The 57,009-nt window shown below is 38.1% G+C and overlaps 3 protein-coding genes and 1 pseudogene across 4 annotated transcripts; 3 read left to right on the forward strand and 1 right to left on the reverse strand.

Annotated features, from left to right (window-relative positions):
* LOC127424996 (exosome complex component RRP42-like) overlaps positions 1-4,706 on the forward strand; it is a 9,668-nt pseudogene extending 4,962 nt beyond the window's left edge.
* Positions 4,707-10,015: 5,309 nt separating this feature from the next.
* clec3bb (C-type lectin domain family 3, member Bb) lies at positions 10,016-12,989 on the forward strand. Its single transcript, XM_051671666.1, has 3 exons — positions 10,016-10,222; positions 10,430-10,537; positions 12,365-12,989. The coding sequence occupies exons 1-3, from the start codon at positions 10,120-10,122 to the stop codon at positions 12,754-12,756; spliced, it is 603 nt and encodes a 200-aa protein (XP_051527626.1). The 5' UTR covers positions 10,016-10,119; the 3' UTR covers positions 12,757-12,989.
* A 437-nt stretch (positions 12,990-13,426) lies between these two features.
* LOC127425539 (CUB domain-containing protein 1-like) lies at positions 13,427-24,118 on the reverse strand. Its single transcript, XM_051671646.1, has 9 exons — positions 23,664-24,118; positions 20,881-21,096; positions 19,033-19,392; positions 18,559-18,918; positions 18,112-18,309; positions 16,882-17,259; positions 16,439-16,795; positions 16,185-16,272; positions 13,427-16,013 (listed from the first exon to the last, which is right to left on the reverse strand). The coding sequence occupies exons 1-9, from the start codon at positions 23,725-23,727 to the stop codon at positions 15,458-15,460; spliced, it is 2,577 nt and encodes an 858-aa protein (XP_051527606.1). The 5' UTR covers positions 23,728-24,118; the 3' UTR covers positions 13,427-15,457.
* Positions 24,119-30,754: 6,636 nt separating this feature from the next.
* recql4 (RecQ helicase-like 4) lies at positions 30,755-50,896 on the forward strand. 2 transcript variants are annotated; one of them, XM_051671644.1, is made up of 24 exons: positions 30,755-31,039; positions 31,241-31,274; positions 31,367-31,449; positions 31,542-31,688; positions 33,417-34,429; positions 34,551-34,650; positions 36,011-36,161; positions 36,216-36,353; positions 36,491-36,643; positions 36,743-36,835; positions 37,995-38,131; positions 38,216-38,299; positions 38,375-38,563; positions 38,655-38,837; positions 40,914-41,112; positions 44,266-44,543; positions 44,692-44,829; positions 47,092-47,386; positions 47,508-47,637; positions 47,726-47,892; positions 49,830-50,019; positions 50,164-50,332; positions 50,432-50,540; positions 50,633-50,896. In XM_051671644.1, exons 1-24 carry the CDS (start codon positions 30,956-30,958, stop codon positions 50,752-50,754), a joined length of 4,386 nt encoding a protein of 1,461 aa, XP_051527604.1. In that variant the 5' UTR covers positions 30,755-30,955; the 3' UTR covers positions 50,755-50,896. The 2 variants fall into 2 exon arrangements, with proteins under 2 accessions (XP_051527604.1, XP_051527605.1); XM_051671645.1 differs by having other exon boundaries at positions 36,234-36,353.
* Positions 50,897-57,009: the final 6,113 nt, after the last annotated feature.

Raw genomic sequence — 57,009 nt, forward strand, 5'->3', positions numbered from 1 at the left:
CACACTTGCTGTAGTTCCATGAGAGGAGCTTAAAGAGTCTTTCCCACATGCTTCCCAGTCTATGACACACACACACACTCACTCTCTCACACACACACACACACACACACACACATATTGGTGCAGCTATCATTATGATGAATACACACCTGATCATCCGAGGAACAGGGATGCCTATTTTGTTTCTTTTCATGCTGGTTCCGCCTAGTGGCTGGAGCTTGTTTTGTGGAATAACACTGCTTCGGGACAGTTGTGGATGAATCTGTTCGTTCTTTGTGCTCCGGATGTTTGTTTTTGTGGAGTATTTTTAAGGGACATTAGAATGATTTCGTCATCTCTTGCACTTGTAACAGCCGGCTCACTGAACAATTGTTTGTCTGTCCGAGGAAACTGAACTGATTTATATAAGCTTAAGAAGTTGTTTTGTGGGGGAACACACCTTCAAGACAGTTCTGTGAATGAATCTACATGTTTTTTTGTGTTTATTCTGCCTGTTGGCTGGGGTCTGTTTTACAAAGTATTTTTTGTTATGTAATTTTGCCTCACAAAAATTGTGCAGAGGCACCGGACTTGAGCAATCCAACGGCAAAGTTGCCGCAGGGGTTCTCGCATGCGTACATGGACTCTTTGAGTTTAGAGGGATTGATGGCGGTTGGCGCTGTCGTGCGTGAGGTTAATGCGCACGTTTTTCTTTTTTCTGTTTGTTTTGTTCGGGGTTTGATTGTTGTACTATTGGGGAATGTGGTCTGTATAATTTTTTATGTATGATTTATTCTAGAATATATTTTTTTTAATATCTAAGTCCCTCATTTCATCTGTGGTGGATTGCTCAATTGGAAACATCTTAGTCTCAGATCACGCCACTGTGAGTTTAGAGGTGTTGCCACATACGGAGAAAAAGAAATCATACAGCTGGTGCTTTAATGTATCTCTTTTGCAAAATACTGATTTCCAACAAATGTTAAAGGCTGAAATCAATGTTTATATGGAGACCAACTGGTCCTTAGTATCCTCTGTGGGTGTGGCTTGGGAGGATTTAAGGCAGTTCTTAGGGGTCGGATCATACAGTATGCCTCATTCACCAAAAAAATCCAAAGCACGAGAACTTGTGGAGTTGGAAAAGAATATTAAAAGTGCCGAGGCAGAGCTGAAGAGCCGAATGTCAGCTGATGGCCTCAGAGAATTGACCCATTTGAAATACAGATATAATACTATTTTGTCGCGGAAAGTGGAGTTTTGGCTGTTCAGGGCAAGACAGTCATATCTTTATAGTTCCATGTCTTCGTCTACTGATGAAGATATTATAAACTTTGTGGAACCATTAGAACTCCTTAAATTGACGACTGAGCAAAAAAACTCTCTTGATTCTGAGATAAACTTGGAGGAGCTTGACGAGGTAATTAAGGCCTTGCCTACAGGCAAAGTTCCGGGGCCAGACGGTTTTGCCGCTGAATTGTTTAGATCCTGTGCTACAGAACTGGCTCCACTTTTGTTAGAAGTTTATACAGAATCTTTAAAGAATGGAAAGCTTCCTCCAACCATGACACAAGCCCGGATCAGTCTGATTCTTAAAAAGGACAAAGATCCAAGCAAGTGTAAGAGTTACCGTCCAATTTACCTGATCAAGCTAGATGTAAAAATTTTGTCAAAAATTTTGGCTAACTGATTAAGTTATGACATCTCTTATACATATAGAGCAGGTGGGGTTTATTCGGGGCAATAGCTCTTCTGATAACATCAGGCATTTCATCAATATCATGTGGTCAGTAGCGAATGATCAGTCTCCGGTCGCTGCCATCTCACTTGACGCCGAAAAGGCGTTTGATATGGTAGAATGGGATTATCTTTTTAAGATTTTGGAAATGTATGGGTTCGGAAGTACATTTATTGGTTGGAATAAGTTACTTTATAGACACCCTGTAGCAGCGGTGCAAACAAATGGATTAATTTCAGATTATTTTACTCTGAATAGGGGCACCTGGCAGGGTTGCCCTCTTACCCCATTATTGTTCTGTCTTGCCCTAGAACCATTAGCAGCTGCGATAAGAAAGGAGGATGATTTTCCAGGGGTGACAGCGGGAGGTGCGGCGCATAAGCTTCTGCTTTACGCAGATGATATTTTATTATTTGTCTCTGACCCTTCTAGATCTATGCCTTGCCTCCACAGAATTATTAACTCTTTTTCCAAGCTCTCAGGATACAAAGTCAATTGGTCTAAATCCGAAGCTTTTGCTCTGACAGCGTACTGTCCAGTAACTGCCTTCCATTGACCCAAACAGGGCATTAAGTATTTGGGCATTTTATTCCCAGCAAATTTGTCTGATTTAGTTAGAGTTAATTTTGACCCTTTAATAAAAAGGTTTTCGAGCGATGTGGGTAGGTGGGCTTCATTACATTTATCTATGATTGGGAAGGTTAATGTTGTTAAAATGAATTGTATTCCAAAATGTAACTACCTGCTACAATCTCTCCCTGTAGATATCCCCCTCTCTTATTTCAAGCAATTTGATAGCATAGTGAAGATTACATTTCAGTAAGCTGCATAGGCCGATTGACAAAGGTGGTCTAGGCCTACCCAAGATTTTGTTTTATTACTATGCGTTCAGTCTCAGACATTTGGCTCATTGGTCGCTTCCACCTGAGAGAGCCCCTCCCTGGTTTGGTATTGAACAGGAAGTTCTTGCCCCTATCTCTCCACTGCAAAGCCTCTCTATTAAACTAACTGGAGAAGTTAAGTCATCCCTCGTTATTTCGCATGTACACTCGGTATGGACAAAAGTGTCCAGAGTGTTTAAATCGGACATTTATTTAAATGTTGCCTCAAGCATATGGCAGAACCCAAGATTGTGTATCGGTAAGTCCTCTTTCTGCTGGTCGGAGTGGATTGGGAGGGGGGTTACTACACTTGGTAACCTATATGAGAGTGAAGTGTTGAAATCATTTGAAAATCTGGTTCAACATTTTGGGATCCCCAGATCTCAGTTTTATAGGTATTTACAACTGCGCCACCTGCTTTGTACTGTCTTTGGGACACACCCCCCTAAAGCAGCAGATACTCTAGGAGAGGTGATTACTGCTTTTGGAAAAGGTCATGAGGCATCAGTGTATTACTCCCTGTTAATTCAGAGTTTGGGGGACGGAGCTTTAACCTCTCTTAAGAGAGTATGGGAGAAAGACTTCAACTTGGTATTGGAGGAGGGAGTGTGGGCTAGGATTCTTAAAAACGTTAAGTCTGCATCTAGAGATGCAAGGGTGTGTCTTATGCAATTCAAAATTTTGCATAGATTCTATTGGACCCCCTCTAGATTGTATTGGCTTGGTCTTAAAGACACACTCACCTGCTGGCGATGCCAATCAGAGGATGGAGACACAACCCATTTTTTTGGTGGTGTGTTGAGATCCAGAAATTCTGGTTGAAGGTTCAGAGTTTTGTGTCTGACGTGGTAGGCACTCGGGTTTCGTTTTGCCCCAGACTTTGTGTTCTGGGCGATGGGGCGGTCATTGATGTGGGGGATAGTCATATGGAGAATTGGGTTCTGACCTGTGTGATGATCGCCAGGCTGGTTATTTTGAGAGGTTGGAGGTCAGTTGGTGCGCCCCCATGTCCGGAGTGGTGCACGGAGGTGGGGAGGGTGGCGGCTTATGAGGAGGTGTCATCGGGAAGACGGGGTGGCTTGGATTTGTTTATCCGGAAGTGGGGCAGGTATTTGGAGTTTTTGGAGGGCTCTTGGGTGGGGTGTGGAGAGAGTAGTGTAATATAGTTAGTATGATTATTATGTGTGTGTATGTATGTATGTGCGTGTATATGTATGTATGTGTATATATGTGTGTGTGTGTGTGTGTGTGTGTGTCTGTATGTATGTATGTTTGTGTGTGTGTGTATATATATATATATATATATATATATATATATATATATATATATATATATTTTTTTTTTTTTAATATATATATATTTATTTATGTTTGATCACAGGGTTGTTTTTGGGGGGGCGGGGCTGGGGAGGGGGGTTTGTGGGGTTTAAATGTTGTTTTTATTTATATATGTTTTGCATCTTGTTATTGTATGATTTAATAAAAAAAAATTTATTACAAAAAAATATATATAATGTAGCTCTGTTTCACTCCAAGTTGTGTAGAAAGTCTGTGCAAAACTAGTTTTTAATGTCTTTGCAAATAAAATACAACTGGTTTTACATTAAAAAGTAAACTAAATAGAGGTTGTCTCAATTTTAATGAATGGGTTAGCATTTATATATAAGAATTTGTTTGTGTGTGTGTGTGTGAGTGTGTGTGTGTGAGTGTGTGTGTGGGTGGGTTTGAGTGGTTTACGAGGACATTTTTTTAGGTTACAAACTGGTAATTACAAGGGTATTATGCTATAAATGTGGTTTATGAGGACATTTCTAGTGTCCCCATAATTCAAATCACTTAAACATACTAAACGATGTTTTATTGAAAGTGTAAAAATGCAGAACGTTTTCTGTGAGGGTTAGGTTTAGGGGATATAATCTATAGTTTGTACAGTATAAAAATCATTATGTCTATGGAGAGTCCTCATAATGATAGCTGCACCAACGTGTGTGTGTGTGTGTGTGTGTGTGTGTGTGTGTGTGTGTGTGTCATAGACTGGGAAGCATGAGGGAAAGACTCTTCATAAAGAAGAAATTCTTGGCAAAAAACGACAGAAAGTGGGATTCTTGTAACATCCTGTTCCCTCAAACTTGTACCTCCTTTTTTATTTCAAATAAATGCCTTTCAGTTTTGTATGAAGTTTCCCATGTCTCATTGTTTTATAACCTCAACACTATTCAGAGCATATTGGAACATTTTCCCCTAATGCAAAATTATATAACTGCTGTTTTGATTTTTCTTTTATTTTTTCCAGTTGTCCTATCATGACGTCAGAAATGTATGACTAAAGATTTAAAGTGAAGTGGCCAGAGACATTTTACAGAAATGACAGAATGCTTGACATCCGGAGCACTTTAGAACATAAGAACATTTTCAAAAAAAGTTTAGTGCTGCTGTTAATAGCTGCTTTTGATGTTTTCTCCCCATTTTAAAAGTAATAAATAATTATATAATCATTTAATTTAATTTGATTGTATTTTACTTTATATTACTATAATTATTTATACTACAAATATAGTAAAATAATATTAAGATTTACGCATTTCTATTTCATAACAAAAGTCCATCAAAATGAAACTATTTAAAGTTTTATTCATTTAATTTTGCTAAAAATATTTTATTAAATTGAAATGCGTGAATCTTAAAAATAGGCTAAAAGGGGGGCCTACATAGCACAGCGAGTATTGACGCTGACTACCACCCCTGGAGTCGCGAGTTCGAGCACCAGCTAGGTCTCCTAAGCAACCAAATTGGCCCGGTTGCTAGGGAGGGTAGAGTCACATGGGGTAACCTCCTCGTGGTCGTGATTAGTGGTTCTCGCTCTCAATGGGGCGTGTGGTAAGTTTTGTGTGGATCACGGAGAGTAGCATGAGCCTCCACATGCTGTGAGTCTCCGCGATGTCATGCACAACGAGCCACGTGATAAGATGCACGGATTGACGGTCTCGGAAGCGGAGGCAACTGAGACTTGTCCTCCGCCACCCGGATTGAGGTGAGTAACCGTGCCACCATGAGGACCTACTAAGTAGTGGGAATTGGGCATTCCAAACTGGGAGAAAAGGGGATAAAAAAATAATTAAAAGAAAATAGGCTAAAATATTTTTTGAGTGTAACTGTACCATGGTACTGTGATATTATTCCATGGTACAATATGATTACCATATTCAAATACTACGGTTTTGCATGGTACTCCTAAGTACATCAAAGAATAATAGTGTTGTATGATGAACAATAGTACCTTGCAAACATCAGGGTCTAGTATATGAATATTTTTATAATATTGTACTTAATAGGGGGCCTGGGTAGCTCAGTGAGTATTGACGCTGACTACCACCACTGGAGTCGCAGGTTTGAATCCTGAGTGACTCCAGCCAGGTCTCCTAAGCAACCAAACTGGCCCGGTTGCTGGGGAGGGTAGAGTCACATGGGGTAACCTCCTCGTGGTCACTATAATGTGGTTCGCTCTCGGTGGGGCGTGTGGTGAGTTGTGCGTGGATGCTGTGGAGAATAGCGTGAAGCCTCCACACATGCTATGTCTCCGCGGTAACGTGCTCAACAAGTCACGTGATAAGATGCGCGGATTGATGGTCTCAGACGCGGAGACAACTGAGATTCGTCCTCCGCCACCCGGATTGAGGCGAGTCACTACGCCACCACGAGGACTTAGAGCGCATTGGAAATTGGGCATTCCAAATTGGGGAAAAAAGCTGAGAATATCACACACACAAAAAAAAAAATATTGTACTTAATACTTTACATGTAAAACGTTTTTTTTCCCAGAAAGATTAGTCTCTGAAGAATTTTTTTTTTTTTTTGACATATAGAATGTGATACAAAAGATAAAATCCCAAACAGGTCTTTTGTCTCGAGTAAGAGTCAAGCTATATTGAAATAATTCAAATATTTCATCAGAAGCATGCAACGTGAACTGCAATAAAAAAAAAAGGATTTTTGCTCCTTGTTTAATTTACTTAAAATGAACTAAAGCAACACAATTCTAGAACATTTGGTCAACTTAATTTCATTGCGTTTTATTCGTTGAAATTTGTAAAAATGAAAGTTCACTTAATCCATTTGAGTTGAGACTACATAAATACTTTTTGTGTTGTTAATGTAGCATTGATGAAATTGGGCGGGAGATTTCCATTTCCCAGCACTCCCTATGTGACTGGATAGGGAGAGTAAATGATAAAATTAAGTGTTATGTGTTTTTGTACAAGATGAGTATAAAGGGGGTACTTGTTAGCGTTTATTGTCTTATTATGTTGAGATTTAGAAGAGCTTCTGTTATGTTGGAGTTTTGGGGGGTTACCATCATGGTGAAGAGTGGAGCTTGAGCTAACGATGAGGACAGATAGATTTCGCACATGTCATTTATTGCTTGCTTCATTGAGCAAATGCTCTGCTAACATTAGCATAGTTACTTGTAGTGCTTCCAACCAGAATATACTGTATTTAGCGTACTAACATTCACTATCACTAGTTAGTCCATTAAGAACTATTAGATTTATTTGAGTTACATTGACACGTCTAATTTTGTTGGGTTTACCCAATTCAACTAGGTTCTTTCTACATAAAGTGCTTGTGTTGAGATTACATAGTAATTTTAAGTTAAGAAAACTCATTTGAAACACTTAGAACCTTTGTCCACGATTGAATTTTTTTTTTGAGTGTACAGAAAGTACACAGTTTTTTTTCTTTGTACTGTGTGTGCATCAGTATCCGGCTGGATGAGTTTGGATTTGCCACGTGTCGTCTGAGGCGGATCTGTGCGGTCAGAACTCAAACAGCTGCTGTGAGTCTGGATGGATTCCAACCCATAATAGTTTTGCTACAAAATGCATCCAAAACAAACAGCACCAATCACTGCACAGATACCGATATACATGAGGAGTATGCAGAATTGAATTGCACACGTGACATCTGTCCTGAACAAACCTTTATAAAATTGGCAGGAGGCTCCAGGGTTCAGTTATAATTGTTTACTTGGCAATCTGAAAAACTGCTACTCTGTCTGAGTTTGCCGATTTATTTGGAAAATGGATCCAACTTTATAATCTCCATAATAAACCATAGAGCATTTTAATTTAGTGGAAAGTATGTGTATATCTAAAGGCTAAAGCACAAAAGGGTGAATCTCACAAAGAAATGTTAGATTTGACCTGCTTGTTAAAAGAAATAAAAAGACTAAAACATATTTTTAGTCCAGTAAGATTTTTTGGATTATTTTCATTATTGTTAAACACACCCTTCTCCAGTCTGTCTGAACACAGTGATTTTTAAATTGACTTTAAATCAGCATAAACTAAATTCAGTATAACAAATACAACTATAATGATGCTTATAGGATGAACAATTGTACTTAGTAAATGTACTTTGAATTATGTATATGATTCAGTCACTGCATTTTAGCCTATTTAAAAATGTATGCAGTTCAATTTCATAAAATTCCAGAGTAATCTTTAACAAAAAAATAAATGAATAAAATTAATAATAATAAAAAAACATTTGGTTAAAGATTTCTCAATTCAATTTGATGGTATTTTGTTATGAAACTGAACCGCGTAAATCTTAAAAATAGGCTAAAATAATTTTTGAGTGTTTGCTCATTACAGTAAAGAGAATGAAACTTTTATTGCATTACAGTATAGGCAACACTTAAAATAATTTTAAGATTAACATTTTATTTGCAGTCACAATTCCATCAAATTAAATTGAGTAATCTTTAATTAAATAAATGTAAATAAAAATGAAATATTTTATGTTTCAATACATTAAACGTTACACAATTCAATTTCGTGGAATTTTGTCATGAAATTGAAATGCGTAAATATATATTTTAAAAAATAGGCTGAATTACTGTATGAGTGTAATGACAATTGGGCTTAATGGGGTGTTTTAAATATGTTTCATTGTCATGAAAATAATGTCGTAAAAACAAATGTCTTAAAAATCATTTTCTTTATGCAGAATATCAATTTTAGGGTGAATTTGTTATTTTTTAACAGTTTTTTTTAAGGTTTACCCAAGATGTACATTTTATTTGACAAATGAGTCTTGTTGTCTGAGAATTGTTAAGTGTGAAAATGTAAAAATACAGAAATTTTTTTGTGAGGGTTAGGTTTAGGTTTAGGTTTAGGGGATAGAATCTGTAGTTTGTACAGTATAAAAATCATTATGTCTAAGGAGAGTCCTCATAAAACATGAAAACCCAACATAAGTGTGTGTGTGTGTGTGTGTGCGCGCGTGTGTGAGAGAGTGTGTGTGTGTGTGTGTGTGTGTGTGTGAGAGAGTGTGTGTGTTTGTGTTTGTGTGTGTGAGAGTGTGTGAGAGTGTGAGAATGTGTGTGAGTGTGTGTATGTGTTTGTGTGTGAGTGTGTGTGTGTGTGTGTGTGTGTGTGAGAGAGAGTGAGTGTGTGTGTGTGTGAGAGTGTGAGTGTGAGTGTTTGTGTGTGTGAGTGTGTGTGTTTGTGTTTGTGTGTGTGAGAGTGTGTGAGAGTGTGAGAATGTGTGTGAGTGTGTGTATGTGTTTGTGTGTGAGTGTGTGTGTGTGTGTGTGTGTGTGTGAGAGAGAGTGAGTGTGTGTGTGTGTGAGAGTGTGAGTGTGAGTGTTTGTGTGTGTGAGTGTGTGTGTGTTTGCGTGTGTGTGTGTGTGTGTGTGAGAGAGTGTGAGTGTGTGTGTGTGAGTGTGAGTGTGAGTGAGAGTGTGTGTGTTTGTGTGTGTGAGTGTGTGTGTGTGTGTTTGTGTGTGTGTTTGTGTGTGTGTGTGTGAGAGAGTGTGTGTGTTTGTGTGTGTGTGTGTTTGTGTGTGTGTGTGTGTGTGAGAATGTGTGTGTGTGTGTGTATGTGTTTGTGTGTGAGTGTGTGTGTGTGTGAGAGTGTGAGTGTGTGAGAGTGTGAGTGTGTGTGTTTGTGTGTGTGTATGTGTTTGTGTGTGAGTGTGTGTGTGAGTGTGTGTGTGTGTGAGAGTGTGAGTGTGTGTGTTTGTGTGTGTGTATGTGTTTGTGTGTGAGTGTGTGTGTGTTTGTGTGTGAGTGTGTGTGTGAGAGTGTGTGTGTGTGTGTGTATGTGTTTGTGTGTGAGTGTGTGTGTGTGTGTGTGAGAGTGTGAGTGTGTGTGTGTTTGTGTGTGAGTGTGTGTGTGAGTGTGTGTTTGTGTGTGAGTGTGTGTGTGAGTGTGTGTGTGTAAGAGAGTGTGTGAGTGTGTGTGTGTGTGAGAGTGTGTGTGTGTGAGAGTGTGTGTGAGTGTGTGTGTGTGAGTGTGTGTGTGTGTGTGTGTGTGTGTGTGTGTGTGTGTGAGAGAGTGTGAGTGTGTGTGCGCGCACACGCTTAAGAAGGTTGGATGAGGACGTCACTCCTCTGGGCTGTTCAGGATGAAGGATTACTTCAGCGGGTTCCTGTTACCAAACTTTTCCTCCACGAGCTGGACTGAGAAGAACAAACTTCTCTTCGCACAGTGAAACGCTTTCATTCTCCAGACTTCATTATGACGTTCAGAGGTGGCTGTCTTCTGCTCGGAGTCCTGCTCCTCCTCATCCACACCTCACTCTCGCAGAACACTCCCAAAAAGAAACCCACTGCTAAAAAAGGTCAGAATTTGTATTCAGTAGCTATTTATTTAACTCAAGCTGGCACTGATATGTCTGAGCATTAGATATTCAGCAACTCCAGAAGCATGAAAGTTCAGCTGCAGAACGTGCAAGCATTTATTTGCAATAAAAGCAATTTTAGAAAAAAGCAAATTCATTTATTTAACTCACCCAGAATTGATATGAACCTTTTTCTTTACCTGTTAGACTCTTTAGATGGCCGGACCAGCGCTGCTTTGGAGGAACTACAACAGCAGATCAATGACATTGTGGAGGAACTAAATCTTCTAAAGGAACAGCAAGCCCTGCAGACAGGTGAGACCTTTAGTGTGTTGATGCAATTTTTTCCCCATGAAACCTATCTGCATAAAGACTTGCTCAGCATTAGTAATCTGTCTATTTAAGATTTTGTAAAGCAAAGATATTTGGAGTAAAAATGAGACAGTCTCAGATTTTCCAGAATGTTTTTATCAAAGATAGAATTTGTCGCATTGTTTGTATTAAAAATCTTCTACTTACATAAGACACATGGACACCATGTGTAGATTTTGATGTTTTTTTTACAGCTTGTTTTCTTTTGGAGAGCATTGAGACAGACTTCATCACACTGTTTGATGTAAGGAGAAAATATTCAGACAAAATTGTGGAGTATTTAATATTTCATTAAAAATGTGCACTAATCACATTGACATAGGCGGGTCTTGAGAAGTCTAGTTTAAAACACAAGTGCCAAGTTTGTAGAAATTTAATATTTGTGTCCAATCTGGTTTCACACATTGTTGAAAAACTTTATAGCAATTAAAAAAAAATAATAAAAAAAATACAAGTAATAATGACTTGGGATGTCATGTGGTGTAACCAAGTAAAAGGTATTATAATACAGAATACATGAGTGTACACACAATTAATTACATTTTTAATTAAATGTTTTTCAAGATTTTTTTTTTTTTTTTTTTTTACAAATATCATGAATTTGTGACTCCATTTATATAATATATATTTATTTATTTATTTTTTACAACAAAAATAGCTACCTGCATGTTGGTTACACCACTTGACTTTGATTTGGTGAATAATACTATTTAGAAACAAAATTGTTTCACTGCATATTTTTTTAAAGTAAAAATAAAGATTATTCTTCACTACTCATGCCAACATTTTTTCAAGAATTTCAGTATTTAAAGAGACTATTTATTTATGTATTTTGATTGTATCTGGACAGTAACACCACTCAGACATATTACTTAAGTCCCTTAAAAAAAATATAAAAATGACTTTGAACTCATTCATTGAAAACATGTTCAGAAAATTCTCTCATCATTTACTCACCCTTATGCCATCCCAGATGTGTATGACTTTCTTTCTTCTGCTGAACACAAACGAAGATTTTTAGAATATCTCAGCTCTGTAGGTCCATACAATGCAAGTGAAGGGTGACCAGAACTTTAAAGGTCCTAAAAGCACATAAAGACAGCAAAAGTAATCCATACGACTCCAGTGGTTTAATCCATGTCTTCAGAAGTGATATAAGTGTGGGTGAGAAACAGATCAATATTTAAGTCCTTTTCTACTATAAATTCTCCTCCCTGCCCAGTAGGTGGCGATATGCACAAATAATGCAAATCGACAAAAACAAAAGAAGAATGTGGAAGTGAAAGTGAAAGTGGAGATTTATAGTAAAAAGGACTTAAATATTGATCTGTTTCTCACCCACACCTATCATATCTCTTCTGAAGACATGGATTTAACAGCTGGAGTCTTATATATTACTTTTATGCTGCCTTTATGTGCTTTTTGAGCTTCAAAGTTTTGGGCCCTGTTGACTTCTATTCTATGGACCTACAGAGCTGAGATATTCTTGTAAAAATATTCATTTGTGTTCAGCAAAAGAAAGAAAGTCATAGACATCTAGGATGGCATGAGGGTGAGTAAATGAGAGAGTTTTCATTTTTGGGTGAACTATCCCTTTAATAGATCTGGACAAAACAAAAATGAGCATCACATCATTGACCGAGGCCTGAACTGCATCAAAGCCAAACTTCTCTCTTTGTTGTCTACACATATCAAAGCAATCGGGTGTCCATTATATGTCTTCTTTACACCCTGTAGACTGAGGCTCAACTTGTCTTTTCTATTTACTAGTTTGTCTAAAGGGCATCAAGAGCCACGGCAAGTGTTTTCTGGTGGACACATTGAAGAAGCGCTACCACAAAGCCAATGAAGACTGCATCGCCAAAGGAGGCATCCTTAGTACTCCACTTTCAGTGGACGAAAACACCCAACTCTACGATTACATACGGCGGAGCATTGGACCGGATGCTGAAATCTGGCTGGGCATAAACGACATGCAGACGGAGGGCGTGTGGATGGACCAGACCGGCTCAAACATTCGCTACAAGAATTGGAAAGCCCCGCAGCCTGATGGCAAAAGTTCTGAAAACTGTGCCATTCTCTCTGCTGCTTCCAGTGGAAAGTGGCTGGACGAGAACTGCCGTGATGAGAGAGCATCCGTCTGCGAGTTCAACATCGTTTGAGTCAGTTTACTGCGGTTTGCTTGACCTTAGCTGTCCTTTCTACAGTCTATTGGTAGCTTGCCTGCATTGTTTTTGTCCTGTAATTGTATATTTTTCTTTTGTAAAGGTTTTAAGGAGAACAAAGATTGTAGTTTTTCTTTCCTTTTTGGGAATCACACACTCCATAAAAACATAGAGGTCTATAGATCTATAATTTGATAAGAATGAACACACCGTAAAAAAAAACAAAAACACTTCATTTTGGGCAGTCAATGAATAAATCACAGATAAACAAACACTTTTGAACTGTAAATCAGATGTGATGTTATTTTGCAAAGAATTGTTGGATAGCCATGTGCACCCTCACAAAGTCCTGCAAACATTCATTCTTTACTTTGTCTGTTGATCAGTGTAACGAAGATTATTTCAAATTGCTAGCTTTAAGTTACTTGTTTATTTTATAACAAATTAATGTCTAGCCTGATATAACCTGATATATTTTATCTCAATAAAATGTTTATCACAAAATGCTCTCATAAATGAGATATGATATGAAAATGTGCATAACTGGAATGCAGTGAGTCATTCACAATGCAGAAATAAGACTACACTGGTCGCACTTTTTTTTGTTGATTCACTACAAAGAACTGACTAATAAGAGTCATTACTTCGAGAATCGGACTAAACCGGTCCTGCTGCATATTTTTGATTTACTAAAAAGAATGGGCTTGGGGCCTGGGTAGCTCAGCGAGTATTGACGCTGACTACAACACCTGGAGTCGCGAGTTCGAATCTAGGGCGTGCTGAGTGACTCCAGCCAAGTCTACTAAGCAACCAAATTGGCCCGGTTACTAGGGTGGGTAGAGTCACTTGGGGTAACCTCCTTGTGGTCGCTATAATGTGGTTCTCGCTCTCGGTGGGGCGAGTGGTGAGTTATGCGTGGATGCCGCGGAGAATAGCGTGAAGCCTCCACACGCGCTACGTCTCCGCGGTAACGCGCTCAACAAGCCACGTGATAAGATGCGCGGATTGACGGTCCCAGACGCGGAGGCAACTGAGATTCGTCCTCCGCCACCCGGATTGAGGCGAGTCACTACGCCACCACAAGGACTTAGAGCGCATTGGGAATTGGGCATTCCAAATTGGGGAGAAAAAAGGGAGAAAATCAGAAAGAAAGAAAAAAGAATGGGCTAAAGTCATTCCTATGAATGTTTCCGATTCACTAAAAAGAACCACTCAAAAGTCATTCTTTCGGGAATCGGACAATACTGGTAGTGGCGCCGCTGAACCTTTAGTAATGTTCCTCCGGCATCTGCGGAAAAATGCACGTTCAAGGAGCCGAACACTGATTCCAGTATTTTTAAAAAATGGAACATATATGATATGATATGCTTATGATCAGGGGCATAGCAACTGTTATAACTGGGGTGGGGTGGGGGAGGGGCAACATGTCCTCCTCACCTTTAGAAATAACTAAATTCCCATTTAACAGTCCCCGTTTTGATTCAGCAAATCAGTTCAGATTCATGTGAATGAGACCAACATCCTGCCATGCATTAGCGTGACAGACACTGGGCTGTTGACAATATGCAATCTACTATACCTGAGACAAGACATGAGCAAAAAGAGAATCTTTGACTTTTGTAAGTTAATGTTGTTAAACAGATGAAAACATTTTACATTTTGGGAACATTTAGTGAGTTTTTAATATCGGACCTCTTTATTGTTCGTCTTTTTCACTGAAACGCTGAATGACCAATAATATCTCCAGACAAAAAAAAACTGAAGGGGTGTGAAAACAATAATCTTATGTCATAGTATACATCTAAACAACGAAAGGCTATTGCTCACTGACTTACCCACGTTTTTAGTTTGGCCATTATATTGAATATAGATGAATAGAAATGGCGATAATTGTGGCATATCTATTTTAGAAAAAAGAATCAGTGACAAAGCATGGTTGCTACATTTTAGTTCTAATTGTTAAAGTTCTATTATAAATAAATGCCAATGTTTCTTAAACGTTAAGTTGATATGCCTTCTTTCAAATGATACCAAATATTCTTAAAAATATAAAACATCAAAAATAAATCATATTTGATATAAAACTGTGTGTGATTAGATTTGTTATTAATATATCCTCACCGTAAAGGAAAATCTATTAAAATATCTGACCATTTATTTTAGGATATCCATGGGGTAAACATACAGAATAGCAAAACTGAATGGAGAAATACAAAACATCCGAAACAAGGAGGCAAATTTACACAGTAAACCAGAATATCACTATTAAAACAAAAATGTCCAATAGAGAGTCACAACACTTCCACAAGGGATTTCAGTTCTTGAGTAGCTCCGATAAGAGCGTTAATTATGTACATTCAGGCTAAAAGCCTGCTAAAAAATCTTTAAAACCAAAATTTAGATATACTTTACATGTAAATTACAAGTATGACCACTAGGGCGGCGAGACAGAGAGAGAGCGGTCAACATTTAGCATCAGTTCAAAGCTTTGCAGAAAAAAATAAATCACACACATCATCTGTGTGTGTGTGTGTGTGTGTGTGTGTGTGTCTATAGGCTTGTTGCTGATGACATTTTTGTTTTAATGGAATTACACGACAATGTGAACGTCAAATTGCACGTAAAATAGTTCTGCAGTTTTTTAGCGAGTTTGAGAATACTCGTATACATTAGCTACTCATCAGGTCTTGTTCTTTCCTTAATTAGCCACCTCGTATTCTGGCTCAGCAAACGAATCAGAGTCTGAATCTAGTTGCGGTTGTAATCTGGATTCTTCAGCAGACAGACGAATGGGATTTATATCGCCAAAACTCTTGAAAGTGTTTAGCTCATTGGCCATCATCCTACGATCTTCGAAACTTAAGCTGCTCTGCGATAGCTGCGGCATACAAGGTCTCCCAGGCATAAAGGTGTTGGATGGGTTTAGGAACGAGCTGTCCCCTCCTCTTTCTTTTCCTCTCTCTCTCAATGAATAATCCGCCGGAGATTCTGTAATCACTGGGATTAGGTCTGTGGGTCCCATGAATGGACGGTACATGTCCACCTGATGGCCGTTGCTCCAGGCTCCATTGTCATCATTCGCTGCAGGTTGGTCCTTGTCCAGAAGATGTCCGTACATCATGGGGTCTTCAATGGAGGCGTAGACGTGGGACTCGTTGTCTGCTCTGGTTTTGGGGAAGGTGGCATTACCCGGAAGGAAGGCATTCCCTCTGGGCATAAAGATGGAAGACCTGTTGGCCTTAGGTTTCTTTTTCCTGTAAGTGAAAAGAATGAACATTTATTCCAAGGCCGTTGGGGGCAGTCACAATGTCTATTTGTTTAAAAAAAAATTATGCAAACTAGACATTTTCATAAAATGCTTATGCTCAGTCAAAAGCTTGCCAACAAATCTTTAAAAGAATACTGGATGGAAAAATTGGACTCACTTTCGAATAACGCAACCTACAATAAGTGCAATGATTAGCAGGATCAGCAGCACCCCAACTACAGCCAAAATAATTCCTATGAAATTTCCTGTATGGAGAGAAGTGGGAATGATTTGGAGCAGAAGCAACCCAATCATCTTCCATCACAATACTTGTAACAGTAACATTAACAGTAATAAAACTATGTAGACTATAGTCAAGGTGCAAATGCGTACAATTTAAGACTGGAGTTCTGAAACTGGAGTTTTGCTTACTGGTTTCCTTCTGCAGAGTGACCTTTGAGAGCACAGCAAAGCTGCCACTTTTAGGCTCACAGTTGGACATATTAAGGTAGAAGCTCTGTTGTTGGATGACTGTGTTGGGGACACTTTGATCTTCTCTCCAGGACTGCAATTGCCCATTTGAGTTCAGTGGCCGGATCTCAACTGTGGCGTGCCCCGGGTCACACTTGGGCTTACTGACGTTGGTGAACTGCAGTTCTGCCCGGTGCTCCTGGGGAACATTCACGATCCATGTGACGGAGGAAGAAGGCTTCATACCATCGGGCCAGTTGGGTGTTGCAAGGTATGTGGGTCTCAAATCAAGTGGAGAAACGGTGTAGACCACATTCTCTATGTAGAAAGAGGGAAGCCAATGCTTTGAAACTGTCACCTCTCAAAGGGTCAAGGTAATAATCACCTGGGCAAAATCTACTTACCTAAGATCTCTGGACTTAAGGTGACCTTTAAGAAGGGTCCTTTGTCCTGGCTCAGGTCCTTTGTACTTTTGGACACTGCGGTAATGGAAACATTTGCTTTGATCTGGATTTTTTGGATATCACCATCAGCAATGGAGCAAAACTGGCCGATGTTAGAGCCATCACTCTCAGAGACAAGTAGGGATACACTTTCGTTGCACTCCTTCTCTGGTACAGATTGGTGTAGGTTTCCCTGAGATAAGGAGAGATCCACAGTGCTCTGATCTGGTACACGGAGAAGCCAAGTAAACTGTTGAAGGGGGACACGCAATGTAGTGTCCAGCATCGGAATGATTAGTGCAGTCCCACTCACTGCACAGGTAGACCCACTCAGACACTCTATAATGAAATGAAGAAAGGGGGTAAAAGAGAAAAGCAATCAAAAGAATGTAGCAAGATGAGGAATCAGGCATCTACACATGCTTTAAGACCTTGTGAACACCTGGTATGAACATCCGTCTAGGGTGAACCAATCGCAAATGGACAGCTGAGACAGACTTCCATTTACACTTGGTACATTTGTCTCAAAATGATCTGATTTCATCAAGATTTCCTAGGGCACATTAGCATTTACACTACAAATGTAATGTGGCCATGTGTGTCTTTGACCTTACAAAACATGCTTTGAGTGATTGGATTACAACGCATCTCCATGACACATTGGGCCAAGTTTACACCTGTATTAGTGCTGTCCGCTTTTAATAGGATTGCATGAAAGGATGTTAATACCAGGTGTACACAAGTCTGGATGCATTTTGAGACCAAAAGGAACCACATCTCTGAGACAGAAAGGTGACCATGTTTTCACCAAGTGGTATGTGTTCCTGGATCAACATCTTTTGTTGGTTCTGGAACAACTTTCCTGCAAAACAAACAAGGCCCTATCCCTAACCTCAGCCCTGACTATAAACCACAGGGAGAAGATAGGCTAATAAGAATGTCGTTCAAGCTCCAACTCAAGCCCTAGCACTTACATCTAACCCTTAAATCTAACTGGGTTGACAGGAGTGTTGTTCCAGGACCAACAAGTATCCAGTAGCTCCTCCTACTGATTGGAATCGCAGTACCTGAGATGTTATGTGATACATTAATGCTTTCTTGTTCAAGATCACAGTTATTGTGACACTCCATTGAGAATGGGTACAGCATTTGTGCATTCCCATGGTCACCTTCTCAAGGTTTCCACGTTACCTATAATTTTGGTGCCCGTTAGCTGCAGTTCCTCAATGGGGCAGTCCAGGAAGGACAAGACAGCTTTGGTTCCCGCAGGTACCACTATATTCTCTTGCGCCACATAGTTCATTTTCATTTCACAGTAAGACTTTGGGTTTTTATTTTCTATTTGGAGGCTCAATCCCTCCTCGTTCCGGAGATCCACGGTGCAAAGATCTGAACAGATTACAGAGACGGAAAACATGTAATTAATCTACAACTCTGGAACATGGCTTATTCAAGTTATTGATACCAAACTGACCCCAAAATTAGAGATGCACAATTAATCGGGACCATCATGTCGTTTAGTTTAGATGCATCAGTTTTGGCCAGAAATTTTATATCAGTGCATTTTTACTAAAAAGGTCCCAACCCTAAAAATATATATTTAAATTTTAAAAAGCTGTGTGCTGTAGTTTTTCTTACATGGGCTCCCACCCCGAATCACAGACACATTGAAATTCAATGAAAACCCTTTTGTCCCTTTCTTTTGATCACAATTGGCCAAAGTCAGGCTGAAATCTCCCTGTTTATTGGCCGGCTGTTCATCCTTTAAGGTCTTTGTGAGCACAGTCTTATCCCCCAGTGTATACTCAATTAAGAGAGCCTTCTTTTGGCATTCTGGTGCAGTGTTATCTTGAAAGAGGATGGTAAAATTGTGCATGGGCTCAACAGCAAAGTTCCACTTTATTCTTTCATCACTGATAAGTCCTGTGGCGTAGTTCGGTGTGAAGAAGTCCGTAAATGACTGTCCTCTGGGCAGCTTGGCATCCACCTCAACCAATGCTGATGATGCAGAGAAAGAGAAATAAAGCAGGTTGTACTGAATTGCCCCTGTAAATAAAACTTTAATTTAATCGACCAAGCCTTTGTCAGATATTTCAATTGATTTCATCTTACCTCTTGTCTCTGGCCCAATGGACACTTTAAAGTCAGATGGGTTCAGGTCTATACCTTTGGCAACCTCCAAAGATACACGTCCCTTATAGAGAACCTGGATACGACTGATAGTACCATTCCGACAAAACGTGCCAATGGAGGTAGGTCCTGTGCGCTGGTACGTAAGGAGGGTGTATGTGTGCTTGTTTGGACAAGGTTCTGAAGGCTTGATCTGCCTCATTCCTGGGGCTGGGAAGTCCAGTTGGACCGTCTTGGGAGACTGAACTTTTAGGTCCCAAGTGAACATTCTAGTGAACTCTAGGAATCGGGTAGAATCCGGATGTATGGCATCGATGTTGTCGCAGCCCATTACCGTGCAATCTATGATCGAAATAAACAATGTAACAAAGAGAACAGCTAATCAAAACTAAAATTAGAACCGGTGATCTTTATAGAAAGTATAGTGGAGACTCTAATGCTGCGTTCCATTCAAGACGGATGTGGGATATTCCTACTTGATATCTCCATTCTTAGACCATAAAGGCATTCCATTTCCAAATGCTCGGAAGATGACGCAGGAAACAAAACTGTAATGCTTCCGTTAGCTTATTAGGGGTTTGACTGTCACCAGAGATGTCTACTAGCATCCCAATTGATAAACAATTCTGCAAAGCTAGCATTTGTGATATTTGCGTTTGGTTAATACAGTTAATGCTGCCTAAAGAAAAGAAAATATAACTCAATTTTAGGTGAATGTGGTCTTGTATTATTATATGATTTAATCACTTTCGTCTTTGTTTATTTAATTCAGAGATATACGTATATTAGTGAACCTGCAGAGTTGCATTCACAATGCATGTTAAACGCGAACTGCTCCATAGAAATAATGCAAACTAAAAGCGAACTTCGAGCACCTTCTAAGATGGTCTTAGATCATTTGCAGCATTCTCATACACAACACTATTCTTGCAAACAGTTTTCAGATGACTGAAACAGAGAAGAGTGATAACTCTTTACATCCGTGTGTTCCAAGGGACACGCACCCGCTGCACGCCTCTGAACAAACAGTGCATCGACGGCATTTCTTTCGTCTGTTCTTAAAAATATAATAAAGTGTGTTTCTTCAAGCATGTGTCTTTGTGTTTAACTGCATTTCTTGTCATGTGTTACTCCCGAGATGTCTTACAGGTCGCCCACCACTGTTGCGGATAGATGAGCAAAATTACCCGCTCATGAAATACCTGCATTTGGCCGAGGAGCTTGAGAACAGGAAGCTGGATTTAGCCTCGTCGCATTTGGCGGGTGCAAATTTCACACCCTGGGCTACTGTTTAATATATCTGGCAACTTTACAGATCCATCGTTTTGCCATTCACTGATGTTGTCGATCATCGTCTGTCAATGAGTGTCGAAATCGGCATCAGGAGATTTATAAGACATCGTCGATATCCTATTACATCGTCCTATCGCCCAGCCCTAGTTCCATTACACTTTTCCAAGAAGTTGGAAAATCCGACTTTCCGTGTTGAATGAAATGCAGCTCAAATTCTACGGCTTACATCCCTACTGATTCTGATTGGATGAACCGTATTCAAAGGTGCTGTAAAACAATATTCAGTATGTGACACAGCTGTGACAGCACATCAATGGATTTTATATTCATGCACCAAGTTGCTACATTGCTTACTTACTGTAAACAGCCTACAGTTGGGATAGTGAACTACATTACTTAGCAGCAATAAGAATTGTTGATTCTGATTAATATTAATAATAAATGTAACTATTATTGAACACTGGCGTCTTCTGTCATTCACTCCATGTTTCAGGATGTGCTGGGTTACTTGACGATAGAAAGTGTTGTGCTGCTCACCGATTTCTTGGTTGATTTCCACAGTAAAGACATCACCCGGCTGGGAGCAGTTGAAATTCACAGTGGTGGTTTGAGGTTCTGTAAGTATCAGTTCTGAGCTACAGGTTTGAGAAGGGTCCTCACCCTTACAAACACTGCAGTCCACTGCCTGTGCAGCCTTCTTACTGAAGGTCACTATGGTGCCGGGGTCAGGGGTCACCTCTATTTTATGACATTCTGAAATAAAAATCATGCAAAAAATAAAACAGCACATAAACAAACAGCTTTGAAAAAAACCCCCACAAATACAGACTCTTTGGAGACTAAAAGGGGTAGTTCACCCAGAAATGAAAATTCTGTCAAACTCCCCGACCAATACAAAATAAGCTTTTGGGTTATGTGTTTCAAACTTGTATTCCAAGCTTTGGGTCGATCTCGATCTTTCGCCTGCGATTTGTTTTGCATTTTTGATTAGCTCTAAATTGACCTTTCAACAGCTACTGACACAAACAGCGGTCTAAGGGGAAGAAATACAATGCAAAACCCACCTATCTATTTTGATTACTGAACTGATTACTACCCCACTATTCTGATTCATTTTCAGGTTTAAAAAACAACTTTATCACGATCTGGCACATTATATATTTTAAACTTTAGAGATTAAATAAACCTAAAAAATAACATTTATTTTATATAATAAAGAAATAAGTATTTTTATCAATAAATAATATTATATAAATTATTTTTTTCCATTCTCTCCTACATCACACCCTCCCCCCCAACGATTGACTCATTGAGCTGTGTTGCTCATGTTGGCAATGCAAGTTCAAATTCGGCTCGCAAGAACGTTAGAGACAAAATCTGAGGGAGAAACTTTGCATTTTTTTGACTGGCCCGAAACTTTGCAGCATCACATTCAAACACCTGTTCTAAGTAAAATGATAAAGACCTACAGTATATATTCTGAAAAGCATTACATTACCTAGCCTCCCTTCAAATGCGGAGTACATTTTTGTTTAGATCTTTCACAGCACTCGACAGAAAGACGCTCACAAGTTTAGACATGATTTTGATTGCACAAATGTAACTGTTTGAATTTCAACAAGCCGCAAGTAACCAGCCGAATGTAAACTTGCTTACTAAATCATATTATCGTATCACCAAGCAAATGACTACAATGTTACTGCAAATATTTACTCTTGTTTGTGACAACACTGGATATAACTCAGCTGACACACCCCTCTGTCCAACTTATCTCCAACGTGAACCAGCTTGAACCTTAAAATATCAACATCTAGATATCAACATGATGATATATACCGTGATATTTCTTTATACCGACATAACTGTTAAAAAACAGTCTAAGGAGAAGATACATGATGCAAAACCCACCTGTCAGTTTGTGTCAAAGGAGCTGGACTTTTTAGATAATAATAATTATAATTTTATTGATTTATCACACATTATACATTTGCACATATACAGTGAAATTCTTTTTTTTTTCACATATCCCAGCTAAGCTTGGGTCAGGGTGCAGGGTCAGCCATGTTACGGCACCCCTGGAGCAGATAGGGTCAAGGGCCTTGCTCAAGGGCCCAACAGTGGCATCTCGGCAGTGCTGGGGCTTGAACCCCTGACCTTCTGATCAGTAACCCAGAGCCTTAACCGCTGAGCCACCACTGCCCATCATGAGCTAACAAAAATATGCATTTGAAAATAAAATGCACAAAATCCACTAAAATCTGTTACCAAAACCTTTAAATAAAAAATTTAAAAATTAAAAAAAAAAAACTTCAAATAAGGTCCAAAATTGATGTGTATTTTTTTCTCATTCAATAAATAAATAAAAATAAAAAATCAATTATATACATCACTTTCCAGTGATTTTAATGATGTGGAATTACAGTACCAACCAATTTGTCAACAACACTTTGAAGCAGGGGCGTAGTTTCCAGGGGGGATGGGGGGGAGGTAACCCCCCCCCTCCCCCTCCCAATAATCAAAACAAGCAAGTACAACCCACCCCCACAATATTCCCAATATTTATACCATGATCAATGGAAACATGTAGATGTTTCACACTGCAACCCCCCCAATATTCAAGCCAAATCTACGCCCTTGCTTTGAAGGTCACTCTCTTTAACACTTTGAAAATCAAAGTTCATTGTCGCTGAAGTTTATAAATGTCAATAGAAAAGCAAACAGAAGCAGTTGATATTTTCACTTATGCATTTCAGTTTATAGAGGAAACAGCAGCAAAAGCCTTATGTATTTCCCTCCCTGCCCGAAAGCATGTTTCAACAAACCGCCCTCCATTTGTACAGTAACAGATTGTGCATCAATAATTAAAAGTTATTTGTCAGTGCAGCTGCCATAAATGCAAATAACACTGTTAAATAGTAGGTCATGATGGAGGGCCAACTTCAGATCTGTTCAGTAATAAGTGTACAGACTAGTAATGTTATATGCATATTAATATGAAAAACAAAATATAAACATAAAGCATGCATTTGCATGGGTTCAATTACATTAAACATTGTCAATATAATCATGCAACTTTCTTTAAACCAACAAACTCTCCAAACAGGTCCTAAAACTGTCAAATAAGTGTGGCTTTTAAGCTCTATACTTCAAATATTTCAATAGATTTCATAGAAATCAATTTCTAATGATATTAAAACCTCATAAACTATATATATATATATATATATATATATATATATAAAAAATGGAAAACATGAAAGTTAAAACGTTTTAAATATTCATTCATACATGTTGGGGTGGTGCTTTCACGCACAGCTCACCTGAGTTTTTGTGGATCTGCAATAAAATCAATCCAATGATCACTGGAGCCAGATGCGAGCCCATAATTCAGCTTAGATCTTGCTAAAATGTTCAAACTAAGATATATATTAAAAAAGATACCGTGGATCGTGCATGTTGGATTGTGTTCGCCCGAAGGGTACAGTCGCTTCCGGATTCTGATTCCTGTTGTGCGCAAAGGGCGTGTGCGTGACAGGTGTGTGCGCGCGCGCTCTACCTGTCCAAACTTGCGTTCAGAAGAATGATTCAAGAAACACTTTAACTTACATTAGGCGACGTGATTCTGATGTATATCCACCTGAATTAACTTTATAATTACACAAATTCGATTCATCCTTTATTCATCCATTCAGCTCAAGCCGTAACACGCGAACTACGCTCCCTTTAACTTACTTTTTACGTTTATAAGACAGACTGGCATCATTCTTCCCATTGCATGAGTCAAGGTTGATGACTCGAGCGTTTCAGTGTAGCCCGAGGATAACACTTAATATTCATGAGCCAAGCGTTCGTCATTGGAAGGTTGCCAAAGTACGTCACCATTACATTGTTAATATTAATGTCCCAAGCGTTTGTCATTGGAAGGTTACTAAATAACTAGTTAATATTCATAAGTATGCAGTACCTGTACAGGATGTTGACAGTCGTTAAAACATGTCAATCAACAGAACTGGATGACAGCGATAAACAAAAACTAGCTAGAGAGAAATATTTCATATAAATGCAAAGTATTTGTAATTTTTTTTTTTATTAAGTGATTTAAAAGTCAACAATATTGACACAAAATAAATATTCCACAGATATTTTTTTTTAATATTTGCTTCATCAACCAAGCGTTTACTATCGAAAAATTACCAAGATAACCCCCTGCGTGCCAAACGGTATTTATTTAGGTTATTTAGCAGAGACGGTCCACTTCCATTTAAATGAATGGGAGAAATTGGAACGGCCCAACGGTCAACGGATGGAGAAAGGAAGTCCCGCCTTACAGTTAAAAGAGCCAATCACCTTTCAGATACAGACATCACCTGTCAATCAACTCTAGGACGTGCATGCGCATTAGCTATACAAGCTGGGAAAATTGTGTCTTTTAGCGTAATATGAGGTAAAGAATTCCAATTTATGATTCCAGTATTGTCAGATTTTATTGCTGATTTGAAATATTTTCTTTGATCGTAATCTTGACCAACTGTTTTTGAGAGTTTGTTCTTTCTCCATTCAAGTAGATAGGAGCTGTACTGGCATGACTGGAAATAGCCTACCGAGAGCGTTCCAAAGATGGCCGACAATGGACTGACTTGCTAGAAAGCCTTATATGATGCCTTCTGAGGGCACTTAATATTCATGAGCTAGTAGTGCGTGGTGTAATCTATTTCTCAACTGTTTTTAATTGCAAATGCACAAAAAATTTCTGCTAAGAAGTATCATCGTCTGTTTTCTTAACCTTTCGTATAAGTGTATGAATTGCGAAAATAAACAATGTTTTCGAAGCAGCTTTCTGAATACACCCCCCTTTTTTCCACTGATGGAACAAACAGATAGTCACGCCCCCAACTCACGCCATTGATCGAGTCAATGTGATTGAGACGGGTCGCGCAAAACAAACAGAATTTTCATAGCCCCACAGAGACACAGTGTTTTCAGTTTTCAAGAAAATTAACCTATGAATGGCTTGTTTATGGTTGACTGCATATTGAGCTGGGGTAGAAGAAAGTATTTTAACACTGAAAAAGTTACTTCAGCTTTAAATTGTGAAATTAGAAGGAAAATTCCATATACAGTACATAAATACAGGGTCATGGTTTCTACAGTAAACCTAACCTTAGATTATATTTTATTGATTTTTATAAATGTTTAATGACTCCATTTGGACTATTTGTAGTGTGTATTTTTTATTTTAATTATAATTTAATGAAAAAATAAATAGGATAGAATGTGATTAAAATGGAGTTTGCCTTTTATTTATTAATAAATAATATATTTTATATTTATATATATTTATTTATTTATTTTACCTGATATTGTAATATTGTTTTGTTGTATCCTCTGTTAAAAATATGTGTCCTGTCTTTGTATGCAAATGCTTTGCACTTACTACTGTACGTGTATTTGTGTTTTCATGTAATGAGTCCACACAAAGAGCATTCCAGGCATTTCAATATCAACAGCCTGAAGACACTTACAGCACTTTAAGAAGTGAAAAGTCACCAAGCACAATAGATGATAACTCATCCAACAGGTATCATACTTTCATACTGTTTATTTCTTATGTCTCCTGCCACACATTTCTACTTGACTATCATGAATACATTGCCATCGCAGCTATGAAATTTTGTGACTGCAGGAAATACATTATTGAAAAACATTTCTTTCACAAAGGGAGGAGCAACTGACTGTACATTAAAGTGTCCGAATAGAAAATCATCCCATTAATGGACTTTTGTCTCGTAAATGAGCCCTGTGGTTACAGATTTTGACGGCATACAGGAAGAAGCTCTAAAATAACTGCTTTTAGTATTTATTGACTTGCACATTAAGATCCACTCTACAATCAAAACATCCAACACCATTATGTCATTCTCCAAAAGAAAGACATGTTTCTCAAAACAATAAATAATTAGTGTATTTTCACAAAAATTTCACATCAGATGATCTTATTGCTTTTTTTTTTTTTTTTGAGAAAATAAATAAACAAATAATCTCTTTGCAGCACTACAGTATGTGCAATCATCACAATTATTCATCATCATACATGCAAAGTTTTTCCCAACAGCTAAGACACATTTCCTGAAATGAAGTGCCATTTTACCAAAATTATAAACCAAAATTGTTTAATCAGCTAATGTGTTCCCTCACTGTAATTTCTGTTAATTACTGTATAGCATTACCTCCACATATTTTTTCATCTGGGTGTAGCTCATTGATTCATCATCAAAAAAACTGAATTTGTTCACGTCATTTCAACATATTCAACATAACTTCAAGGTGATTTTATATGTGTTCCTAACATGATTCATTTCTTCAGCTTAACACAATATTTTTGTCACATTAAAGCGATAGTTCACCCAAAAATGAAAATTCTCTCATCATTTACTCACCCTCATGCCATCCCAGATGTGTATAACTTTCTTCTGCAGAACACAAATTAAGATTTTTAGAAGAATATTTCAGCTTTGTAGGTCCATATAATACAAGTGAGTGGTGGCATGAACTTTGAAGCTCCAAAAAGCACATAAAGGCAGCATAAAAGTAATCCATTTGACTCCAGTGGTTTAATCCATGTCTTCTGAAGTGATATGATAGGTGTGGGGTAGAAACAGAGCAATATTTAAGTCCTTTTTTACTATAAATTCTCCTCCCTGCCCAGTAGGTGGCGATATGCACGAAGAATGCAAATCGCCAAAAACAAAAGAAGAATGTGGAAGTGAAAGTGAAAGTGGAGATTTATAGTTAAAAAAGGACTGATCTGTTTCTCACCCACACCTATCATATTTCTTTAGAAGATATGGATTTAAACACTGGAGTCATATGGATTACTTTTATGCTGCCTTTATGTGCTTTTTGGAGCTTCACAGTTCTGGTCACCATTCTCTTGCATTGCATGGACCTACAGAGCTGAGATATTCTTCTAAAATTCTTTGTGTTCAGCAGAAGAAAGAAAGTCATAAACATCTGGTATGAGGGTGAGTAAATGATGAGATAATTTTCAGTTTGGGGTGATCTATCCCTTTAATGATTTGTTTTATAAAGTTAGATTAGTAAACTAATTTTAATCTAGCAAAAGCATACATTAGCATGCTAAATGCTAAGTAGCAATTGCTCCTTGAGTAACGCAACATACACATATTTTATTGAGCACCCGTCCTCAACATTAGCAAAAGCACTTTTCACCACAGTGGTAACCCGTTGTAACAGAATTAGTTCTAAATCCCAAAATAACTAAACATTAAACACTAAACACTATCAAGTCTCCTACTTTTCTCATCTTGCTCAAAACTCATCTGGGAACTACAAATCCCCTGCCCAGTTTCAGTTGTCAACAAAAAGTATTCGTATATCGTCCCAACACAAAAGGATTAAGTAAACTTTCATTTAAAAATAAAATGAAGTAGAGTGACTGCAATTATATTTAAGTGCTCAAGAATTATGTTGCAATAGCTAATTTTAATTAAGTGAACTGAAGAAGCAGCAAAAATCATTTTTGTGCTGTTGTTGAACATACTTGATTGGTTCACACTCAACCTACATAATTTAATCTAGTAGAGTGCACATTTTAGAAAATGTCATTAATCGGAAGCAAATAAAACGATATTAGAAGAGAAACACAATTTTGTTGAGTAGATCACAAATAATATGACAGTATCAGTATCATCACAGTACTTTGTTTAAGGATATTTCTTACTTGTATTAACATTCGACATTTAACTTTGTATGCATTTACATGCAAACTTACGCACACACGTCACGAAACTGAAGATGTTTCAGTCAACTCGTGCATATTTTCTGGCATATTTCTGACGAAAGCCATTTTATAACTTTTCTGGAAGTGTGTACTGTGAGGAAGATTATTTGGTTGGTGTGTTTATTCATTATTTATTGCGCTAAACACATACTGTAGTTTTTGCAATTTACAACAGTCAAATATTAATAATTGATTATTCATCTTTTATAGTATTCCAGCGTCAAGCACTTTGCAGAGGTCTGCACTTTCTGTGGATACTTAATCACAGATATGGTCAGCCTTCATATAATTTTTTCAGTGGTTTACTCACATTTCATTAGCACTCTTATCTAGATGACCTCTGACCTTGTGTACTGTTGGTTCTCCAAGCGTTGGGGAAGTCATTCCATCCCGACTGTTTCCATTGTGATGTAATGAGAAGCTCGAGGGAAAAACGTTCCGTGTCGACGCACAAAACAAAGTATATTGTTTAAAAGATCACCACAGGTGAAAACACACAGACATTTCTTATCAAATTCCTCCAACATCAAGTTATCAAAGTTATGTTATTTATATGAACGTTATAGCTCGTTATAGTCTTGTTTGTATCATCTATAAGATAGGAACATTCCCACCGTAATCGCATTCACTCATTCCTTTGATTTCCAGTGATTCTTGAATGTTTGTTTGAACTAACACAATATTTCTCACACTGGTTTTAAATCTGTGCATTGTGTGGACAACTCATCCTTCCCTCTGAGGTCATTTCCATAGGTTTACACAGTGTTTCATATTTAAAGGCATCAAATTGAAGCTCATATATAGCCCTTGGAAACAGTTGTCTGAAACAGTGCTTATGTTTGTTTATGTCCTCAGGGTACATTGTACGGGTGGTGTCTATGGGCAGAAGCTATCATGTGGCCTGTTATAAAAGCAAAAGCAACATTTGATCACTGTATGGAAATAAAGCATTGCATGCCCATGGAAGGCTCATTTTTTATTATGTAAATACCATTGTATATGAATATGGTAATCATTCACTATAGTGGCATATGGGTCATTGACAAATAAGGTTGTCTGAGATGATAAAAATAATAAATATTTTAAATATATAGTTTAGAACACATGTATCAAGTTTGACACGTAATCTTTAAGTTAATGTTGTTTTAACACATTTTTGAAAAACATTTATAGCATTAATGTCATGTGGGGTAACCATGAAGTAAAAGGTATTAATATAATTTCCTTGCACCTTGAATACATGAGAGTGTACCCAACTTAAACGTAAGTTTGAAAGGTTAAAATAAAGGTGAAAAATATTTTTTATTTTTTTATTTTTTTATTTCTTGCATTTTAAAGTCAAGTTTTCTCATGGTTTCACCAAATGACCTGATCCAAATGTGCCCATTCATAAAAATGTCAAACTATTGATATGTAATGATATGACAAAATAATTATTTGTTTTTAAAATGTAACACTCATGTTGGTTGCACCACATGACTTTGATTTGGTGGACGAAGTTTTTTCAAATATTAATCATATTTAAAAATAAAATTGTTTCACTGTTTAATTTCTGATTATTCAGCACAACTCATGCCAAAAACATTTTATTATTTTATTTTACAAGAATTTCAGGTTTTAATGAGACTGATTTCTTTTTTACTGTCTCCGGACGGTTACACCGCATGACATTTTTTTTTTACTTTAAGCCCCAGAAAAGAAAATATAAATGACTTTGAACTCTGTAATTGAAAAAAATAAATAAATAAAATAAAATCATCACAGAAGAGGGTTATTCAAGTAATTGTTTTGTGTGAATTGCATTTTTTATGTATTTTTGAATAATATATTACTAGACGTGTACAAAAAAATAAAAATAAATAAATAAAAAAAAATTTGTCACGTCATTGACCCATATATCAAAGTACCATGGTTTTATCATCTGATATCATTACTCTACCATAGTACCACCACAGTATGTTTTGTGTTACTCTAAAAAAAGTACTAATTACTCTGTCTGAAAAGTAATTGCATTACTTATTACTAATTACTTTCTAAAACCCTGATCAACCCCGGCCAAATGAAAATACAAGGACAGACATGAAACTGTTCTTTTAATACTTTCAAATAAATAATATAAAATCAAATAAATTATTCATAAGCTGGCCAAAGAATTTAAAGGGGCAGCGTTAAATTAGAAAACATATATTTTAACATTAGACGTCAAATTTCGATTTTAAATTCACTTTGTTTTATATAGAATTGTTCTATAGTCTATAAAGTATTTAACGCAATTACATCAGAAGTAACTGTAATTAAATTACTGAAAAATTAAGAATAATCCCGTACTTTACTTTTTTCAATGAAAAAGTAATTTACAGTAATTAATTACTTACACCCAACACTGGGGTTAGTAAATATGATTTATTCTTAAGCTTGTTAACAAACCTAGTGTATTGTAAGAGGAAGAATGTTTACTTATTTGTATTCATACTTATATATAATATAATCTGAATCCAATCTTTTAATTTGTAATTTTGGAATAAAATGAATTTCGCAATTTGACTTTTTGTTGAGGACTCTTATTGTGAAATTCTCCGAAACGGAAGTGATCAATTGTTGTCATTGTTGGTTTGACATTTGGCGCGCTGAGTGATCAACACACGTTTCTCTTTTTATATGATAAATATTCATATATATCTCTGTTTAATACACATGATTTGGGTTTATCATCTCATATAGCGAGTCTAATGTACACGTCGAGCTGTTTCTCAGACAGCTGTGTGTGTGTGTTTTTAATTTTATAACGTATTTGACGGATAAACTGATTAAATGGATCGATACAATGACGTTAAAATCCTCTTGAAGAAATGGGAGCAGTCTTTCTTCCAAACAAACAACAGGAAACCAAATAAGGTATTATATTCTGTTTTGTTTACGTTATATTAATATACATGATCTCAAAATGCTCCTTGCAGTAGAATGATAAAATAATATAAGTGTTATATGCTGTAAATATATGTTAAAATAGCATAATGAAATATCATATCTGTTTAGGTGTATTGACAGTGTGTTTTAAATCATTATTAATGCACATAAATAACTTTTCTTTTAAAGGATGACATTGATAAAGCTCCAGAGGAGACGAGACGTAAGTATATGTGCTGTGTTTTTCATTTCATTAATTATTTAAAAAGATTAAATGTTTCTCTAAATGAATCCTGTTTTTTCACTTGCTTTCAGAACTCTATAAAGAATACAAATCACTTAAAGAAGCAAAAGAAAGACATGGCACAGTGCAGGAGGCTCGCACGACATCAACAACTGTGAGCAGATGATTCAACATTTGTCAGCCTTCTTTAGATTGTAACCTTTCATGTGTGTAGAGCCAGAAATGTATATGTTTTACCGTTTAAAGGACTCGGGGTGCTGGGGATCTCACCTAAATCGAAAGAGTCTTCCAGCTGCTGTTCCAAAACTGACATCAGATGATAAAGAGACATTGAAAGCTTCTGCCCAATACTTTGGCATGAAGCTGAAGAACAATCTTGGGTCTTTGTCAAAGGTAAATATAACGTTATATGTTATTATAGAGGATAATAAATGACCATCTGTGTGCAACCAAAGTGCTTTATAAATGTAACTGATCTTTATTACTTTGCTCATTAGTGGTGTTTGCTAAGACAAACATATAAACTATTGCTATTGCTCATTCTATTTTTTTTCTCCCCAATTTGGAATGCTTAATTCCCAATGCGCTCTAAGTCCTCATGGTGGCGTAGTGACTCGCCTCAATCCAGGTGGCGGAGGACGAATCTCAGTTGCCTCCACGTCTGAGACTGTCAATTCGCGCATCTTATCACGTGGCTTGTTGAGCGCGTTACCGCAGATACATAGGAGGCTTCACGCTATTCTCCGCGGCATCCACCCACAACTCACCACGCACACTACCGAGAGTGAACCACATTATAGCGACCACAAGGAGGTTACCCCATGTGACTCTACCCTCCCTAGCAACCGGGCCAATTTGGTTGCTTAGGAGACCTGGCTGGAGTCACTCAGAACGCCCTGGATTCGAACTCGCGACTCCAGGTGTGGTAGTCACTCTCTGAGCTTCCCAAGCCCCCTACTATTGCTCATTCTTAAGGGAACGGGTTTGAACAAACTAGAAGTTGACCGATAGTGGATTTTGCCGATACCAATAATTAAGGTTGTGGAAAAGGCAGAAACCGATTTTTCGGCCGATAGTTTTTAAATAGTGGCGCACCGATCAGGAAATTTGAGGTCGATACCAATCACCAATTGTTTTGCAAGTTATAAGCTGCAGTTATATGCTTATGCCCCACACAGTAAAATTACATTATTTGTGAATTGCTAACATTTATTTGTATTGATAACAATATATGAATAGTGTTATTGTCACTATCAAAGGTCATTGTGACACACTGGCAACCAGTGCAAACAATGAGAGCATCACACACAGCAGAGATTCGTTCAAAAATAAGAAATATATATCCACATCGTCATCCTTCAATGGCTGAGCAAGCACTCATTCATTAGAGTAGCAGTGTATGTGTTATTCCCTGCATGCTGCAAAAAAGATCAGCCCTGATTCTAGGCACAGATTTAGGTGAAGATCGGACGATTTAGATCAGTGGCTGATCGATCGGTGCACCCCTATTTTTAAAATCGATTTATAGAATGTAAAAAAAAAATCTTAGTCTTTCCTTACTATAATGAGCAAAGAGGCTACAGAGTCAAAAATGTATAACATCCCAAATGTTTATTGTTCAACCAAAATCTCAGTAATAATCAGGAAAAAATGAAGATTTGGTGCTATAAACGAGCCCGAAACACACCGGGGACTCTTATTTTGAAGTAAGGTAAACTTGGCTCTGTTAAAATGCTCTATATGCAAGTATTTACCAAATTAAGCTTCATATAGCCTATATATGGACGAATATTGTCAATGATGACAGATTTAGGCATTGTTTTTATTTCATTTCTAGAGGCCGCTGTTATATTGTTGAACCAAGTTGTTCTAAGTGTAGAATCCTCCAGCGCCGGCCACTGAGGAACACAGAGAAAAAACAAAACAAAACTATAGACATAGATGCCATAGCCATCCCCCATAACACCCTAGCATCATGGTGTGAAGTTTTTTGATGTGCTAGCACCACTCACATTTTCTTCAGAAAATGTGTAAGTAGTGTCATTTGGTAACCTGACTACTAGATAAATGTAACGGTACAACAACAGTATTGGTCTTCTTATTATTTCTGCAAAACTCTAGGAAAGGTCATTTTCTTTGAAGAAAGCAGTGACCCCTCGTCGAACACCAAGCAAACCATTGAAGGACACCCCGGACTCCAGCACAACACCAACAAGTATAGAGACCCACACACCAAAGCCTGCAAACACGTGCCCAGACCCAACCCTATCTCCACCTGTGCAGACGGCCAGTACAGAATTGAAGGATGAGCCACTGGATCTATTCCCTTCCGTCACACCCTCCAAATCCTGGTCTCCAGCCTTGGGATCCGCACACAGGAGCGTGGAGAAACTCCAGTTCCTGAAGCAGTCCATGACCAAGAGGCTTTCTTCCGTGGATAGGGGCTGGTTGGCACGCTGCCAGGTCTTCGATGAGGTGGAGGAACCTCGGAAACCCATCGCTGGGAATTCCGAGCCAACGGAAAACGAAAGTGTTTTACAGCCTAGTTTTATAAACAAAACGGTGTCAAATGAAGGTCAAACAGGTCTAAAAACTTCATTGGGTGAATCACGGAAAGATCCAGTAAAGTCCCCAGTAGGAGGCACTGTTGGGCTGGATATTGAACCTGGCTCCCTGGGGCCTGATGGTGAACGGGTAAATTACAGAAATGGGGTGAGCCCAATGGGAGATGCTGAGATAGGTTCCGAGGAGGCCAGTGATGCTCCCCACACCAAGAAACGCAATCCAAAGGTCAAAAAAGGTCAAGATTCTGCTGAAATCCCAAAGGCCGAGAGTGAAAAGAAAAACAGTCGAAAAAGACAAAGAGTCACTGAGGATGAGGGGGATGAATCTGATGAGAAGGATGAAGTTGTAAAAAAAAGAAGGAGAACTAAGAAAGGTGAGGCAGCTGGGGAAGATCAACCCAAAAAACGAGGGAAGAAGAAAGCAAAAGCTGAGGAGAAAGAGCTGGAGGATATTAGGGATGAAAAGAAAACCAAGAAACCGGTGATTGCTCAGGAGAATCTGCTGGGAGAGGTGGATGAGGAAGAGGTCAGAGCTGCTAAATCTCAAGTGAGGAACACCGTCAGGGTCAGGTGAGCCCCACAAACAGACAGAAAACCTGTGCATTTATTTCTATAAAACGTATTTTTTCAGTAACGACAATAATAAGTCTCATTCTTTACCGTTTTACCTATCCTCCACGTCTTCAACCAGGTCCACCAAAAACGCGGATGGAAATTTTGTGAAAATCAATCTGAAAAAGAAGTCTCATGTCAAAGGATTTGCTTTAAGAGGTGCCGCAATGAGAAAACAGGTGAGTAGATCATCTGAAAGACTTTAAAGGAACAGTTCACCCAAAAATGGAAATTATGTTCCTTTATCAAACACACATGATTTCTTCCGTGGAACACAAAAGGAGAAGTTTAACATGTACTCACTTCTCTTTTGCATACAATGAAAATGTAACAATATAAAAAAAATAGTAGTCCATACATCTTGTGTGCTATATTCCAAGTCTTCTGTAGTCATACAAGCTTTGTGTGAGGAACAGACTGAGCTATTCACTGAAAATCTTTGTTTCCGCCATATATCTCAAATCTCATCACACTTCTGCATATTTAAACAGGTAATATAGTTTATTATAGTACTTCAGACTGTTTATGGTTGTCTGTAACAACTTATAGCAACACTAGGGATGTATCGGCCACCAATAATTATCGACCAACTACTGACCAAATTAAAACCATCGGCATATCGGTAATAAGCATGAAAACGCAGATATGAAAAACTGATGGTTAATTTATAATTAATTAGTAACACACTTTGTAAAAACTCTGTGAATTCAAAAGCACAATCCAGAAACAATAATAGCCACAATATGTAGAAGGGATGCCATTCCTAAGAACATTTAATATTTAATTTTTATTCTGTCTCGTTGTCACGTTAGTGCAGAAAAAAACCCATAAATGGTTGTGACAGTTTTGGAAGCGGCACGTACTTTAAAACCAGCAGACTTTGATTTCTGAGACATCAGTATGATATCCATTAATGCTGCATGATTAATTGAATTAAGTTTGAAATTGCAATATGGCCTTGTGTGATAACGAAACCTTAAAAGGCTGCATTTTAAATGGCAAAAACAGAAGCGCAAAAATGTTTTAGAAGTATAAAATAACCTTTTTTCATATCAATCATCATGTCATATTTAGTCATTTTTCTTTCACTGTGGGTCTCTTTAAAATTTTGACTTGTCATGTGAGCAACAGATCAGTGCAAATTATTAATTATTAGAACAGTGAAAAAGCTTTTGTACCTCTTTTTAAATTAAGCATTCCTGAGTAAAACACTGATCTGATGACAAAATAGTTAGTTGCTAAATATTGTTGATAATTATCATTATCGGCCTGTAGTTTTTTTTTTTTTTTTTGTTAATATCAGTATCAGTAGCGGCCATAAATGTTCAAATTGGTGCATCGCTAAACGACACTAGTATAGAATTCAGTTGAGATGTGTTGCACAGATGTGTGTTTATCTGCTATTTTACATTAGTTTTAAAAGTGGCTCATCCAATCAGATTTTAGAGCTGAAACTACCAGCTTTATAATTATTGTACATTTACAATTCTTCTGTACAATTATTGTGTGATAGTTTTGTTGATGTTTTTGCAATTACAGATGTACATGCAGAAGTTCCAGCTGAAGGGCGAGCGGTTCGGAGGTGGGTTTGGGCGGGGCAGAGGGCGGTTCGGCGGCTTCAATCGTCAAGGCGACACCTGCTACAAGTGTGGCGGTACAGGTCACTGGGCTCGAGACTGTCGAGGAAGAGGTGAGGGGTGGCACGGGCTCTCATGAATATTTGATTATGTTAATGATAACCTAGATTTGGGTTGGGTTTCAGCTCCTGCCGTGAGTTCTGCAGAACAACAGGACACCCCAGCAGAAGAGGAGGAGGAGTTTGATCTGCCCACTCTGGAGGAAGTCGCCCGGGCGACAGGAACTCTGCGGTCAGAGCCGTTTGGTGGGTATATATATGCATTCATATACTATCATTTGTTAAGGGCAAACATCACGACTATTACTATTGCTCACACGTATGGTTAGGGATTCAACGATCCTTTAAGTACTAAAAATCTGTGTCTGTGTATTTCCCTCCAGTGGCACCTCCCCCTGTGGGCGGGGACACATCTGAGAAGGAGGGGCAGGAGGCGGAGATACTGCTCAACATAATCAGACCCGACTACGAGCAGCCTGCCCCTCCTCCACCCATGGAGCCACTTTACAAAGTAAAGGATGATGGGAAAGTTCAAGGTACGTTATATGGACTGTTATTGTCGGGTAAAAGCTTTACACAGCACAACCTGTATAAATCATCATTTATTATAATTTTTTTACCTATATTTCCCACAGATGTGCCTCCAGAGGTGTATGAAGCTCTGCGGGACTTCGGTTATAAATCCTTCAGGCCTGGTCAAGAGACGGCCATCATGAGGATCCTTTCAGGTGTGGGAGCCCAAAAAAGAAGCAAAAATCTGTTTTACAGTGAGACCCTTACAAAGGAAGTCAATGGGACCAATCCGTAAACGATAAAATACTCACTGTTTCAAAAGTATAGCCACAAGACATAAAGGATAAGTGTGTATCCAAAAATTGGCCCCATTCACTTCCATTGTAAGTGTCTCACTGTAACCTTGATTTTTGCCTTTTTTAAAGAAAAGGAGGGACGAATCAAAACACATTTTTTGTGGTAATCAACAATATGCCACAAATGCTGTCGATTGAGCTTAACTTGTATTGAACCCGAAACATTCCTTTAAAATAGTGATGATATGTTTCTGACTCTCTCAAATGGGCTCCTGATTCGTAAGGATTTATTTTTGGGACTTTAAGGCTTTGTTTACATCGTGCGCAATTTTAAATTGTAGATGGCTTTTTCTGGATTTCAACTGTTGTAAAATGTTTTTAAGTTAAAAAAAGGTCAAGTCACACAATTGTGTGTTTATGATCTATTGTTGCAAGTACTGTATGACCCGAACAGGGTTTACTATAGGGCAATATTTGCCTGCTGGATCTGACTTTAATGAGGGCATTGTAGAAAAACTCTATGTGCTGTTCTTAAAATAAAAATTTATTAATATATTAATTCAATAAAGTTGTTACCTTTACATTTAAATCAGAATTAAATCATATTTTGTGATAATATGTATTGTGCTTAGAATATAATATTAGGAAATATATCCGATATTAACGGAATTCATTTTGGGGGCATTTTTATCGCTTTCAGTGGCATTTTTGCCCTGAGCACCCATTAATTTCTGACCTTGGACCCAGACCACAGAAAAGTTCTGACCTGACAGTTCAGACTGAAACAAATTTCCAAAAATCTTTTATTTTTATTTTTTTTACTTCAACCACATTCAGTTTGCAGTTCAGACTTATAAACGATGCTTTAAAATATCGGTTTTTGGCCATCTGTCAGAAATGGATTTCCAAAATTCGATTTTCAAACCTCTTATGAATGGGTTTTTGCAGCTCAGACAACCAAACCAATTTGAGCCATTTGTTGGCCTAACAGTCAGATTTTGACTTTCAGTGTGAACAAAGCCTAAGAAAATGCCATACTCTGATTCAAACTGCGGCTTGATTTGCTGTTTTTATTTAGGTCTGTCCACACTGGTTGTGCTGTCCACCGGCATGGGAAAGTCTTTGTGCTACCAGCTTCCTGCATACCTGTATGCTCAGAGGTCAAAGTGCATCACGCTGGTCGTGTCTCCTCTTGTGTCTCTAATGGACGATCAGGTGCGATCAATGATTATGTTTGGTGATATTTGAGTAAAGGAAATGTTTTTTATTCAGTTGTAACACTGTTTAATGTTTGTGTAGCTCTCTGGACTCCCGTCGAAGCTGAAAGCCGCCTGTATCCACTCAAACATGTCTCAGAAACAGAGAGAGACGGCTATTGAAAAGGTAAATAATATATAATATACTATAAATAAAGTGTGTTTTACAGAATGATTTTAATGGATAAATCTGTGTGTGTAGGTGAAGGCCGGTCAGGTGCATGTGCTGCTGTTGTCTCCTGAAGCTCTGGTCGGTGGAGGTCACTCGGGGTCAGGTTGTCTCCCTCCTGCAGATCAGCTCCCCCCAGTGGCCTTCGCCTGTATTGACGAGGCTCACTGTGTGTCTGAATGGTCGCACAACTTCAGGCCCTGTTACCTGAGACTCTGCAAGGTTGGGATCTCGTATTTTACTTTGTATAACTGCTAATTAAATCATTAGGACATGATTGAATTAACTTTGTATGTGTGGTTGTGCTGTGTAGGTGCTCAGAGATCGGTTGGGTGTGCGTTGTCTCCTGGGTCTCACTGCCACAGCCACTCTGTCCACGGCACTGGACATCGCCCGTCATCTGAACATCAGTGATCAGGACGGAATCGCTGTCCGCTCTGCAGCTGTCCCACACAACCTGCACCTGTCTGTGTCTATGGACAGAGACAAAGACCAGGTGTGTTTAGAAGAGTCGCATGCAGGGCACAAAATTCATTGCCAGTTGAGACAATATACAGGCCGTTGATTTTTCTTACTGGCCATGAATCTGTATTCTGCTTTAGAAGTCGACAGATAGTGGACTTTACCGATACCGATAACTAAGGTGGTGGAAAAGGCTGATAACCGATTAATCACCCGATCTATAAAATCGATTTGTGGAATGTTAAAAAAGGTTTGTATCTTTCATTACTATAACGGGCACAGATACGGAGGCTACAAAAGTCCAAAATGAATAAAATCCCAGATGCAGTTTATTGTTCAACCAAAATCCTAATAATAATAAACAAATAAAAAATTAAGATTTGGTGCATGACGTGGGACTTTTTATTATAAACAAGCTTTATATTTATATTTCACCAGATGAGGTTTAATGAGGAATAAGGTTTATTATTATTCAAGATATATTTGGAGATACAATGTCTGTGCTGACGAGGCACATTTCTATATAGTCGCATTTTTATTTGCATTCTATCGCTTCAATTGAGTACACTTATCTAAACAAAATAATAAAATATGCATTTAAGTGAGGATAAAAATATGGATGAATATTGTAGCGGTTGACCGATGGTGGATTTTGCAGATACCGATAAGTGATGGTGGAAAAGGCAGTTAACCGATTAATCGGCCGATAGATTTAACAGTCGATTTATAGCAAATCCCCACAAGACGTCAGTGAGTCTGCTGTTATACTGTAGAATCAAGCCGTTCTAACCGTAGAGGAACATGAAGAAAAAATACAAAACAAACTTTTGGAACTATCGGTTATCAGCAAAAATCTATGCCGATAACCGATAGTTCCAACTATTGGCATCGATTAATCGGTAAAACTGATATATCGGTCAACCTCTAGAATATTGTCAGTGATGACGGATTTAGATGTAGCAAATCCCCATGAGGTGTCAGTGAATGTTTTTATTATTTCTAGAGGCCGCTGTTATACTGTATATAACTGTAGACTCCACCAGCGCCGGCCACAGAGGAATATGGAGAAAAAAAAAAAGAGATATCGGTAACTATCGGCATTGATTTTTTGCTCATAACCGATAGTTCAAAGATCGACTATCGGCACCGATTAATCGGTAAAACCGATATATAGGTCTACCTCTAATCAGCACTATTTATTTTTTATTTTTTTATTTTTTTCTCCCCTTTTCTCCCCAATTTGGAATGCCCAATTCCCAATGCGCTATAAGTCCTCATGGTGGCGTAGTGACTCGCCTCAATCCGGGTGGCGGAGGATGAATCTCAGTTGCCTCCACGTCTGAGACTGTCAATTCACGCATCTTATCACGTGGCTTGTTGAGCGCGTTACCGCAGATACATATGAGGCTTCACGCTATTCTCCGCGGCATCCACGTGCAATTCACCACGCGCCCCACCGAGAGCGAACCACATTATAGCGACCATGAGGAAGTTACCCCATGTGACCCTACCCTCCCTAGCAACCGGGCCAATTTGGTTGCTTAGGAGACCTGGCTGGAGTCTCTCAGCATGCCCTGGATTCGAACTCGTGAACTCCAGGGGTGGTAGTCGGCATCTTTACTCGCTGAGCTACCCAGGCCCCCAATTAGCATTATTTTGACAAATATGTTTTTTTAGTCTTTATAAAAATAGAATTAATTTGCCCTTTTTTCCCTTTATTTTTTTTTGTGCATATTTTTCTCTGTAACTGTCACACACTCAAAAAAGTGAATATAAAAATATGAATGAATATTGTCAGTGGTAAAAGATTTAAACACTGCAAATCCCCACGAGACATCAGTGAGGCTGCTGTTTTACTGTAGAATCAAGCCGTTCTAACTGGAGAGGAACACTGTGAAAAAAACCCCCAAAAAACTATCGGCACCGATTAATTGGTAAAACCGATATATCTGTCTATTTATGTTTTTTTTTTTTTACGCATATTTTTCACTGCAACTTGACACATTTGACACATCAAAATATCATTCATACAATGTTAAACTGACTAGCCAGGATGTTTCATATCTATTGTAAATGTGTGATGTTGTGTGTGAATTGCGTTCTTCTACAGGCCCTGGTGTCTTTACTGAAGGGAGCGCGCTTTGGTGCTCTAGAGTCGGTTATCGTGTACTGCACCAGACGAGAGGAGACGTCCCGCATCGCTGCACTGCTGCGCACCTGCCTGCAGGGGGTGATCTTGAGAGAGTCGAAGAAACCAGCCCCAGAGGATGAGGAGGAAAACCCTGTGGGGAAGAAAAAGAAAGCTCTGGGTAAATGCCTCACTGTCATACTAGGAATGATATGATAGGAATATTCAGAATGATTTTGCAGGCAATTTAAAAATAATGCATAACTGTTAATGAAAGCCTTAATAGATCTAGTGTATCTGATTAGAGGTTTAGTAGAAACATGGCACTAAGGATGGGTAAGTTAAATTAATTCCTGTGAATCAGTTTCGTCTGTTTCAATGAATCTATTCTCAACTCTGATTCAACTATTTGTTTCCGTCATTTTGAAATGTATATATGTAGGTAAATATATCCCTGGGCGATATATCGAATATTAACGATATAGTCGAGATAATTTTGCTGACGATGTAAAATTGACCAATATTGTGAATATCGCAATGATTTTAATGTGCTTTCATTTGGCCATTAAGTTTAATAAAGAGCGCATCAGTAGACTAATTTCAGGATCCTTCATGGCTGCACAATTAAAATAATATCAAAATGACAAGTTGGTCATATGTGATTATTAATCCACTAAAGGCTGTGATTTAAAGACAGATAAACATGGTCTGTGTGTGATTCAGAACAAACCGGTGACGTGCTGATGGCTGATCCGTGTGCACGCGCATGGCACCGATCTCAGATCAGTTCACGTTCATTGTGAAGTCAAAGAATGCAGGTTCAAACATTCGTGCAATTCCAAACATTAGTTACAGTTACAAGTTATTATACAAATCTACAAACGCGGCACAGAATAACAGATAAGGAGGAGATTACAGCGTTTCAGGAAATGAGGAACATTGTGAACGGTCAAATACACATAGACTGTGATGACGCGTTTCCGTCTTATTTAGCAGTGTATATCTAGCAAACGTTTTTATATGATCATTTATAACATGATTCTTTGTGTTATATTACCTTGGAATCAGTTTTAAAAAACAAATTACTACAGCTGCTTAGAAAGTGACAGTAAATTTGGCATTTTCTCCAATCTGACTGTCTAAATCCACCGTTCTCTATTTTGTTTTCTTCTGGAAAATCATTCAAATGTAATAGTGGATTTTTCCATTTGTTCTTGGAGCAAATGGGTAAGTGAAAATAATATTTGCTGTGGTCTCCCATTCACCGCTGTCGAAGTTTACCCTGCAAACGTTTACTTCCGCGTTCCAAAGAGTGTAAAAAAAGTATTGCCTTTTCTGTGGCTGTGTCTTGTTTGGAAGGCTGCGTGCTAGGTAGGACGCGTCCTTTGAGGGCCGCAGTATACCGAGTGTCCTCCTTTAAACAAATCTCGTTTAAACGAGACGGCCTTCGTAGGACAAACGGAAACGGAACGTAACACGGTTGCTATGACAGCACGCCACTCTTTAACAAGCGCGAGGTACATTTTAGAAGAGCTATAATGATGTAAAGAGAAAAGAAAATAGATTTTACAGGTGTACTTTTAGTCTAATAATTGATTTTTTTTATATATTAATATAATTATACATATTATATACTCTGCATCCATCTACTGAGGTACTTCAACTTGGGAATTAACATTCCTTGCGTTTGAACATCATATTTACGGGCAAATTGGCGTTTTTTTTAGACATTTCCATTGAAGCAAAGAATTGTGGGTTGTGAGTTCCCAAGAAGGATACAACTCATGCATCCTCCGAATTCCCGTGAAAGAAGGTCACATTCGAAGGCTGCATTCGAAGTGTCCTATTCGCTTTTCTGAAACGAGACAGCCTCGATCACGTATGCGGCCAACAAATGCGACCTCCGGAGGATGCATAATTCCAAATGAGACACAGTCATGTGTCAAAATAAACGCTCCTTGTGAAGTTGAAGAAAATACTGCAGCACTTTCGTCAAAATAAAAGCCCACAGGTGAAGATGAAGTAAACAGGACAGAAATATATTACTTTTGTATAACGCAAATCTAATAATCAGAATAATAATGGTAATTCAGCATTATATAATAATAATCAATCTGACGTGTCCCACAGTAATAATTTAGTATTATGCAATGTTCAACTGGGGTTTCAAAAATAACTCTTGCTAGCTTTGCACAGTAAAAACCTTTGAAGGTAAATAATGCTTTTTATTAAGCTACTATTGTGTATGAAATATAAATATAAAGTGCATATCAATGAAAATGATTGAATTTCATTCTCCCTTGTGTTTATTTAATGAAAAACTAATTACTAGATTTTTATTTAATGCCTTAAAAATATTTAATTTACTTGGCTACAATGGCTGTTTGGATGAAATGATGGTTCCTCTGATTAAAAAATAAAAAAAATGGGGCCTGGGTAGCTCAGTGGTAAAATAGGCTGGCTACCACCCCTGGAGTTCGCTCGCTCGCTAGTTTGAATCCCAGGGCATGCTGAGTGACTCCAGCCAGGTCTCCTAAGCAACCAAATTGGACCGGTTGCTAGGGAGGGTAGAGTCACATGGGGTAACCTCCTCGTGGTCGCTATAATATGGTTCGTTCTCGGTGGGGCGCGTGGTGAGTTGAGCGTGGTTGCCGCGGTGGATGGCGTGAAGCCTCAACACGCACTATGTCTCCGTGGCAACGGACTCAACAAGCCACGTGATAAGATGTGCGGGTTGACGGTCTCAGACGCGGAGGCAGCTGGGATTCGTCCTCTGCCACCCGGACTGAGGCGAAACACTACACGACCACGAGGAATTAAAAGCACATTGGGAATTGGGCATTCCAAATTGGGAGAAAAAGGGGAAAAATCCAAAATAAAACACTTTTGAGCCATTTTAGAGCAAATACATAATTATCGAGATATATATTGAATATTGTAGATAGGCTGAAAAATATTGAAATATAATATTTTAAGACATATCGCCCAAACACGGAGGCTACAAGAGTCATAAATGAATAAAATCCCAAATGCAGTTTACTGTGCAACCAAAATCCCAATATTGACCGGAAAAAAATTACGATTTGGTGCATTATGCAGGACTTTTAACTATAAACGTGCCCAGAATAGGGACTCGTATTTTTAAATGACCAGTAAATCCAATATGCAACTATCGGTAAACCGATATATCGGTCTACCTCTAATTGAGATATAGAGCAAATATCGTTAAAAAAGACTGAAAATTTTTAGATTACCCAGCCCTAAATATCACACATAAAAATAGAGACTGTTGATTTAATTTAAGTGTTTATTTTGTGCTTCCGTTGTAACTCAGCCAGGAAGAAGATCCGTAAGCCGCTGAAGTGGATTGCGGAAGCTTATCACGCTGGATTGTCTGCGTCAGAGAGGCGGCGAGTGCAGAATAACTTCATGTGTGGTGAGCTGCGTGTGGTGGTGGCGACCGTGGCTTTTGGAATGGGGCTGGACAAATCAGACGTGCGTGGAATCATACACTACAACATGCCCAAGAGTTTCGAGAGCTATGTGCAGGAGATCGGCCGAGCGGGACGTGACGGACATCCAGCACACTGCCACCTGTTTCTAGATCCAGAGGTCTGTGTGTTCACATGTATCCTTCTATTTAATTCCGTTCTGTTCTATTCTGTTCTGCTCCATAATATAATATAGTGCGCATATACTATGTTGTATGTTATACATGTTATATTATAGTCCATATCTGACCGTAATGTTTTGATTTCAGGGTGGAGACCTGCATGAACTGCGCAGGCACATCTATGCAGACACAGTGGATTATTATACAGTGAAGAAACTGGTACAGAAGGTTTTTCCTCCTTGTAAATGCAGACAGATTCAGCAGAAGCAGCAGGACTTGGCACAGGTAACTCTTGAGTTCATTTACACCCTTTCACATAAATTCTGACTTTTTCCTGCTAATATTAATGGGATAGTTTACCCAAAAATCTCATCATTTACTCACTTTCGTGCCATCCCAGATGTGTATGACTTTCTTCTGCTGAACACAAACGGAGATTTTGAGAAGAATATTTCAGCTCTGTAGGTCCATACAATGCAAGCAAATGGTGATCAGATCATTTTAAGCTCCGAAAAGATCTTAAAGGCAGCATAAAAGTAATCCATATGACTGCAGTGGTTTAATCCATGTCTTCTGAAGCGATATGATAGGTGTGGTTGAGAAACAGATCAATATTTTAATCTTTTTTTTACTATAAATCTCCACTTTCACATTCTTTAACATTCTGAAAGTGAAAGTGGAGATTTATGGTAAAAAAGGACTTAAATATTGATCTGTTTCTCACCCAAAGTGATTGCATCGCTTCAGAAGACATGGATTTAACCACTGGAGTCATATGGAATACTTTTATGCTGCCTTTAGGTGCTTTTTGGAGCTTCAAAGGTCTGGTCATCATTCACCTGCATTGTATGGACCTACAGAGCTGAGATATTCGTGGACAACTATTTGTGCATGACACAAGTCATTTTTCCAACAATTGTTTACAGACAGATTGTTTCACTTTTAACTGACTAGATCACAATTCCAGTGGGTCAGAAGTTTACATACACTAAGTTAACTGTGCCTTTAAGCTGCTTGGAAAATTCCAGAAAATGATGTCAAGCCTTTAGACAATTAGCCAATTAGCTTCTGATATGAGGTGTACTGAATTGGAGGTGTACCTGTGGATGTATTTTAAGGCCTACCTTCAAACTCAGTGTCTCTTTGCTTGACATCATGGGAAAATCAAAAGAAATCAGCCAAGACCTCAAAAAAAAAAATTGTGGACCTCTACAACTCTGGTTCATCCTTGGGAGCAATTTCCAAACGCCTGAAGGTACCATGTTCATCTGTACAAACAATAGTACACAAGTATAAACACCATGGGACCACGCAGCCATCATACCGCTCAAGAAGGAGATGCATTCTGTCTCCTAGAGATGAACGTAGTTTGGTGTAAAAAGTGCAAATCAATCCCAGAACAACAGCAAAGGACCTTGTGAAGATGCTGAAAGAAACAGGTAAATAAGTATCTATATCCACAGGAAAACGAGCCCTATATCGACATAACCTGAAAGGTTGCTCAGCAAGGAAGAAGCCACTGCTCCAAAACCACCATAAATAGCCAGAGTACAGTTTGCAAGTGCACATGGGGACAAAGATCTTACTTTCTGGAGAAACGTCCTCTGGTCTGATGAAACAAAAATTTAACTGTTTGGCCATAATGACCATTGTTATGTTTGGAGGAAAAAGGGTGAGGCTTGCAAGCCGAAGATCACCATCCCAACCATGAAGCATGGGGGCGGCAGCATCATGTTGTGGGGTGCATTGCTGCAGGAGGGACTGCTGCACTTCACAAAATAGATGGCATCATGAGGAAGGAAAATTATGTGGATATATTGAAGCAACATCTCAAGACATCAGCCAAGAAGTTAAAGCTCGGTTGCAAATGGGTCTTCCAAATGGACAATGACCCCAAGCATACCTCCAAAGTTGTGGTAAAATGGCTTAAGGACAACAAAGTCAAGGTACTGGAGTGGCCATCACAAAGCCCTGATTTTCTGGGTAGAACTGAAAAAGTGTGTACGAGCAAGGAGGCCTATAAACCTGACTCAGGTACACCAGTTCTGTCTGGAGGAATGGGCCAAAATTCCAGCAACTTATTGTGAGAAGCTTGTGGAAGGCTACCCAAATGTTTGACCCAAGTTAAACAATTTAAAGGCAGTGCTACCAAATACTAACAAAGTGTATGTAAACTTCTGACCCACTGGGAATGTGATGAAAGAAATAAAAGCTGAAATAAATCATTCTCTCTACTATTATTCTGACATTTCACATTCTTAAAATAAAGTAGTGATCCAAACTGACATAAGACAGGGAATGTTTTCTATGATTAAATGTCAGGAATTGTGAATTTTAAATGTATTTGGCTAAGGTGTATGTAAACGTCTGACTTCGTAATAGCCTGGAATATTCCTTTTTACGCACTCTGATAACAAACATACCATATGACTTCTAAAGTGGCTTTTGAAAAGAGTTTTATTGTAAGTGGCATTAGTAAGAAGAAAAGTATGTTCTTGAGATGTAATTGTGAGTTGATTTGATTGAGGTGTAAGTCGCCCCCTGTAGGCGGTGGAGGTGTCTGACAGTGAGTTATTGGAGATGGAAGTTTGTGAGGAGACCGACCAACATCAGCATCAACTAACAGACCATCAACCACCACAGAAACACACTACACATGAGCAGAACAAACCAACACAGACAGCAGAAGGGGAGCTGGAGCAGTCCATTACTGCAGAGAGAGAGGGGGAGAGTGACAGTGGTCTGATAATGAGTAACGTGTGTGTACAGCGTGCATGTCACACGCATGAGAGAGCCATTCCCATGCAGGAGACTGTGGAATCTCTCGACATCACTGAAGAGAGTGAGAACGCTTATGTAAATTAGTTAATTTTTTTTGTGTACATACTAGAGCCACTATGGTATCAGGCATGTTAGATTTTATGAGGTTTAACATCACTGTTTATTATTTGTGTGTGTTTTAGGTGTGGAAACTCTGTTGTGTTACCTGGAGCTGCATCCTCAGCAGTGGGTGGAGCTTCTCCATCCGACTCTGTCCGTCTGCAAGCTGCAGTGCTACGGCGGACCACAACAACTGCGCAAACTCACCAAACTGTATGTTACACTCTCACATTGTGTCTTTAAAGTAGACTTCGATGTTTTTAATGAGAAATACATCAGTGGATGTCTTGGATGTTGTTAGGTGCCCACCGATTGCCGTGACGTTGGCGCGGAAACGCATGACAGGTGAGCGTGTGGAGTCGTATGACTCTCTGGAGTTTGACGTGGTGGAGTTGGCGGACACTATGGGCTGGCAGCTTCCTCTGGTGAAGAGAGGCCTAAGACAACTGCAGTGGAGCTCAGACGCAGGTGAGACTACACCTTGTTTTTGAGGTTCATGCGTGGCATTAAATCTTTGAAAGATATTCAAGGGTTTTGTGTGAGACACTTAGTAGCAAGTAAGCTTAAGTGTTAAATCCGATTTACCCGCCCATAAACATCATCCACAAAAAGCAAACAGTAGTTGGACGCATTTCACTTCTAAGTGGGCGGTTCTTGGTCAGAATAAACTGAAATGTGGACCAGATTTTACAAATAAACAATACATTCATTCTCTTCTATTCTATTTTGATCTGTTCTATTCTATTCTATTTTTATATTGTGTTTTATGTTCTGTTTTTTCCTGCTCTATTCTATTTTGATCTGTTCTATTTTGTTCAGTTCTATCTTTTCTATTTTAATTTGTTCTTATATATTCTATTTACTGTTCTATTCTATTCTGATCAGTTCTATTGTATTTTAATCTGTTTTTCCCTGTTTTATTCTGTTGTTCTTTTGTTCTATTATATTTTGTTTTATCTGTTGTATTCTGATCTGTTTTGTTCTTTTCTGTTCTGATCTTGTTCTGTTTATTCTATTCTGTTTTATTCTATTTTGTGTGCTCTATTTTATTTCAGTTCTGATCTTTTCTATTGTATTTTGATCAGTTCTGTTTTTTTTCTGTTCTATCTATTGTATTCCGATCTTTTCTATTCTATTTTGATCAGTTTTTTCCTGTTGTATTCTATTCTGTTTTATTTTGACCTGTTCGATCCTTTTCTGATATGTTTATTCTGTTCTATTTCATTCTGATCTTGTTCTATCTGTTCTATTGTTTTATTCGAAACTGTTCTATTTTATTTCTGTTCTATTCTGATCTATTCTATTTTGATCTGTTTTTTTTTATTTTGTTTTATCTATTGTATTCTGATCTGTTTTGTTCTTTTCTGTTCTGATCTTGTTCCATCAATTCTATTCTGTTTTATTCTATTTTGTCTGCTCTATTTTATTTCTGTTGTATTTTGATCAGTTCTGTTTTTTCTTTTCAATCTATTCTGATCTATTTAATTTTTCTGTTCTATTTGATTCTGATCTTGTTCTGTCTATTCTATTGTTTTATTCTAAACTGTTCTATTTTGTCTGTTATTTTTTACTTCTGTTCAATCTGTTCAATCTATTCTATTTTGATCTGTTCAATTTTTCTGTTCTATCTATTCTATTCAGATATGTTCTATTCTCTTCTATTCTATTTTGATCTGTTTTATTCTACTGTACTTTGATCTGTTCTATTTTACTGTTCTGTTCTGATCTATCCAATTGTATTGTGATCTGTTCAATTTTTCAATTCTATTTTGATCTCTTTTTTTTATTTTGTTTTATCTATTGTATTCTGATCTGTTTTGTTCTTTTCTGTTCTGATCTTGTTCTATTTATTCTATTGTTTTATTCTGTCTTGTCTGCTCTATTTTATTTCAGTTCTGATCTTTTCTATTCTATTTTGATCAGTTTTTTCCTGTTGTATTCTACTCTGTTCTATTTTATTTTTGTTGTATTTTGACCTGTTTGATCCTTTTCTGATATGTTTATTCTGTTCTATTTGATTCTGATCTTGTTCTATCTGTTCTATTGTTTTATTCTAAACTGTTCTATTTTGTCTGTTCTTTTTTATTTCTGTTTTATCTATTCTGATCTATTCTATTTTGATCTGTTTTTTTATTTATTTAATTTTATCTATTGTATTCTGATCTGTTTTGTTCTCTTCTGTTCTGATCTTGTTCTGTCAATTCTATTCTGTTTTATTCTATTTTGTCTGCTCTATTTTATTTCTGTTCTGATCTTTTCTATTTATTTTGATCAGTTCTGTTTTTTCTTTTCAATCTATTCTGATCTATTAAATTTTTCTGTTCTATCTATTATATTTTGATGTGTTCGTTTTAATTTGGTTCTATTCTATTCTATTGTGAAGCTATGCGATGTTGTTTCCTCAGGTCCGTATGGAGGCACAGGACGGAGTGGGATCCACGTGGAGTTCTCGGCTCTGTCCTTCTACTTCCGTTCTTATGGCGACCTGACGGCGGATGAACTGGATGCGGTTTGTGCGTTCCTGCACAGCAGAGTGATGGCACAGGAGAGAACACAACTATATCAGCTCAAAACTGGTTTCAAAGCCTTTCGCAGGTCAGACACACTGATTCAACTTTTATTTTGTGAAATAATTAAGGGTTCAAATCATAGAAAACTGCACTAAAGCTAAATGAATGCTACAAACTGTAGAATATGTTCCTTTAAAAATGATTATTTTATGTGTGTGTTTTTGTGCAGTGTTGCGTATCGTAACTGCAGTTTGTGTATGGATGATCTGGACGACAGCAGAAGTCAGTCACTGAAGGAACTGCTGCGAGATTACTTTGACAAGAGGAGAAATCTGGACCTGAGTAAACACTATCAGGAGGAAGAGGACGATGAGGAGGAAGCTCTCAACAAATGCAAGGTGTGATTTCTTATTACCCTGATGTTGCTCCATTACGCTTTATGAATAAACACTGTTTATATATGAATGCTGACTTATGATGTTTGTTTTTTCTCTCAGATGAGGGACTGGGAGGATCAGATCTGTGCTGATATCAGGAGCTTCCTGTCCAGTCGTAGCGATGAGAAGTTCTCAGGACGAGCTGTAGCCAGAATATTCCACGGCATCGGTGTGTGATCTCTCATTTTATAATTTTCTCTCTGTCATGTTTTGTTGAGAGTAATTCACCAGCATATTCTGCTCTCGTCTTTCCTCCTACAGGAAGTCCATGTTATCCAGCACAAATATACGGCCGTGACCGCAGATACTGGAGAAAATATATTCAGTTTGATTTCAATGAGATCATACGCTTAGCTACTCAAGAGATCATTAGAACAAGATAACAGACTCATGCCTTGTTCTCATTTACATTTGTGTTAAAAGTGAAACTAGAATCTGAATCTATTTGTTTCTTTATTTTAAATGTTTACATGTTGCCATTGTTTTACTGAGGAAATTAACTTTTAATATGACTATATACACAATAAAAACTATTTTCTAAATTAGTTTTTTGTATGTGGGTCAATCCTGGGATTCGATAATCTTTCTACTTGGAATTTTTATTTTATTTTATTCCAGCTACATTTGATGAATTGTCTGAATACTCCACAACATTAGGCACACATTAAAGGCATAGTTCACCCAAAAGTTTGCTGAACACAAACAAAGATTTTTAGAAGAATATCTCAGCTCTGTAGGTCCATACAATGCAAGTGAATGGTGATCAAATCTTTGAAGCTCCAAAAATCATCTAAAGGCAGCATAAAAGTAATCCATAAGACTCTAGTAGTTTAATCCATGTCTTCTGAAGTGATCCAGTTGGTTTTGGGTGATAACAGACCAAAATATAACTCCTTTTTCACCATAAATATTGACATCAGCAGTATCCTTGGCGATCATGATTTCAAGCTTGATTACACTTCCTATAGCGCCATCTAGCGCTCTGCACATGCGTCAAGCACTAGGAAGTGTAATCGAGCTTGAAATAATGATCGTGCCTAGAGACTGCAATGGCAAGATGTAGAGTGAAAAAGGAGTTATATTTTGGTCTGTTCTCACCCAAAACCATCTGGATCACTTCAGAAGACATTGATTAAACCACAAGAGTCCTATTGATTACATTTATGCTGCCTTTATATGATTTTTGGAGCTCAAAAGCCTGATCACCATTCACTTGCATTGTATGGACCTACAGAGCTGAGATATTCTTCTATAAATCTTCATTTGTGTTCTGCAGAAGAAAGAAAGTCATGCACATCTGGGATGGCATGAGAGTGAGTAAATGATGAGAGAATTTTCATTATTGGGTGAACTATCCCATTAAGCCAAAAAATCATATTTTCCACCTCAGGCATTAAAACCCTTTTATTATTTCCTATTTTTTTAAAAAAAATTTATTTGGACACCTTTTGTTCTCAACCCTGTCACGGACATAATTCTACACAACTTCTACACAAACATCTACGTACTGCTCATACGTCCCTCATACCAATTTAATGACTACAAATATAATAGTAATGACAGTTTTCCCAATTTTATGTGATGAAGCTACAAACAGGCAAATTGTCTGTGGTGTCATTAAAAAGTATTTTTGTTAAAAAAAATTTAAATTCAGATTTTTAACTAAAACCCCAATTTTGTTTGTGCTAGCCCTTAACTTGTCAGGCTGTGCTCAGCAAACAATACATTGATTTTTAATTGTGTTCCCATTTTAATGATCAAATATTATCACTCTCGTCTCAACCCCGTCACAACTCTCCAACCATTAGTCTACTTGCAACCACATATTTTTAACACCATTTTTTTATTGAAGTAAATATATTGAATTTGTGATGTATAATGACTATTACATATTTTTGTTACAATATTCATAAATGCAGTAAATAACTCAACCCTGTCACAGGTTGACTGTGAAGAAATGTGACAGTGTTGAGTGTGACGGAGTTGTTTGTTTGCTCAAAATACCTTTTTGTGTGGTGTATTACAGAAGACCACATAGCATGCATTAAATTAATTATATACTGTATATACAGTATATAATGGATTAAAACGTCATTTTTAAAAGTACTTTTCTTGTGACGGGGTTGACTTGTTAAGCTTGACAATACCCAACTGACTATTATACACTTTAAAATATGAATACAAATTACGACGTTTGTTGCCTGTTAGTGGACACTTTCGAGAAGATCAGATAAATTACTGTAGTTTTAACATGTTTGGCCACTACTTAATTACCATTCGTGTTATTTCATAGTTTTTCACATGAGTAGGTGTACCTTTAAATAAAATAAAACAGAAGATATGTCATTTTTTATTATTATTATCAATCACTAATAATGCTTAAAAAGCAAATACTATATGGTCAGAATGGTTTAAAGGTGAAGTATGTGATTTTGTTTTTATGTCAAATTACGTTCTACTATCCCAGTTTATTGTTCATTGACAACTATAAGTAAGCCATTGGGTTTACCTCCCCCAAAAGTATAAACACTGAGCCTCCCAGGCACTATCAAAACATTGATCTTTATATTTTGAGTGGGCCGCTCAGCTTCACCCATCCCTTTCTAACTCATGAACCAGTTCATTTTCTTTTTTACTCTGTGCTTGTGCATTGTGGGATTTAAATGTATGCAAGTGGCTCGAGTGTTTTGACTATGTTCACCATAATTCGTTCAGATCCATTCAATGATTCAGTGACCATTTCTGGTGATGCCAGAAGGTGGTGACAAATGGGTGTCTTGTGTGAAATTAGTTAGTCACTGAATCAACGATCAAAATGTTTAATATGTGTTTGTCTACAGACCTACAAAGAGACTTTATTTGAGGTTTTAAGCATTATAAGAACAAAGCAAATCTATCATTACAGTTTGTGAGCTGCTGAGCATGACTTTTATCAAAAGACAACAATAATAGTCTTATAATAATTAGAATGAGTTTCAATAACATCTGAATGTTTAATGTATAAAAAAGCATGTCTACATATCTATTCAATGCAGTTTTGTATAGACTATTTTGACTGTTTAGGATTTTTTTCTTCTTTTCTTCTGCCAACTTGGAAATTAAAAGAAAATGTGCAATGTGCAAATGTGAATGTATATCGTGATAAATATCGATATCGAATGATATGAAAAAGAATATAGTGCTAATAGGCTCGTTCAAGATGAGCAAAATCTGTGCAGCACCGATCACCGGTGATCACCGCAAGATGCACGGTGGTTAGAAATGTGTTCGAATGTAGTCCGACTTGCTCTGATGTCATGCTGACGTATGGCAAAAAACTCTCGCGATGGCGTGGCAGCTTCCCCGACTGTGCTGACAAAAGTCATGATGGGAAACGACTTGCTGACGACACAGCTAAATGCTCATTGGCTTAAACAGCCATGATGCTTTGTTCTTTTTGCTTCTTTTTGCTCTCATATCATGTTTTTATGTGTATAAATTATGTGTGAATATTCCCAACGCTCACAGTGTGATCCCTGTTTGGGATATGTGATTGTTATCATATTTCTGAAATATCTAAAATACATGTCTTTATTAAATTAAAAATGGATGAAAGGGGGTCTGGGTAGCTCAGCGAGTATTGACGCTGACTATCACCCTGAAGTCACGATGTTCGAATCCAGGGCGTGCTGAGTGACTCCAGCCAGGTCTCCTAAGCAACCAAATTGGCCCGGTTGCTAGGGAGGGTAGAGTCACATGGGGTAACCTCCTCGTGGTCACTATAATGTAGTTCTCGCTCTCGGTGGGGCGCGTGGTGAGTTGTGCGTGGATGCTGCGGAGAATAGCGTGAAGCCTCCACACACACTTCATCTCCGCGGTAACACGCTCAACAAGCCACGTGATGAGATGCGCGGATTGACAGTCTCAGACGCGGAGGCAACTGAGATTCGTCCTCCGCCACCCGGATTGAGGTGAGTCACTACGCCACCACGAAGACTTAGAGCGCATTGGGAATTGGGCATTCCAAATTTTATTAAGAGGCCCTACTATGCTTTTTGGGATTTTACCTTTCCTTTAGTGTGTAATATAGCTGTTTGTGAATGTAAAAGGTCTGCAAAGTTACAAAGCACAAAGTCCACACCAAAGGGAGTTATTCTCTCCCACAGAAAACACTGCTCAAGAACTACACGAAACGCCCCGTTTGTAGTCCAGCCGTTTCTTCCGTAAAGTATCTATGTCACTATGTAACACATTTGCATAATGCCCGCCTAGGGGCTACTTTGGTCGAGAAGACACTGCGAAAGCAAAACCTTTTTGTTTGGTCTTCCAAAGGCAGAGGAATTGAAGAATCAAAAAATAATTTGTATCACTATTCCTTAGCAGTACAACCACAACCAATGCCGGATTTTCAAGACGGTTACTTCTGAAAGATGGTGCAGTTCCTACTTTGTTGGGACAATCTGGCGCTTCAGGATCACAACCTGTAAGTATGCTTGATTCTTTGTGGATTTATCTGCTACCGAGAGTTCAAAAGCAGAGTTTTGTGTTGTAGCTACGGTGTACACCCAGTGCATAGCTGTAGTGCTCGGCTAACTTGCTATTTAATATTATTGTTTTGGTAAGGGTTTACTATTCAGCTGTGGGCCGGCTTTTACCTAAAACTGTAACAATATGGTCAATCTCAAGAGTCTTTCTCAGTGGTAAAGTGTGGAGGTTTACTTATAATTACAAGCTGTAATGTTACGGCCGCTATCCATGGTAGTCCACGGCTAACTTGCTCACTAACTCTCTAATACACCCGGTAATGTCCAACTGGGCGTAAGCCTTTGTTGTCCGTTCATAACTCGGACGTATAAAGTTCGGCTAATGATGACTAACATAGATGCACTATGTGTCTTTTACTTGAAGCTTTGTTAGGTTAATCAACAGTGTACTTGTAGGAGAGCTACAAAATTAAAACTTAACACTGCACAAGTCGTGCTTGCGAAGGTGGTTCGGGTCGATCAGCTTGTTCTTCCAAACTTTCATTATCGGACTCGGGCTCGGACTGGTACGGCAAAACCGATGTCACTGTTACCGTATTTACAATAGTGTCTTCTGCTGCTCAGGAAGACTCGGGAGCTGAAACTCGGTTATGGTATGGGCCGTTACATTTCCGTCATGCGCTCTAAGCGGTTGACCAGTCACAACAGACTGGGCCAGCTGACCAATCAGAGCAGACTGGGCTTTTCGGAAAGGGGGGCTTTAAAGAGACAGGAGCTACAACAGAGCGTTTCAGACAGATGGTGAAAAGAGGTGCTGCAGCAATGTACAGTATGAGAAAAATAATGTGTTTTTTGAACATTAAAGCATGTGAACCTATTCTAGTAGACCCCCAAAATAAAATTATGAACCTGTAAATGAGCATAATATGGGCTCTTTAAATTATATGCACTTTATTAGCAACAGCGTGTAACAGTAGGTGACGGTAATCACTGTTAAGTTGTGATCCGCCAATAAAACAGTTGTATGAACGTGAATCCCACGATATCGAAGGTGTCTGATCCACTACGAGAAGTGAGAACTGTCCGACTGGACAACTCTTATTTCACTCCTCCCCTGACTGCAGCCGCCTACTCTCGTCTACTTTCAAGGTGAGGCGTATGGCATCTTGACCAAGCCTAATATTTGGGACAGGGCCTGCATAGGATGAGCCAAACAGCTTCTCTCGAATCGCTCTCGTGGTACTTTGATGACATACATCACAGTGACGTGGCGGTGGCGCCGTCTCAAGTCGGACAAAATTTCTAACCGACATGCATATGCAGATAAAATAGTGCCTAAATGATTTGCACACGTAGATTAAGATTTGTGAAAGCGTAAATCAAATTGCAAGCATAGAAATAAATTGCATGCGCACAGAAGGTTTTGTAAAGGTGTAAATGAAGTTGCCACAAACACAAGTCATTTAAACGTTTGCAGTAGTTTATTTTACACATACAGACTGATTCTATGCGGTCAATCAATTTTGCTGTTCTTTAAACCCTTTCTTTGCTTGCAAATCACTGATTGTAGGTTTGCAATGTTTTTGACCATGTTTAGGTGCAAAAACAGTGCCAAAAGTGTAAGCATGAAAAAAAGGAATACAGAAGAATACAGACCACATTTACTTTGTGTTAATATGCAATTACAGATTCACAACACATGAACTGCACTTATGCTAAGCATTAAAGTATTGCTAATATTTTTTCTAACACGTTATTTATTTTATAATTATATATACTATGCAATATATTTTTACACTTGCAATTTGATTTACCCTTTCACAAATCTTACTCTGTGCATGCACATTTTTCTATCACGCTTGTAACTTCATTTACACTTTTAAAAATCTTACTCTGTGCATGCAAATCATTTAGGCACTATTTTACCTTCATACATGCACGGTTTCGAGTATGGTGCCGATGGGACTGCGCAGCGCTGCATGAAGTAGAACACACATTGGGATGTGATTACACCTTAAAAGTAATCTTGGACTACTTTTTTAAATCAATGATAAAATATAATGATCACCACAGAATTGTTTGATATAATCAAATACAGTCATTCAAAATATTGATAAAGTTTATCTAACAGCTCATAAGCCATCTTAGATCACAACACCTTAAATAAAGCTGTGA

This window comes from Myxocyprinus asiaticus, chromosome 34 (assembly GCF_019703515.2).
Source record: "Myxocyprinus asiaticus isolate MX2 ecotype Aquarium Trade chromosome 34, UBuf_Myxa_2, whole genome shotgun sequence".
NCBI lineage: Eukaryota > Metazoa > Chordata > Actinopteri > Cypriniformes > Catostomidae > Myxocyprinus > Myxocyprinus asiaticus.

Coding starts and splice junctions, on each gene's coding strand:
- LOC127425539 (XM_051671646.1), bottom strand. CDS start 23,727: ATGGGCTCGCATCTGGCTCCAGTGATCATTGGATTGATTTTATTGCAG. Junction 18,919..19,032: donor CATTGGGCCAGAGACAAGAG/GTAAGATGAAAT, acceptor CTGCATCATCAG/CATTGGTTGAGGTGGATGCC. Junction 16,273..16,438: donor CACTCTGCAGAAGGAAACCA/GTAAGCAAAACT, acceptor CTCTCCATACAG/GAAATTTCATAGGAATTATT.
- recql4 (XM_051671644.1), top strand. CDS start 30,956: ATGGATCGATACAATGACGTTAAAATCCTCTTGAAGAAATGGGAGCAG. Junction 31,040..31,240: donor ACAACAGGAAACCAAATAAG/GTATTATATTCT, acceptor TTTCTTTTAAAG/GATGACATTGATAAAGCTCC. Junction 38,838..40,913: donor TGGACAGAGACAAAGACCAG/GTGTGTTTAGAA, acceptor GTTCTTCTACAG/GCCCTGGTGTCTTTACTGAA.
- clec3bb (XM_051671666.1), top strand. CDS start 10,120: ATGACGTTCAGAGGTGGCTGTCTTCTGCTCGGAGTCCTGCTCCTCCTC. Junction 10,223..10,429: donor GAAACCCACTGCTAAAAAAG/GTCAGAATTTGT, acceptor TTTACCTGTTAG/ACTCTTTAGATGGCCGGACC. Junction 10,538..12,364: donor ACAGCAAGCCCTGCAGACAG/GTGAGACCTTTA, acceptor TCTATTTACTAG/TTTGTCTAAAGGGCATCAAG.